Source organism: Haliotis cracherodii, unplaced genomic scaffold (genome assembly GCF_022045235.1).
Source record: "Haliotis cracherodii isolate W230 unplaced genomic scaffold, xgHalCrac1.p SCAF_6, whole genome shotgun sequence".
Taxonomy (NCBI): domain Eukaryota; kingdom Metazoa; phylum Mollusca; class Gastropoda; order Lepetellida; family Haliotidae; genus Haliotis; species Haliotis cracherodii.
In genome coordinates this window covers 47,639,391-47,700,338 of record NW_027266319.1, presented here as the reverse complement: position 1 = coordinate 47,700,338, position 60,948 = coordinate 47,639,391, and the positions used below count along the sequence as shown (strand labels likewise).

At 40.7% G+C, this 60,948-nt stretch overlaps 2 protein-coding genes and 2 pseudogenes across 3 annotated transcripts in view; 1 reads left to right on the top strand and 3 right to left on the bottom strand.

Moving 5' to 3' along the window:
* Nucleotides 1–741: 741 nt before the first annotated feature.
* LOC139445671 (G2 and S phase-expressed protein 1-like) lies at nucleotides 742–33,903 on the bottom strand. Its single transcript, XM_071226862.1, is given in 13 exon segments — nucleotides 742–1,883; nucleotides 8,388–8,526; nucleotides 9,630–9,737; nucleotides 16,063–16,183; nucleotides 16,763–17,180; nucleotides 18,192–18,362; nucleotides 22,618–23,170; nucleotides 24,225–24,285; nucleotides 24,530–24,676; nucleotides 24,893–25,003; nucleotides 29,646–29,679; nucleotides 29,681–29,755; nucleotides 33,886–33,903. Coding segments are annotated over 13 exon segments (2,103 nt in total). The 3' UTR covers nucleotides 742–1,736.
* On the bottom strand, nucleotides 10,687–12,280 carry LOC139445304 (uncharacterized; annotated as a pseudogene).
* LOC139445266 (uncharacterized) lies at nucleotides 19,844–20,923 on the bottom strand (annotated as a pseudogene).
* A 26,803-nt stretch (nucleotides 33,904–60,706) lies between the features above and the next one.
* LOC139444904 (cilia- and flagella-associated protein 54-like) overlaps nucleotides 60,707–60,948 on the top strand; it is a 122,026-nt gene continuing 121,784 nt past the window's right edge. For both annotated transcript variants that reach the window (XM_071225911.1, XM_071225910.1), the window contains exon 1: nucleotides 60,707–60,948. This exon is cut by the window's right edge and continues 59 nt beyond it. In XM_071225911.1, the coding sequence (XP_071082012.1) occupies nucleotides 60,817–60,948 (132 nt within the window). In that variant the 5' untranslated portion in view covers nucleotides 60,707–60,816.

Sequence of the window (60,948 nt, the reverse complement as noted above, 5' to 3'; positions counted from 1 at the left end):
CAAAAAAGCTTTGGTCTGTGCTGGCAAATCAAGTTTTGGATTGCAACCAACAAACAGGAGGATTCTAACACAGCATGATAGTACCTCAGACTACTGTCCAACTATTGTGCTTCAAAATCAACAAAAAGAGATGCTTTTAATAATTACCATTGATATTCAAATATCTTCTGCATAGGCATTGAGAACTCATCGACACTACAAGCCAAGTTGATGCTTAACAAATATCTAATGTATGCAGTTGGGTTGCCTTTATCAGAGGTAAATTGGTGGTGACAGGTGATTTGTGAATAGTTTATGAATAGGGATTACATAGAATTTTGTTGGAATTTTTTTTTCTATCACTGCCTTTCTGTGAAGGTGGAGCCAGATATTTTCTTTCAGGAGATCTAGTAACATTTTAGTTATTACATTATTTTCAGGAATAAATTTTCTTTTCAAAAGAAATCCCAGGACATCCCAGCATGTTTTTATGATCCCATTTGTAGTAATGTATGCTTCCTCAATGAGACAGTCATGAACTTGACTATTGACAGACTAGGGCTAATAACCCAACTAAAATAGCCTTGAAAATGACAGTTGAAACCCTTGAAAAGGCCTTGGATTTTAATGGTCCACATCTGTATGAGCCTTGTGTAAAGTTGATGACAACAATGGTTGATGGACAAACAGGTCATGGCATAAGCTCACTTAACATTCTACAGCTTAGCATGACAATGACAAGATAGACAATATTGCCTTGGATAATCAGTTTTATTCCTATAAAGGACTCACAAATTTGTTTTATTATGATACATAAGTACGTAGATAAGTACCGGTAATAGATTCACAAAGATTTCAACCTCTACACAAAAGTTAACTGTAAGGCATTATTTGCACCTTGAAAATGAGATGCATTAATACAATTATCATCTAAGGCATCCCCAGTAATGACTGCATTTGAATACACTTTTGAAATATTTATGTAAAGTAAGAATGAAATTACTGCATATTTTAGTTGAGTGTAAGATACTATACCCACTGAAAGCAATATAATATATTATTGTGCGAACATCCAGAAGTTTCATTGGTCAAATTTGCCTACACGAAAGAAAGTAACATGTAGGGTTTATTGAAAGATCGGTGACATTATTAACATACCTTTAAAGTCATCCATCATGGGATGTTCAATTGATGACATTTTCTCACACAATCAAGGCTATGTAAAGGAAGTGCATATACAATGTATTGAAAACATACAGGTATGTGACTGCTGTGTCATATCATAAGATAGGACTCTTATTATACATCATATAATTTTGGTGTTTTGTTCAATCACAGCCTAGACTTTGAAAAATATCAGTTAAATACAAGACTGGTATCACTTGAAAGTTAATTTAATAAAAGCACTACATTGTCTTGAGTATTATATATACAATTTTCAATACAATGATACATGTTGAAGATTCACATACAAAGAATCTGATAAACAGCAAGAACAAGATCATTTGGTACTGTTTGCACTGTGGTGTCATCACATACTTGACAGTCCTTGCACCATAAACGCACTAGATAGACAATTCAGTTTGACTTTCTGATTTGCCTAATTCAACCAGAAACCAATATTTTCTGACAAAGGGAAATCTGCAATTTACAATAGTATTTGTCATTATATGAAAAAAAATTGAATAAAAGACCTGTACTGTATACATAGATATTTCATGTAAAATTGTTGTCAGTGATTTGCAGTGCCTTTGGAGTCACTTCTTGGCTGTCTGATGAAAGCGTTTCGTACACTGTATGGCTTGGTCCTCCTTGGAGAGCAGACGTGTTCGTCTCACTGGTGACCAGCGAGACACTTGTTGCTTCGGAATATCAGGTGTGTGCTGCACTAGGGGTCGACGGGTCTGCAATACAAAACACATGAACAAATTTGGAGCTGAGTTCATAATGACATCTAACAACGTCATAAAAAATTGTGTATGGAAGAAAATGATTTCAACCATGACATCTTAGAATCCTGCATTCTAATTCAAGATTATGCCAATGACTGCATCACAGCAGAGGAAAATATACTTTGAAATCACTTATTTCTCAAACCCATATTTTTTTCTCAAACCTGATCGTAGGCAATTTCAAATACTGATTTTAATGTTGCGAAACACGGTCAGTGTTCCTGTTTACAGGTAATTACCGTTTTTTTACCAGTAAAATTAGGCTTGGACCAGTAATTCACGTGACTGCAAATCCCTGTGGACTGGCAATTAAGGTATCTTGAAAATTTTTGTTGTTGAACAATACGTCGATAGTAAAAAAAGTATACTTTTCGAATGAAGTCAGCTAGTCTGTTGTCATCAGGGTTTCCCATTGTCAATTTTTAGTGCAAGGAAATAATATTTCGCTTTGCTTCGAGGTTAAATATCTAGTCGCAGTGACTTAGTCTTGGATCAAAGTGAAATATTCAGAAAAATTAGTAAAATATAAATATTTTTTACATCTGTATACTTATCCTGCATTACTCCTTAATGCATCTACTGCTTACCTTATGACTGAAACAGCGCAGTGCGATGGTCCTAAGCTGTTGTTTCAAACCGATCTACATGTCTGAGGACCAACTCGCACAGCTGTCACGTGATTGCCGGAAGTGACATCATGGGTCACTACATTTCTGCTTGTCACCCATAATTATTTTCTGAAGCTATAGTAGGGAGGCTGGTCTGAGATGGTTGGGCCCTTAGATGTAGTAATGCAAGATAAGTATACAAATTTAAAACATCTTTAGATTTTACTAAATATTTTACTTATCCTGGATTACTCCATAATGCACCTGTATCAGACAATACAGCGGTGGGCATACCTTCAGATGTAATCCTTAATATAGATAGGGGGTGGTTGGTTACCTGCTGGGCTATAACCATGAGGGGCAAAGCAATGAACACCTTCAACATCTTCAAGATAATGGCTAGCTACAGCCAAGAGAAAAATTGTCTTCTTGGTGAGGTTGAAAAAGGATGGTTGCGTGGAGGGGTTTCGGACGGAGGCCGGCAAAAAAGAAAACAAAGAACCACATTCAAATCACAAGTAGGGGGACTAAATTTGGCCTTCTGATCCTCAAGTCTGAATGGGCGTAGGAGGGCCTGGTCATCTTACGATTCTATGGAATGCCCAACGCTGAATGAGAGCCACCAAGTATGTTGTAATGGTGCTGCATTTCAAGTGTCATTTATTTTTTCATAAATGTAGGAGGTACTCGGCCAAGAATTGTGGTGGCGCTGTAGTGGGATCTTGATTTTTCACCTTACAAAAAGTTTCAAATGATCGCCATTTATCATCATATAGCCCCCGGGTAGATGGACGGTGTGCCAAAGCTATGGCCTTAACTGCCCGAGCCAAATAGCCCTTAGTGCTCAGAGCTCTTTTAAGACAAACCAAGCGTGCAGACAAAATCTGCCTGGCATTGGGTGTGGTAGTTTGCTGTGAGAGTTGCATCCACCAGAATGTTGCTACATCCGAGGATATGCTGGACTATATCTTGTCGATCCACCAGATGTTAGAAATGAAACATCTGTTGAAGCAGGGAGTGAGAGTGATTTGCCCTTGGGTGCGCAGGCACAAAACCACCATGGTGTTGAGTGTTCCATAGGCACTCCTGCCAATGTGATATTGCCAGAATGAGAACCTAAGGAGATGCCTCCTAATACGTTCAACTATCGTCCACCACCTGAGGTGTGTCCTCAGGTGAGATGGCTACATACGGGTCCTGATGTTTGATGTAATTGCCAGGAACTGTTGTATTGGGCATAGGTGCAGAGGAACTTAAGTGTTGGGTGCAGGTGCAGACAACCTCTGCTTGTCAAATCCTGGGCTGATGTGACCAATCCCACTTGCCACTGGTGAAGTATACAGGATTGTTGAAGGGCAGGTGACAGATGGCACAATATCTTAAGCCATCTGTCCCATGGCACTGTCAGGAGGTCCCTGTCTGGAACAGGCCAACTATAAACTGGATTGAATCGTTTTCACTGACCACCCATTCCAGTTGATAAAGTTGGCACCTGGTAAAGTCCCGATGGAGAATCAGGGTAGCCGTGTCCAAGTGGTTCAGGAGACAGTCGTCTATGTACGACTCAAACCAAATGTCCATCCAGTGTAGATGTATTGGCTCGGTGAGTCGTGTAAACAGCCACAGGGCCACTGAAAGGCCAATGCCAATGCCAGTGCCAATGCAGGACCGCTCATTGGTAGTGGACCCCACTGAACTGAAACCTGAGGAACCTGCGGTCTGAGGGATGGATAGGTAGATGCAGGTACGCATCCTGCAGGTTGAGACTGATCAGGGAAATGTGAGCGTTGATACTGGTCCTGATCAGTCCTAATGTTGTGAGGCTTAAGTATATAAGCTTCAGGTCGCGCTTGTTGAGTACAGGGAAGATGGGAGAGTAGCAGCCTGGGGGCGTGTAGTCTCTCTCCTTCAACAGGATATCTCTATTGGAGCCCAATGGCTGATGGTGCTTTCTGGGGTAGGCCCAAGGTGGAGGAGCCGTGATCAGCACAGGGTCAATGGCAAGATCTAGGTGGTATCCATGATCCAGTACATTTAGTTTGAAAGGGTCTGCCAAACCATAAGAGTTCTGTCAGAAATGGCCCACCCTTCCACCTATGGGTATGTCGACGATTGGGACGACTCATGGTTTCAGATGGCCTTCAATTTTCAATTTGACAGATGGTTTAAGTGGTCAGACTTTTGACTCATAGAAATGCTGAGCAAGGCATCACAAGCTTTAATAATTTCATGATTAAGAAGTAGTAAGGGTTATTCCTACTTACAGTATCAATTTTAATGACCAATGAAAGGCTCTCATGAAGTTTTGTGTCAATCTGAGAATGTACAATACAAATATTGTCCTGTTTTCGATCAGAGTTTTCAGTGCCATGCCTTTGTTAATGCTCATGAAACGATGATATCATACGTTGTATTAATGTCTTATGTTGGCAATGTTGTCTTGTTTTTTCAACAAAAGGTAAGTAAGTACACGGGAAGTTGTTTTCAATATGCTTCAACATTGGGAAAGGGTCAGACATTGCATGCTTGTGACCGTTGTCCTTGTGTCCCGGGGATGGGGGCTGAAGTTTCAGGCAATATTGCCCCAGAACCTAGCGGGTAGCCAGGTGAGCGGAAGCAATGCCCAATTTTTGAAAAGTACTGGTTTAACTTTGAAGTTTTACTGCAGTAACTCATACTGACAGATGCACAGAAGTTGTCTTAAGCTTTAACCATGTTTGAACAGTTATATTTTGCAGCATTTTTATGTTTTTATTTTTAAAGGCGTCACATTTGCTACATGTTCCAAAATTTAGAAATTCGACTTTTGCAATTTTATTATTAAATTTCTTGGGTCCAAGTCATTGACTTATATCTGGCCTTTTGAGTAAAAATCACTGGAATAGGGGTGGGAGCTGAGTCATGATTGTCCAAGGGTTAATTGCTTTCCCCTCTTATCCCCTGCTCTTGCCCAGAGATCTACCACAGTGGGACTGAGAACAGCCCTGAACACTGCCTCTGCAACAAAAAGAATGCTGCTCCCCTATCTACTCTTTGTGGGAGGAGGATCTAGGACAATAATTTCCTGATTTTGGTGGATTACTGTGAGAGGCTGTGCGAGACATGCTCCAAAGCTTTGAGTGCTGTCTCATGCATAACTTGCGACCTTGGCGTGGTTTTTGGTGGGCTGATCATTAAATAATGAAGAGGCCTACCATGGTTGACGAAGGAGTCAGCATGTGAATTCGCAATCCCAGTTAGACAAAGCCAACTAGCATAACCGGCGGGTAGCAGTGATCTCCACGAGAGCTGCCCAGAGGTGATTCCTCATGTGGTATATTTGTCTCTGCTGAAAGTCTACCACTGTATGTAAGTGGTCTGGACGATTAACGTTGATCTCAGCAAGGTCCTGTTCCATGGCCCAGGATGAGGAGTCCAGAGGTGTCAAGGGATTAAGTGAGCACCTGACCTCAGACTTGATAAAGGCAAACCGAGTATCTGGAACCTTAAGAGTGGTCAGCTTGGATGACCTGGTCATCCTCTGGCATTCACCTGGTCAGCTACTTCAAAGGCGTGGATAGGAAAGTCATCCTTCTTAACCCTGGGTGCCTTGAGAACTGGAAAAAGGGTTAATCTGGAGAAATCCTCATCCAATGACCTGACCATATCCCTGAGCATGGGATCACGTGGCAGAGATGTTGGATGGGACCAAATGGAGTCCTTTTTGTCAACTCCGGCACCAGGGTATGGTGCTAATGCAGTCAACCGGTCTCCATCCACTCCGGCATCTTGGCAAAGCCGAGATGTGTGTCCCATTCATCAGGAGAGTCAAAACCCATAGCCAAAGACCTGATGGCTCTCAATGATAGTGTTGCACACGATGAACTGGTGAGTGGCTTCTGGAACGGGGCTTAGATCGTGATGATCTTGATGAGAGCTTTGCGATGCCTGGTGATGCCAATCCATGAGATGATATCCAAGCAAGCGATGGTGTTTCCAAACCTACTAAAGGCATAGCTGTCAACGTTAAGGGTGTAGACTGTACCGCAGGAGTCTGATGAATGGCAGGTGTAAGTAAAGTGGGACCACAGGTGCTATATGAGTTGCAGACGCTTGGGTGGACCGAGGCGCTGGCAGTATGTAAGTCACCAAAGACGCTGGCGTGGTTGGCTGGTACACAGGTTCAGGTGCTCGATACAGGTGTGTCTTCATTGCTGCCACATGGACTTCATGACGTTTTGCATCTACACTGTGTCCATAAGCTGCACTAATATGGGAAACACTGACAGGAGACAAGGAGGCGCAGTTTTTAACTGGGCATGGGCAGTGGTCAGCGTGGGTGTAGAAGGTAACCCTGATGATGCAGCCAACATTGACTGTCATCGTCACAGCAGCTGTAGTCAGCAAGGTAGATGCGCTCACCTGATGCGCTCGCCTGGTAGAAGCATGGGAAGGCGTAGCTGGAACCGTCAATGGAGTGGACGGCGGCAAATGAAAGGAATGTCGACCATCCCTGGAATGCTTGGTAGAGTCCAACCCTAATTAGAGGGCTGATTCGTGGTGACTGAGGACTGTTGGAGGGAAGAATCCTGCGAGATAGACATTCTTCTAGCACGCCATAGGGACTGCTGAGCAATACACTTACTTTATAAACTGTCTGTATCTAGCAAAGTATGACACGGAGAGAGGGGAGCAAAAGTTACATTTTAAATTTGGTGTACAAACTTGAGTATAATCCAGATACGTTGGGTGAGGATCTTTAGCAGACTTTTACCACGGCAATTCATACATGTGCAAGCATAAATTACACATGAAAAGGTTGACGTTGTATTGGAATATGACTTGCAAAAACAGAGAGATAAACAAAATGGAATTTATTGAAACATATAACAATCGTGAAACACTCGCAAAGCCAACTAGCGGCTAAAGGTAATTATAATATAATTAACTACCAAGTCAGCAAAACAAAGAGAAATGACTGCCTCGGAGAAAAAAAACAAGACACATTATCAAATTCAAGATAGCGGATTTGAACAACAAACACGTGAAGTAAAAAAGTTAAAACCAAATGTATGAGGCCAAACAACATGTCTGTCTGGTGACAAGCAGGTTTTTTGAGGATATGTGACTTAACCACTTCTGTTTAGTCTCATGGCAGCTGTGTAAAGGTCTGTCATCAGATTTTATTGGAACTTAATCTTCAGCCCAGACCTTGTACAATCTCATTAAAATCAGATCTTAGTTCTCACTTCCACTAAACAAAGATCTGAGGATATCTCATTTGGGGTCACGTCAAAACATCCTTTCATCCAACCAATCAGAGCGTCGCTTACCAGATCATGAAAGTGACAGTCGGACTGTGATTTCTAATCATGTAACCTCGAAAACTTTAACAGGGGGTATTCCGAACGATAGTTACAGGTTTAACAACTGAATCCAGACAATCTAGACCATCCATTAGCCATTCCAGAATGTTCTTTTGTTCAAGTTTCAAATGTTAAATGGAGAATTTGTCAGAATATGTTTCGAAGCATAGTGGCCTATTTGAAATTAGTCCCGTAAAGCACAGGAAAGCTGCCTTCAGATTTGATAATGTCGACTTCTTGTCAGTCATTCCATTGGTCGGTCAAAGTTCGCACAAAGGTCGGTCTGATGTGACCCGTAATGGGGTGTTCTCAGGACTTTGTTTAGCGGTAGCGAGAACTAAGATCTGATTTTAATGAGATTGCATAGCTTCATTTCTGTCATAAAGTACTCAGTAGTATAAGTTGAAAAATTACATACATTATACCAATAAATATGATTTGCAATAAGAAAAGAAATGCTGTAGGTAGTTTTGCAATAACTTAATAAGCTACACGAAACCTACATTTCCTGATGGAATACGTCTCCGTGTGGCAGAGCCAGGCCTATCCATCAGAAACACAGGAGACTCGCTCGTCAAGGACAGAGATTTGTGGGAACTCACTGAGCTATTACTGCTTACACTACTCCGCATAGAAAAGGGACTGAAACAAAAACAGCATAACCCCAAAATGCACAAAAGGAATTATTCAGCAAAAGTAAAATCAAGTTGTAACTGAAGCATAGCTGTCAACCCCTGGATGTCTAAATGAGTGAGAAGCCAGGGTGCAGACGCTGGGGCCAAGGCTTAGCCCTGGTGTGGGCGCGCAAAACTGGTTTTGAAAGATTTTAAAACGATTTTAATGGCCTTAGAGAGCATGTATTCTGAAATAACAACAAGTAATTGCACGAAAAGGGGAAAGAATGAACCCAGTCTCGCCGTGTTGGTTGCAATCTCGATAAATCGAAAGAGAAAAACGTTTCAAAATATTTTTATCTACATTTTATATGAATGCCTGAGAATTTCCCAACCTTGCGTGTGAGTGTGACATAATTGATAAATGCGTGAGAGTTGACAGGTATGCTGAAGTAAAAAATAGTTTCACTGACAAATGAGGTTGTGAGTATGGTCTTTACACCGCTTTCAGCAATATTCCAGCAATATCACAGCAGACACAGACAAATGAGATCACAATATGTTCCTATTAACATATCACTTGAAAAAAAAAAGACTGAGATAAATTACAACATTAAGAGCAAAGTCAGTGAATTACCAGCAGGCATGTTAGAATTGTGATCCTGAGAGCATTGGCATTGTTAACTTAGCATTTTCCCTTGCAACAGGGAATAATGGCATATATATAAGATGCATCTTACTGCTAATAATCAAATACTATCATCCAATCCTTATTACTTTTGTCATCTAATGACATGCATAAGGGACTGGGTATCTATTTAGCTCTTACAGGATTACCTTTCATCAGTGTTTTAAATACTGGGGTAACACAATACTCCTGACAGCTCCGTCAGATGGACCAGTAGTTTTACAGTGAAGTTATTTACCACAGTAATTTTCCACTATGATGGAAGACACTGTATGGAATGAAAATTAAAAGCATTTAGTAAGCTGGCTATATATCACTAGACCAGTAAGATAGGAGACTGATAAACTAACTACAGCAACTGGCGTCAGGATGATGAGCACAGAGATGTTCCAACACTGCCTATAAAGCTTAGTGAAAGGATAGAGAATGACTGTCACACAAACCTAGCTGGCACAGAGCTTGTGGAGGACTTATTGGGGGTTGGGAGGAAAGACTTCCTCTTTTCCTTCCGCTCAGAACAGGGAGTCCTCTGACCATATGAACTTTGAGACCTTGATACAAATAAAGTATCATGAGTTTATATTATCTTAGAATAACTCAAAAATGTATTTTTTAGAGTAAAAATATCATTTATACTTATCCTGAATCATACTTATTGCTTATCTCTCAGTCTTCCGAATAGGTAGTGGAAACGTCCTGTGCTGTTCCCAAAGAACAGAGAAAACAGCTCACCCAAACGCACCCTCACTCTGCGCATGCGCACCGGAACCATATGACCAAGCCCATTAACTCCTCACTCTCTCTTATTTCCTACTTAATGGTCGGAACCATTATCTTATCCTGACTCATACTTTTTGCTTGAATCTCACAGTAGGTGGTGGGTTCCACTTGTATGTGTGATTAACGTCGATGTGTTGTATAAACCCCATAGGAACGTTGTTAATCTTCTGTGTAAATTCTTTATTTGGGAACCACCTTCCTTTTTTGTGAGCAGCAAAATGGAAGTAAATCATATAGATTTGTGGATTTATAAGGTTTCTAAGATTAAATTCTTGTTCACCTTAAATGATTAAAGTGTTAAGAGAAGGGCAATAATCTTAACACAATCATTTCTCACTCATGTGCTGAATTACATAGTAAAACAGGGGGCATGGACTCTCAGTCGTTGGTTATGGAACAGTAACCTGACGTCAACAAGTCTATGTGATATTGGGTGAGTGTGATCTTCTAATGTCGTCTGGTAGGATTCGTGAGTAGTTGTGCCACAACTAATGGTCCGAATTGGTGAATACCAGCTAAGTCTTCTGTAGCAAGGTCTCTGAGGTAGTGATTGGCGAAAACTGTATCTGATTTCCAGAAACAGCCTTCCATAATAGTTGTTATGGAGCAGTTGCCGTGAAGTGCCAAAGTTGAGGCTAAGGCTCTTACTTCGTGAGGGTTGGAGGCTGAGTGGGGGTCCAATCCCACTGCTCTGTATACTCTGAGAATAACAGCTCTCATCTAAAATGAAATAGTTGTTCTGGATACCTCTGTGTGTGTATTCCTTAATAAAGGAATAAATAGTCACTTAAAACCTTGTCTTCTAGGTTTAGACTTTTGAAGGTATAATCTTAAGGCTCTGACTGGGCATAGTGATAAATCCTCTGTATCCTCTGCACCAAGGATGGAGGAAAGAGCCGGAACATGGAATTGTCTGTCTGGTTGGCCTGGTAACTGGTTCTTTGCAATAAAGTCCCATCTTAAGCCATGGTGCGCTGATGAGTTGTTACCACTGTCAAATGTGATGCGATTGAAGTCTATCGCGTGGATTTCAGACATTCTGGCTGCTGTAGCTAATGCCAGAAGAAATAGGGTTTTCTGAGTCAGGTGTACAAAGTCGGCCTGTTGGAGCAGTTCGTATGCATCACTGGTTAGGTGTTGTAGCACTATATTTAGGTCCCATGCTGGGGCTCTAAATCTTTTCTGTTGGTCCCTAAGTCTGAATGATCTGAGTAGGGCTATCTGCTCGGGAACTTTAGTAAGTTTTATCCCGTTAGCCATTGTCAGTACAGAACTGATAGCGGCCAAATAAGTGCCCAGTGTTGAACCTTTAAGATTCCTTGTACTTCGTAAGTGACATAGGTAATCTGCTATTTGTGGTATAGTAGCTTTGGCTGCAGAAAAACACCCTTGGATGTTGCAAACTGGTCAAAACTTTTCCATTTATCGTCAGAGATTCCTCGTTGATCTGTCATAGCGACTGATTTACGACATCCATTGTCTGAAGAACATTTGATTGCAAAGGCTCATTACCCTGGAGCCATGACATCTATATGCCTTGAAACACTTAATTGCTGTTATTTATTAGATGCTAATCCTATTTGTTAATCCCCATTTTTGTGTACATCGACCGTCTGCCATCCTGAACTGGATGTGCAAGTATGTCATTGATGATTTACTGTTTACATTTATATTTATTACTTACTAAATGTCAGGTGACCTTGGCTATATAAGCCTTGGTCCAGAAAGAAGAAAGGTCTTACCCTTAGCCTAGCTAGGGTTAGGCTGGGTGCTCCGGGGCACCAAGACAACAACCACTACCACTATGTGCTGACCTGGCACATAGTGTCTTTTGTATGTATATATCAACATGTATAAAGTAGAACTGTATATACCGCAAGCCATCGTCTCCGACTTGTCACTTCCTACTGAGAACCATACGTCGGCCTCTTGCATATACGAGTGTTCATTAATCAACGGCGGACCGACACGCGTTGATAGATCTAAGAAGTGCTAAGGAGACTGCCTTAGCTGCTCTCATGGAAAATCCTCTTTTAACGAGACTGCTGTTGATATGCTCCATACGTGAAGTTCGTATAGATCTGGTCTTGGATGGACCTGATTGGAGTGAGGATGTAGCAGTAGATTTGGCCAGTTTGGAAGTTTTAATATTGGATTTCCTGCTAGTTCGATGAGATCTGGAAACCACGTTCTCGCCGGCCAGTAAGGCGCTACCAAAAGCAGTTGTAGGCTGCTCATGTGTAGGATCTTTTGTAATATCTGTGATATCACGGCTGGTGGAGGAAACGCATACGCTTCTGTGTGTAGCTTCCATTCTGTCGGTAATGGTTTGGTTGGTCTGGTGTCAGCATCTGCTAAGACATTTGCCACTGCTGGTTTATGACTTGTCTTTATTGTTAAGTTCAGATTGTCTACTAGCTCGTAAAGTTGAAATGTCAACTTCAGGAGGGTCAAGGTTTATATTGTATGCCACAGTTGAATTGTCTGTTCTGATCATCAGACGTTGGTTTCTTAACTGTGGGGCCCAGTAAAATAATGCACGGATTACTGCCTCACATTACAGATAACTGATGTGGTAGAGCTTTTCTGCCTCTAACCATAGGCCTGCTGTTACTTCTCTGTTGAAGTGAGCTCCCCAGCCTTGAGGTGAGGCGTCCACGAATAGGTGGTTGTTGTAATCCGGCTCGTTTAAACAAGTTCCTGTGCAAACGTTCGATTTCACTGTCCACCATAAGAGGTGTTTCCTCAATGTTTGTGGTAGTTGCAGTTTAAAATCCTGGTACTCTAGGTGTGGATTTAGACATCTCTGAATAGGGCGTAAGTGTAGTCTGCCTCGGACCGTCCACTCTTGGGCTGACGTGAGTCAGCCTAGTATCACTTGCCATTGGTTGACTGAGATTTTCTTGTAAATTGCTGTTGGCAAACAAGTCTTGATTTTTATCCACCGATCTTCTGGTACCATTAACAGATTCTGATTGGTTAGAAATCTGATCCCCAGAAATAGGAGGTCCTGAGATGGTTGTAGATCGGACTTCTGAAAATTTATTAACCAACCCAGTTGTGTTAATAATTTCAGGGTGAAATTTAGTTGTAGTCTGAGTAGCTCTGTTGATTGATGGGCTTGTATCCCATCATCTAGGTAAAGAGCACAACGAATTCCCTTGTTGTGAAGAAATGTCACAGTTGGTTTGGTCACTTGTGTAATTAGCCACGAGGCCGTGGAAATTCCAAAGGGCAGGACCGCCCACTGGTAATGTTGTCCTTCAAAGAGGAAACGTAAGTATTTCCTGAAAGTCTGTTTTATGGGAAATGTGTAGGTAAGCTTCCTGTAGATCAATGCTTCCGAGATAGTCGTGCTGTCTTTTGTTGTCATTTGTTAATTCATTCTGAAATTCTCCAGTTTGGGGAGGTATTTCTTGTTGAATTTTCTCATGTTGTAAATCAAACGAAACTTTTCATTTGAATTCTTTTGAGAACCAAAAAGATCGGCGAATAGAAACCCGGCGTCAGAAATTCTGGTTGAATTATCTCGACTGCGCCCTTGTTGAGATGTGAATTGATTGCTTCGGTTAACTTCGGCAACAATTCTTTCCGATAAGGTATATTTCCGATGGCCTGCAAGATAACGGGAATTTCTTGAGTAAAGTCGGGGTGTTGCCCTTTCTTAAAATGTTGGAAACAAATTCGTCTCCCAGAATGTCCCAATTCATCCAATATCTTGCCAATCTTCCGCCTACTGGGGAATGCTGTACATGAACAGCTGGTGGGGGGAGTTCCCTGTCATTCAAAAGCCCATATTTGCCGGTAATTGCGAGATCCCCTCGATCTGCGGCCGTGGTCGTGACCAGCATCACGTGATGTGTCATGTGACTTGCGAAAAGCAGATGATTTCCCGCCTCAATAGTTGTACGAGCGTTTCTCTTTAACTTTTTGATTGCCCGTCATACGGCATTTGAACTGGGTTTTCTGCATGGATTGACGATACATAGAATTCATAGTCTGAACTGACTTGATCAGCATATGATCTTTGGAGTCTTAAAGCACTTCTTTGTTGATTTTGCGTATGTTACCATCAAAAATGGTTGGGGCCTTCCAGGGTTGTCTTAATAATTCTTTGGTATAGGTATACCAATTAGAATTATTTATAAGACCTTGTCGCTGAAGTAGTGTTAAACCTGCCGACACTGAACTCATATGATCAGAAATAATTTCTTGATTTTTCTTTTGATTGACGAGAGCTGAAAGTAGCATTCTTTCACGGTCGTTCTGAGGCTCTTTTAATACATAGAACATAGCTTTGTTCATAGCGTGACATCGCTTGTCCAAAGAATGCATGTCTTGTAGTCGTATCAAGTTGTGCAATTTTTTATCCTCAATGCGATAAGATTTTTTACTTTTGGAAGGGGCTCGAACACATCCTCCTCACTCAGAAGATAGGAGGCGTTAGGATTCGGAGCCGTAAATGAAGGCTGCAACATCTGCGAGCTATTGTGTGAAGAGGTAGTTGACTGCGTGCCAGGTTGTTTACACATTTGTTGTTGCACAGCCATTACAACTTGTGTGATATTTGCTATCACATCTGTATTAATAGCAGGCGTTAGCAAAGTACCTTGTGTAAAAAAGGTAGGCTGCATGAAGGTAGTTGGCAGTGTAAACGTTGATGGCTGCACGAAGGCGGGAACCTGCGTGAAGGCTGCACGAAGGTGGGAACCTGCGTGAAGGCTGCACGAAGGCGGGAGCCTGCGTGAACGCTGGTGTCTGTGTATACTCTTGTTGATTAATAGGCTGCGCGCAGGCAGATGCCTGCGCGAAGGTAGAGGATTGCATAATTGTTGTGTTGGGCTGCGCGAAGGCCAGTATCTGCGCTAAGGTCTGAGGCTGATTGAGGTATAGATTATCACAGAAGATAATCCAAGCAAAAGATTTTGTTAAAAAGGGTGAATTTTTATGGAAAGCTTGGATTATGATGCACAGAAAAAATTTTCCAGCTGCCAAGATGGCGCGAAAAAGAGAGAGTGATGAGTTAATGGGCTTGGTCACATGGTTCCGGTGCGCATGCCCAGAGTGAGGGTGCTTTTAGGTGAGCTGTTTTCTCTGTTCTTTGGGAACAGCACAGGACGTTTCCACTACCTATTCGGAAGAGAGAGAGATAAGCAATAAGTATGAGTCAGGATAAGATAAAATTAACAAACATGCTACTTAACAGATAACATTGCTAAATATGCAATATGCCTCCATAGGGATTTTGTCCCTGCACCTGTGTATCAAGCTGTTAGTTGCAAGTTGCTTTCCTCTCAAGTTACTCATCAAAAAGCTGCTGAATATGTATAAATATGAATACCAAAAACAAAGTTTCAAAGCGTCGAATCTCACCTGGAAATATAGTCCCAAGAGATAGAAATGTCAGCCATGTGATATGATTTGCTGTCAGCACCAATATTCAAATAGCTTCTACATCATTTGAGGAATTGTAGACATATGTGAAACAAATATTGTACTCCAATAACTTTTTGACCAATCTGTAACTATCTTTAAAAGCACCCTTGCACAAGACTGAAAATTTACATCCAGTGTTTTTGAAAAATCAGCACAGAAGGGGTATATAATTTCCAAGTAACCATTATCAAAAATGTTAGAATGAAGTGTGTTCACTATCTCTTGATCTCTGTAAAGAAATATAAGTTTTGTATAATTTTAAAAAGCACCCCCTTTGTCAATCTTCTAAGTGCCCAGGGTGCTTCTTATGGCAAATATTTTAATTTAATTTAATTTGAACAATATTACATAATCAATCATACAGTGATGAATGTAAGATTTGAAATTGTAAAAACCAAATTACTATTTGCTGCCAACAAAGTTTCAACTCCCAGTCTCACAGTAAATAAACGCGTTGTCCAAAATGGCTTCCATTGTGTACAATAAGAAAGATACAACATGATTAATCATCTTGTCCAAGATTCTGTTTTGACATTGACATGCTCTGATTGATAAAGAAATGCTACCAAAAAATACAAAACAAATAAAAATAACACAGAACTAGGATTAGTTATCAACAAGATGAAATTCAGGAACAGGAGTAAATTGCCATCCACTAACCCTGCCTTGACTGGAGTACTGAAGCTACTGGAGAGATTCTTGGGCTGAACAGACTTGTCTGGTTTTACTGGTGTTCCTCGGGTCCTCATTGATGTACCAGTAGATTGTCTAGGGGACTGGGCTGCACATATTGAAAGTGTGACTGACTCAATCCAAACCCAAAACAAACAGGTGCTACACATAGCACTCTGTATCACCTTGTTTGAGTGTCTATTCAGTTTAGATACTTCGCTCTCTATCCTTAGATGGCAGGAATCAACACATCTACATCTACATCTACATCTGCAGCTGCCAAGATACCTCTTACCTGATAAGCTAGTTTCATAATAATTTTCAAATAGCTCCTTTTATAACAATTAATAATAACTAAGTACTTTGGCTGAATGTGTGTTGTCGTATGACAACAATGGACAAATATTGATGAGGGTGTAGTTAACAAACATTCTATATTCTATTGAAATCTTCCTGTTAAGTCTGAAGCATGAGTCCAGTAAAATGGTATTTGGTCAAGCAAGCTCAGCTACCCATAATCCATGTGATAACACTAAACTATACAAAACATTATGCCAAAAGTTCCAGCTTGGATAGTAACCAACATTCTACTGTTTAAATATTTTAATGAAATGATAGATCATCACTCATAATTGTTTTACATAAATTAAAAAGTCACACTGAATAGAATTCCAGATCCTCAACCTACCTATGCTTTCATGTGCTGTACTGGATGGAGCCACAGCCTTCATGGGTCCACATGACTTCTTTGTTGATGTTTCAGACAACTTGCTCCTATTCAAGGCAAGTGAATTCTTCTGTATCTTGCTTGGCTGCATGAGCTGTAATCTCTTCAGGGGCATACCAGTTTTAGCTGGCAGGTGAGATGCAGACTTGTTTGAGATGGAAGAGCCCAAGCTGGAGTTGGAGGAGTTGGAGAGGCTTCTATGATGTTGTGTCTGTTGGTCACTGATAACTTGAGAAGCTCTCTGCAAGTTCTTGACTGTCAGTGCACTGCTGCTCCCTGGCTTCACCATGCCACTTGGTTTCTTCAGACCCGATGACCCTCCTGGAGCTTGCAGTCTTGACATACGAGAAGAACTGTGGCTACCTTTACCCACTGGGGCCTAGAAACCAAATGGATATGCTCATTGTTTTATGATCAAACTTTTCTTACATCCTTAATTTGTACGCCAAATATTTCTTAACTACGTGATTGATGTGTTAGTTTAATTGCAACAACGTGCCATCAGCAGTAACCATTTATGAATCGACTTGAATATTTTGTGCACTTTATGGAGGTATAAATGTAAAAAAACAGTCTGCAAACTGTGTAAATCTGCATAGTGGATTGAAGTTAATTATATGAATGAAATATGTCAACTATATTTTCTTAACAGACTGCATATTTAATGCTTAACATAACTGAAAACAACAGCGCAAAATCAGTGATCTTATTCAGCCCAATAATGCAACACAAGCAGGAAACAGTAGTTTATTAGTGGGTAAGTGAGTGAGTGAGTGAGTGAGTGAGTGAGTGAGTGAGTTGGGTTTAACGTCGCTTTTAACAGTATTCCAGTTATATCACGGCGTGTCAGCTTTATGTTGGAGGAAAGCCTGAAGTGATGCAGGTCTTTGACGTTTACCACTTCGGTGAAACCGATGAGCACGGGTATGATGCTGACAAACCTTGAAACATAATTGGGACAAACCAGGATTCGAAACCACAATCATAGGTTTCTGGTGTGTCCAAAGGACGCAACTCTGCACAGAGAATTCCGGTGCCTTAGATGACTGCACCACCCATGCCTCCTTTTCGGTTTATAGAAATAAACGCCAAAGATATTGTTTGGTTAACCATTCAAATGTCACGGAATCACTAGCAGATTACAGTAAACTATGTTTATAACGAACACACTTATTAGGAACTGACTGATATAACGAAATGTCCTGGCCATTTGTATACTTTAGTCGAAATGCTTATAACGAACATAGCGGACACGAACGGTTATAGCGCACTAAAATTATTGGTCCCTTTCAGTTCATTATAGTTAACTGTATTTATTTCATTGTAAATAAAGATATATATATTTATATCTCGTCACGTGTAAATTCCTATCAATGTTTATTTGTCATACCTTAAGTTTCTGCTGCAGACTGCCTCTAACCTGGCCAACTGGTTTAGTGAAGGGGACATCACTGTTGTCAGAGGCAACACTGCCAGTCTCGGAGGCTCTGTCAGAGCCACTACTCTGGTGTCGCATCCTCTCTGATTGACCTACTAAATCTAGACTCTCAGTACTTGGGGCCTTCAAAAAAAATAAAAACAAAAATACATCTTAAATACACATATTTCTTTTACTTTACCATTTTGCTACTAGTCTGAAATCAAATTTATTCTCATCTAGTATGTCGAGATCATGACAGTCCATATGCAAGATGTAAAATATAGTGGAAAAAGATGTTTAGGCGAGTATATTCTCAAAAAGTTTTGTGCATTGACTGTCAGAATTGACAATCTCAAGAACACACATTCACATCTCCCCGAAGCAAAGAAGTTAACTGACAATAAAAGACCAGTTTCCACCCTTCCCGAACTAGGCTGGAATAATGGAGTTATATTTTGGCTGGACTAAAGAGTCTAAACGGTTCGTAAACTGTCATGCAGATTTCAATTGATTGAAGGATTTGCAAAGCATGTCATGATGTGTACTGCCAACTTTCCAAATCTTTTCATGTTTTTAATCAAGGTGCTGATATGATTTGATGCACTTGACAAAGTAAGACCCCTTTTGTTACAATATGTATTTTTTAGAGTAAAAATATCATTTATACTTATCCTGACTCATACTTATTGCTTATCTCTCTGTCTTCCGAATAGGTAGTGGAAACGTCCTGTGCTGTTCCCAAAGAACAGAGAAAACAGCTCACCCAAACGCACCCTCACTCTGCGCATGTGCAACGGAACCATGTGACCAAGCCCATTAACTCCTCACTCTCTCTTATTTCCTACTTAATGGTCGGAACACCTCAGTGGAAAGAGGGGAAGGCCGGGAGGGTACTCATTTGTAAGAGTCAGGATCAGTATAAATGATATTTTTACTCTAAAAAATACATATTTTATCTTATCCTGACTCATACTTATTGCTTGAATCTCACAGTAGGTGGTTGGTTCCACCTATATGTGTGATTAACGTCAATGTGTTCTATAAACCCCATAGGAACGTTGTTAATCTTCTGTGTAAAATCTTTATTTGGGGACCACCTTCCTTTTTTGTGGGCAGCAAAATGGAAGTAAATCATATAGATTTGTGGATTTATAAGGTTTCTAAGATTAAATTCTTGTTCACCTTAAATGATTAAAGTGTTAAGAGAAGGGCAATAATCTTAACACAATCATTTCTCACTCATGTGCTGAATTACATAGTAAAACAGGGGGCATGGACTCTCAGTCGTTGGTTATGGAACAGTAACCTGACGTCAACAAGTCTACGTGATATTGGGTGAGTGTGATCTTCTAATGTCGTCTGGTAGGATTCGTGAGTAGTTGTGCCACAACTAATGGTCCGAATTGGTGAATACCAGCTAAGTCTTCTGTAGCAAGGTCTCTGAGGTAGTGATTGGCGAAAACTGTATCTAATTTCCAGAAACAGCCTTCCATAATAGTTGTTATGAAGCAGTTGCTGTGAAGTGCCAAAGTTGAGGCTAAGGCTCTTACTTCGTGAGGGTTGGAGGCTGAAGGGGGATCCAATCCCACTGCTCTGTATGCTCTGAGAATAACAGCTCTCATCTAAAATGAGATAGTTGTTCTGGATACCTCTGTGTGTGTATTCCTTAATAAAGGAATAAATAGTCACTTAAAACCTTGTCTTCTAGGTTTAGACTTTTGAAGGTATAATCTTAAGGCTCTGACTGGGCATAGTGATAAATCCTCTGTATCCTCTGCACCAAGGATGGAGGAAAGAGCCGGAACATGGAATTGTCTGTCTGGTTGGCCTGGTAACTGGTTCTTTGCAATAAAGTCCCATCTTAAGCCAAGGTGCGCTGATGAGTTGTTACCACTGTCAAATGTGATGCGATTGAAGTCTATCGCGTGGATTTCAGACATTCTGGCTGCTGTAGCTAATGCCAGAAGAAATAGGGTTTTCTGAGTCAGGTGTACAAAGTCGGCCTGTTGGAGCAGTTCTTATGCATCACTGGTTAGGTGTTGTAGCACTATATTTAGGTCCCATGCTGGGGCTCTAAATCTTTTCTGTTGGTCCCTAAGTCTGAATGATCTGAGTAGGGCTATCAGCTCGGGAACTTTAGTAAGTTTTATCCCGTTAGCCATTGTCAGTACAGAACTGATAGCGGCCAAATAAGTGCCCAGTGTTGAACCTTTAAGATTCCTTGTACTTCGTAAGTGACATAGGTAATCTGCTATTTGTGGTATAGTAGCTTTGGCTGCAGAAAAACCCTTGGATGTTGCAAACTGGTCAAAAATTTTCCATTTATCGTCATAGAGATTCCTCGTTGAGTGCTACGGAGACTGCCTTAGCTGCTCTCATGGAAAATCCTCTTTTAACGAGACTGCTGTTGATATGCTCCATACGTGAAGTTCGTATAGATCTGGTCTTGGATGGACCTGATTGGAGTGAGGATGTAGCAGTAGATTTGGCCAGTTTGGAAGTTTTAATATTGGATTTCCTGCTAGTTCTATGAGATCTGGAAACCACGTTCTCGCCGGCCAGTAAGGCGCTACCAAAAGCAGTTGTAGGCTGCTCGTGTGTAGGATCTTTTGTAATATCTGTGATATCACGGCTGGTGGAGGAAACGCATACGCGTTTAGTCCCTCCCATGATATTGACAGAGCATTGACTGACCAAGCTAGTGGGTCTGGCACTGGTGATACAAATGTTGTTATCTGATTGTTGAATCTGGTTGCGAATAGGTCTATCTGATGGGGAACCTCTTTCTTTTTTTGCCAGTTGGAATGCTTCTGTGTGTAGCTTCCATTCTGTCGGTAATGGTTTGGTTGGTCTGGTGACGGCGTCTGCTAAGACATTTGCCACTGCTGGTTTATGACTTGTCTTTATTGTTAAGTTCAGATTGTCTACTAGCTCGTAAAGCTGAAATGTCAACTTCAGGAGGGTCAAGATTTATATTGTATGCCACAGTTGAAATGTCTGTTCTGATCATCAGACGTTGGTTTCTTAACTGTGGGCCCAGTGAAATAATGCACGGATTACTGCCTCACATTCCAGATAATTGATGTGGTAGAGCTTTTCTGCCTCTAACTGTGTTTCCTCAATGTTTGTGGTAGTTGCAGTTTTAAATCCTGGTACTCTAGGTATGGATTTAGACATCTCTGAATAGGGCGTAAGTGTAGTCTGCCTCGGACCGTCCACTCTTGGGCTGACGTGAGTCAGCCTAGTATCACTTGCCATTGGTTGACTGAGATTTTCTTGTAAATTGCTGTTGGCAAACAAGTCTTGATTTTTATCCTCCGATCTTCTGGTACCATTATCAGATTCTGATTGGTTAGAAATCTGATCCCCAGAAATTGGAGGTCCTGAGATGGTTGTAGATCGGACTTCTGAAAATTTATTAACCAACCCAGTTGTGTTAATAATTTCAGGGTGAAATTTAGTTGTAGTCTGAGTAGCTCTGTTGATTGATGGGCTTGTATCCCATCATCTAGGTAAAGAGCACAACAAATTCCCTTGTTGTGAAGAAATGTCACAATTGGTTTGGTCACTCGTGTAATTAGCCACTAGGCCATGGAAATTCCAAAGGGCAGGACCGCCCACTGGTAATGTTGTCCTTCAAAGAGAAAACATAAATATTTCCTGAAAGTCCGTTTTATGGGAATGTGTAGGTAAGCATCCTGTAGATCGATGCTTCCGAGATAGTCGTGCTGTCTTATCATTTGTTGAATCATTCTGAAATCCTCCGGTTTTGGGAGGGAATTCTTGTTGAATTTTCTCATGTTGTAAATCAAACGAAACTTTTCATTTGAATTCTTTTTGAGAACCAAAAAGATCAGCGAATAGAAACCCGGTGTTAGTAATTAGTTGTTGAATTATCTCAACTGCGCCCTTGTTGAGATGTGAATTGATTGCTTCGGTTAACTTCGGCAACAATTCTTTCCGATAAGGTATTTCCGGTGGCTTGCAAGATAACGGGGGTTTCTTGAGTAAAGTCGGGGCGTAGCCCTTTCTAAGAGAGAGAGATAAGCAATAAGTATGAGTCAGGATAAGATAAAATATAGATCTTGATTATCGGTCAGATCATCTTGACTGAGCACCTCCATTTTGCTTTAAACAAACGCAAGTGACATGAGGGGTGGAATCTGATTGGTCAATAGGAGGACATAGAGTGAACATCACTCATAATAGCCACTGGTGGCGCTATGATCGAGCCCAGAAATTCAAGCCTAGTTCTGTAAATCTGTTAGTTAATCTGATTAAACTAAAGAGAATTATTCTATATAAATGAAGCAAAATCTAAGATTAATTAAGCAAAACTAACAAACTGTAACCAAATATGCAAAATAAGATCTCATGAAGTTAACTTGTTAATAACCTTTTTAAGTAATGTGTAGCTTCTATTCCTTGGCAGTTTAGTAAGACGTGATGGCTTTTTCTCCTCTTTAACCTGTTCTTCATTTGGCTTCTTTCTGCCACCATCTGATACTATTTCTGATATTGTGTCTTCCACTGGCCTGTCTGTTTGAGGGGCACACTGACTATTCACTGGAATATTCTCACTGTTATCATAGTCTATACATGGTATAGACATGCGAATGTTAGGTGACTGTTTTCGCATTTCGTCATCCTTAACGACAAAGGTGCCTTTCCGTGTGTGGACTCTACCATTGGGACTGAAGAGCTTGCATTTGACTGGAGATTTCTCGTCTGCACTCTCCTGCTCAGGTTTCATGTTGGCAATCCTACATGCAACCATGTGTGCTTCCATAACCACTTGGGCAATTTGAGCGGGATTCAGGGGACTCATAGGCTTTATGTCTTTGACTGGAACTGTTGCGGCTACAATTCTTTCTGTGAACCCCATTGGACCAAAAAACACTTCCTCCTCATCAATATCGTCTTCATCAATGTCTTTGCTGATGCTGCTGCTATTGCAAACATAATCATAGTCATTAGCGTCAAACTTAAATATGATCTCTTACTAACTTCATACAAAATAAATGAACAATAGATATAGATTATCATATGAGTATGTGTCAGTATGACACACATACTGACACACATGTGAGTGAGTGAGTATGGTTTTACGCCGCATTTAGCAATATTCCAGCAATATCACGGCGGGGGACACCAGAAATGGGCTTCACACATTGTACCCATGTCGGGAATCGAACCTGGGTCTTCGGCGTGACGAACGAACACTGCAACCACTAGGCTACCCAACAGCCCCGACACATGTGAGTGTAATAAATGTTTTATTACTATTATTTCTTAATCCTTTCAGCTCTCCTTTAAAAAAATGCACTGATGACGACTGTCATCTTAAAAAACTACTATGATCGAATGACATCAACAATCTTCAGCTACAAAGTCATTTCTTGTGTGCCGTCATTCAGACCTTACAGCAAAACAATGATGTGAACAGTGCTGTCAGAATGAAGTGAACAATTAAGGGTGAAACGATACATCAGTGCATTGTGAGTGTTCATGTGACGATACAGTACACGACATGGTTTTTTTCTGTATCGAAACCATAGGATACACTTGATAAAATATATTACTACTTGTTTAATGACCTCAGCATTTTTGTCAGTCAAATATCGCAAAATGTGTTGTAATTAGCGTTTCAAGTTCACAACTGAAAATAGCCATGACAAACATGTGTCAACAGCTAGTTGTTCCTTTTGAACCTAGTCTGAAATATTCATAGCAAGAAGTTTCCACACAATTTGACGTAAATAATTATGCGCATCGCGACACATATCGTATCGTGACCTATGTATCATGGTATGATAAGTATCATGGCCTTGCTGTATCATTTCACCCCTATGAACAATACACTGGTGCGCGTGAAGTGATTTTTGCACTTGTGCACATACGATTTTTATGAATTTGGTTACTTCTGATGCTGTGGGTAATAAAGATACTTATGACTGATGTTTTCCCTGGAACGAACACAGACAATGTCAACCCTTTACATACCTCACTTGTGGTGACATGGCTAAATCAAAGTCAAAAGTTTCTTCATCCAAAAGTTTGATTTCTGGAAACAAATAGAGAAGGCTTTATCATTATCTTAACTTCAATAAACATTCTTTAAACTTTCTAAAGCAAAATCATAAGCAACACAATTAAATACAATTATACATTGTATATCATAAACAAAGTTTATAGGATAACTCTTCAAAGGAATCGTTCCTGTAATTCTTCAGGAATGGCCTTACCACAACTAGAAATTCTTACTTTGGCTGTTACATTAAAATAAGCATACATTTCCAGTTTCTTACCAGGGCTCTCTTTCAGGTTTCTGTCAGAATTTCCTGCAACAGTCTTTGTGACATCTTTCAGAATTCTGTCCTCTAGCTCCAAAGGCTTCTGAAGAGTGTGACTCAAACGTCTTTCACTATCATCACTGCGAGCAATCTCTATCGGATCTGTTCAAGACGATGAAAGAGGAGAAAGCTACTAATACATGTTTCAAAAAATGTTGTTAAAATATATATTACAGGTCAGAAACCTCTAAAACGATTTTCTTTATAGTATTCCATAATAATGTTTTGACTATTACCAAGCATGTGAGAGTTAACCGGGGAAGTAATAATTGTATATCATTTAAAATCTTTAAAAAAGTATGATATTCTGCAGGTTACCATTGTTTGGAAAAACATTTTCTTTGTCTTCAATGTCTTTATTTTTTAAGAATTCTTCAAATGGATCAGGTACAGAAAGGTCAACCAACACACCAACAGCACAGTCACTATCTGAAAATAACAGTGTTTACACTTGTATATATATATATATATGCAACTAGGATAAAATTACCTGTAATAAGACATTTGAAATTTTAGTATAAACTGTATATTTATATACTTATCCTCTTTCACACTTTGCATATCTTCTTCTTCGATCCTATCTGGAAATGTGCTTGAACCATATTTTTAGCTTCAAAATCAAAAACTTTCACCCGAACACACCCCAGCACCTATTTGGTTATGACCAACAACTGGGTGGATTATGTGCTCCCCTGCACGGAAACCTTCCACGAGCTGACCACATGTGTTTTTCTGCCAGCTATAGGGATGGTCGGGTGGGCATATCGTGTGTGAGATAGGATGAGTATATATATATATACGATTTATACTAAAATTTCAAAATTTTTAAAATTATTCTCTCAAGCTTTGCATGTTTTCCCACAGTTGGATGGTAGGCTGCAGATACCCTAGCCTGTATAGACTACAACCATGAAATATACACGAGGAAGCTGGATCTAAACAGTGTAATAAGTGTAAAACACTGCCTAATGACATCAACTCGAGAGCGTTAAAACACACAATCAACTGGTGCTGACAATCCCAAAATGATACTCGAACAAAACAGCATGAATACATGCTGAACGTGTTTCATGTATGTTGTCATTCATAGAACGACCGCAAAGCTGTAAATGCATAGGCGAAACAACTGACAACTTAAATCAATCCTGGACTGGTATTGATTCTTCATAGAGGATGGCGATCTCCCAACTGTCCGGCATCTCTTATAACACTTCGTCAAGGTTTTCAAACACATTTGAGTTCATGAACCGATCCAGGATGCAAAGAGGAACGATGGACAACATCCATAGAGAGGATCTTTGATCCCAAAACCTACATCCCAAATACCCAAGGCAGAGGCGAGCGGAATAAAGGTTCGGGACACCATTCTATTTTTAGGAACAGCTGCACCTTACGGCGACTTGGAAGTTGTAGTCTAAAATGTACAGATGAGGTAAGGTAAACCACCTTCCAATAGGGACTCGGTCTGGAAAATCCGAACAATAAACAAATCACTCGGCACGAAAGTCAACATTTAAAGATTTATTACATACATACAATCATAAGACAAGGATCATGTGTATATTTCTCTCTCTGAGTTTGCTGGGTTGTGACAGTTGTTGCGGCAAAACCAAAGGGACAAACTTGTGGAGACCATGGACATCAGTGACTGAGATGTCATGGAGGAAGTGAGAGGCAAAAACTATTAAAAACTGCGTCCAACTTCCAGAAGCAACCTTCCATGAACATGGGGAGGGAGCAATTACTGAGTAAGGCCATTGTGGCAGCAACCACTCGCGTCTTGTGAGGGTTTGACGATGTAGGTGGAGGCAGCCCAGCAAATGTATACACCCGAAGTATGATGGAGCGAAGTCAAAAAGAGAGTGTGGTACAGGAAGTTTCCGAGATGGATGCAGTTGACAGTGGAAGAGTCTCTTCCATGAGCGTCTTTATCCATGGCGTTTCTTGGAGTGTCTGAAAAACGTTGCAGCGCCCTCATTGGACATAGGGGCAGAATTAGGACCGATCCGTGGGGCTGTCCTGGGAGTTGATTTTTGTCTGCACCGTCTGAGATGAACAGATCCCTGTACTCCTTGCACAAACCGGACACTTACACATGCTGCTGTAGCTGGAGCCAGTAGGAAAACCGTTTAATTAGTGAGGTTATACTACGCTGGAGTGGTTCAAAAGGCCTCTCAGAAGTGTTAGTACAACGTTCAGTTCACGTTCACACCTAAACTTGGCCTTTCTGTCTTCCAGCTGGAAAGAGCGAAGTAAAGTTTGGAGTTCCAGTATCTGTGTCATTTTCCGATCTTCTGGAACTTCCAAGACAGATTTGAGGGCAACAAGGTAGGTCGTGATAGTGTGGCCATGCAGATGACACTTGTGGTGCAAGAATAGAAGAAATTCTGCCAAGAATTGGGGAGACGCAGAGGTTGGGTTCTGGCGTTTTTCCTTGCATTAACTTTCGAAAGAGCGCCACTCGTTGTCGTACAGACCCCTGGTTGACGGTCTATGCGCTAGGGTAATTGCCCTCACCACTCTAGCCGAGTAGCCTAAGGCACTTAAGGCCTATCTGGAGCCTGATGGGATCATTTGCTGTGCGGGTGGATCAGGAAATTCAGCCAGTCTGGGAATTGGAGAGGGTAAGAGGAAGCTATTTCCCTGTGATCAACAAACCAACCACTCACCTGCCACCAGTGTGAGACCAAAGTCGGATTGATGCCCTGTGTCGAAAAGGCATACACATTTAGTTCTTTCCAGGGGACGCTGGATGCGTCGACTGCCTAAGCCTGAGGGTCCGGTACCAGCAATTTGAAGGTTCGGACCCAGTAGTTCTGGCTTTTTGCAAACAGGTCTATGTTGGGGTGGCCAAGGTGCTGACAGGCGTCTAGGTGGAGCTACCTTGTCTGATCCAGAGAGGGCATCTGCAAGGATGTTGCCACAGCCCTGGATGTGTTGGACCTGAAAGACGTTCGATTTCACCTTCCACCATCAGAGATGGAGTTTGAGACGGTCCGAGATGGCAATGGATACAGACTGGTCTTGGCGCCTGATGATGGGAGCAAGGAACAGCTGTATTGTGCACAGTTGGAGTCTCCCTCTGGAGGTTGGAAACCTAAGAGAAACCCAAGAGCGCCTGCCACTGGTGCAGAGTGCGGGATTGGTGGAGTGCAGGGTGTAGTTGGAGTTGTATTCGGTGCCACCTGTCAGTCCTTTGGAGTGATCACGTCGCTAGGAAGATCTTGAAGACTTCCCTTTTCCTTGGTTCCTGCCACAAAAAATGGAGGAGTCACGTCCACATGGCTTAAGAGAGTTCCGCCTAGGTTGGCAGTTGCCAACCTGGAGGGTTCAAAGGAGGCAGAGGCGTGAGCCAGGGCCATGAGGGCAGTCTCGTCACTGGCAAAGCCTGATACCCAAGTGTGAGTGGCAGAGGGAGGTGGACAACCAGGGTTGGCAGAGTAGGTCCCTCTTGAAATCCAGCTCCCAATCCGAGAGAGCCAAGTAGCCAAGACAGTGCGTGGTGGTAGTCTCAATGAGTGCAGCGCGCATATGGGTACACATATGATCAATATGGCACTGTAAGTAAGCCAAAACAGTGGTGAGATGGTCCATGTTGGGATTGTCTTCCAATAATTCATGTATTTTGGCTCTGGAGATGGAAGCCATGACAGATGGTGGCTTTAAAGAGCACCTAAGTTCTGTCTCCACATTGGCCAACTTGTTGTCGGGGACACAGATAGAGGTGGAATGGTTAGAACCGGTCATGTGATGAAGGTCCTCGTCTAGAGAGTGGACATGATCCACAAGGTCTGAGAGTGGATGGGAAAGTCCTCCTTTCTGTGGAGACGCCTGTATAGTTGCTGATAGAGGAGCGTGTATAGGCACTAGGAGAGGCGCTTGGAGAGATTTCAGAGGAGGTGCTGAAAGTGGAGGCGCAGGTATGACTGAGGACGGAGGAGCCAGAGGCGCTGGAAACCTTGGCATGGTCTGTTGCAGCAACTGCATGTAGTGGGACCATGCAGGATCCATATAAGGCACGGGGATGTCTGGTGAGGCATCTGTTGGAGGGCAAGACTTCCAAATCCCAGAGGTGCCTAAAGCGAAGACGGCATTTGATAGGTAGTAAGTCTGTGGGATAGACTCACTCGGGTTGGTAGGCGCCACACATTGTAACAGGGGCAACTCAGGGTCGTAGGGGTCACATTAGTGCCTGTGAGGAGACCACAACGGAAGCGGTAGACATTGAACCTGACGATGAGACATGGGTGGTTGTAAACATTGTAATGTTGCAGCGGTCTCAGAAGCGGGCTAAGAAGCTTTTGGGGCAACAGTGTCTCCAGGCCTGCTGAGACTGCCGTTTCCTTGAAGCTTGGTTGTAAGTTGTGGGGAAGAGTGCAAGACGTTTTTTTACATTTGGAAGTCTGGGTGCACATGAAAGTGCAATCGCTACAACTTGGCATGTATCTGCAATAAGAGCAGAGTGTAAACAAAATGCATCCCCGACCGATTATGTACGCTATAATCGTTTGACCCCGCCATGTGGGTTTATGATACACAAGTTTACGTATACATCGCAAAACACCACCACTTTAATAAACAATATTATTGCAAAGACATGACAACAAATAAAGTACCAGGCAATGAATACAGAACGAATGCCACGAAAAAGCGTGACCAAAAACATTATTACGGTTACTTGAAACAACAAAACACCTGTGATTTCCGTGGTGAATGCCGCCACCAGCCGATAAATATTCATGCTATGGCGTAAATCATGTGAGAACACAAACTGTATGCACAATATAGTTGACAAGAAAAAACACATAAAGGATTCTATAAACAACGTTGTGAGTTCAACACATAGGTATTCCTTCTTTGAGTGACAGCAGTATTGTGCTGATCTGTGACATCACCCCTTCAGTGGTCACATGGGAGCTGTGTGATGGGGTTTGCCGTTTGCCACTCAGCTAGTTAAAACAATTTCTTCTTCAGCAAGACTCCACACAGCTCTTTCTCTGTCAAGAACAAGCAGTAAATGCATCAAGGAGTAATGCAGGATAAGTTAAAAAAACATTTATATTCTTTGTACCTGCCATTCTTTGAATATGGTTCACAGCTAACACACGAAACGTGTTTCACGCCTTGGTTTTCAAGTTGTTTTATTGTTGATTCCACTTCAGCTTCATATAACTTTAAGAACTGGAATGTAAAATGTCAAAACTAATATGGAGCAAAATATGATATTTCATTTGTACACTGATTCTGAAATCATTGGGGGCGGTCGGGTAGCCTAGTGGTTAAAGCGTTCGCTCGTCACGCCGAAGACCCGGGTTCGATTCCCGACATGGGTACAATGTGTGAAGCCCATTTGTGGTGTCCCCCGCCGTGATATTGCTGGAATATTGCTAAAAGCGGCGTAAAACCATACTCACTCACTCACTGAAATCATTGCACCAATTGGTTATCCAAGTTCAATTGACAAGAAATAGAATATGTAGCACTGAAATATAATAAGGCCAAATCTAAAAAATATTGTTTCAGCATGTTCAGGTTGCATGGAACAGATATGGGTTGGTAGGTTTTCTTTAATTTTTGTTTTTGTTTTACACAATGGTGTGTTTAGAACTGATGTTTATTGCACGGTTTCTCAAATTTAGCAGTCAAAGGGGTGCAGCAGTGATACATGTATGTGGAAACATCCAGGGATGGGGGTCCTAAATGTTAAAAATGAGGTTCTTGACAGCATTTTAGAGTTGTGATAAAAATATAGAGATTCTCGGAGGAATAGTTCCTGGCATGAAGATACAATTTGTGACAGGCAGAGAAACTGTCATAAGTCGACTCATCAATGTCTAGTCTATCCTTGTGGTGAGTAAAATTTCAAAATTACATGTGTCCTCACTATTCAAGGTCAATTTCTACTGCTGTGCAACTCAGCTAAATGTATGACCTTGTTCCCTGAGCCCCTGACACAATGATGTTTGTTTGTTTGTTGTTCAACGCAGCACTTAGCAATATTTTCAGCTATAGGACAGTGGTTTGCAAATAATCAAGTCTGGGCCAGACAATCCAGCGATTGACAACATGAGCATCGATCTACCCAACTGGGATACGATGACATGCATCAACTAAGTCAGCAAACCTGACCACCTGATCCTGTAAGTCGCCTCTTACAGCAAGCATGGGTTGCTGAAGACCTATTCCAACCCAGATCTTCACAATGAGACACTATGATCTCTTGCTCATGCTATCAGCTGCTGGTTTGCCAACATTCACTTGTAGCATGTTAAGCATGTTACAATAACACTGTTCAAGCAAACCTGCTTACACCATAAAAAAATGATTTTTTCACATCAGTCTACAACTGAAAATGTTGAGAAATTAAGTATTTGAAGGGTTTTTAATCGGTTTATTGACAATGTTTATCTTTAACAAGCCTTGTTTGTTGATTAATATTTCTACTGTATACTGAATCAAATAGAGTAGTGCCTTTTCATCTGAAATTTGTTATCAATATCCTTTCAAATATTTGAAGCACGTTTAGGATACAGTACCACAGCGTCTCTTGAGGACGATCTCTGTCGTAGGTCCCTGTGTTTCAAAGACAAGCAAACAGTTTTTGTGAGAATCTGTTGGGTGCAAAGTCGCGACCTTCGGATTCTTAGCCGAGAGCTAACCAACTGAGCTGCACCCACACTGTGAAGTTAAATGCAAGTTTACCTGGTCATGCCTACAACTATACAGAACTGAACGAAAACGGTCGATTTGTTTCACCGGTGTGACTGGCAACAAAATACCACAAATTACGTCAAAGGGTATTGTGACATGTTTGTACCTTTTGAATAAAGTACCACAAACTTTTCAAACATGTGACCCTATGACGTAATTTGTAGTATTTTGTTGCCAGTCACACTCGCAAAACAATGCCCTGTGACTTCAGGGGTCATCGAGTGTGCATAAGCTCCTCCCAGTGATCTATCATCTCCACATGCAATGTCTTTGAATACTCCCAGTGATGTTGAAACAGAGCTCCAGATAAGCTTTTGGTGTTGTGGGTATTTTACCCATGCATTTTAAAATCATTGGGTATCAGTAATTCTATCTGCGTATTCAAATTAATGTTACCCACTAGTTTTTACACATGTGGGTTTTTAAGTTAAATATTTAAAAACACTATTCATCTAGTCCCTGCAAACTGGTGTCGTGTTGGTTCGAGAGCTTTATAGGACTCCAAAATACCACAATACTTCCACAAGAAAGTGTGATGGCAAATGATCATGATGTAACTGTCATCGTGGAGTTTGGCAAGGTTGTCGGAATGTCCGTTTATAATTTCAAAATATGTTGCTGATTTGCTAATCGAATACGCAGGGTTACTTGATACACACAAGTTTTATTTTTGTGGCGAATCTGTAATGCCCGTTGCGTAGTTGATAGGCTTGGATTTTATTTTACTACGTATTTCAGCATTTTTTATGCGTATTTTACGCAGATACGCAGCTTATCTGGAGCTCTGTTGAAAGTTTTGAATATCTGTTTACTAAATATAGCCTGCGGCTGCGCATTTTATAGCAAGCGCTTGTTTATGAGAGTACCATTATTATTAAGATATTTTTTAATTCAAGTGGCTTAAATGATGATAAATGGGAACTTATATACATATATTATTTTTTCGGTTCATAAATTTTCATTTTTATGGACATGATGCAGTTTATTAGGTATATTATATTGGTGCTGAACACATCCAAATGTCGCCAGTGTTAGTGACTATTGAATTACCCCGACCTCTATCCTTAGCCCTTGGATCCCCTTCACAATCAATCACACCTTTATGGTCATTAGGGGGTAGGTACCTGTTTAGTGGCTATTATTGATTTCTTTGGCTGCTCCTAATATTCTTCACACAAAAACATAAAGAAAAAAAGGATGAAATGGTTTAGTGTCAAATATTTGGGCTGTTGAAAACTGTCTTGGAACATTCACACAAGCCACTTTCACCCGCTACATTTATTCAGTACTGATTCATAAGCAAACTCACCCTTGTGTCGTTACTAGCCATGCTCATGCCGCCCTCGTTCCTTACAATTATCCACATTATCCTTACAGTGTTTCCTACCACACTTTTCTGTTACAAAAATCATCCGACGAATTATTAAATCCCATGTCATTTAGCGTACCTGATAGTTGACGCCAAAAGCTGCTTTCAGTTCTTGCCATAACGGCTCCTTCCTTACCACTCGGTATCATGGAGTTTACGGAATGGGACAAGTGTGCCAAATGGCATCAGGATCATCAGTAAGTGTCCATAGGCTAAAGTCACGAGATGCTATGCCTACCCGTAACCTTCGTAAGTGTTCGTCACCTATTCACCCTTTTCGTTCACTTCCGTAACGGGTAGGCATGACACTGGTTGCATGTCTTTGAGACATGACATGACTCACAGCAGAGATCGTCCTCACAAGAAGTTGTGGTACTGTATTGTAAAGGTGCTCCATATTTTTCTGGTACTGAATTCTCAAGGTATGTCAAATATCTCATTCAAATCAGATCTGGAATGATTTGATTTAATGACAATGTTTTTACATAAAACATGAATCTGAATCATTATTTGTTTTTCATTTGGCTCCATGGTTGTTAAACTGAACTAACTCCTGAATTAAACTGATAGGGCCAGAGTCCAAGACACTGGCTCATGAGATATACACTGAACAGGAATTCTTGCGATACTAGTGGTAACCAAGTATACTGGCTAGCCAAAGAGAGAAGCTGGATAGAAAAAGATATCAACATAAAACTCTTGGTACAAGTCAAGGTACCAAGGTCGGGTATAACACAATTAGCCTGAATTATTACTTTGGCAATGAAGATAACAACAAAAAGAGCCAGATAGGCAGTTACATGGGAAAAATAAATACCCTTAACCTAAATTTATGTAATGTATGTATAAATGACATGCGTATATGCAACTGATAAATTATTTGTCTGGTGACAGAAATGTTTTAGTGTTCAGCTAGGCTTGGTGTCTGGCATGTGTGCCTTACTGATAATACAGACTGCAAAAAAAACCCGAGTATCATATTGTAACTGCCATTACACACTCAATTACTTCAAGCATATCTATATGCAGCTAAGATATTATATTATTCATGAACATTTTGGCCGTTTCACCTCGCCTGGTGTCAGTCCAGCCAACATGACAGGCCTGTGGATGAATCATACAAATGTAAGGCATTGACGTATCGTAAAAATACACAAGATCACAGCTTGATTTACTGAATGAAACTAAACTCATAAAGTGATAATGCTTTAAAATCTATAAAAATGCTTACATTTGCCCAATTCAACATTCATATTTCGCTCGGTTGTTCAAACTGTCACATGGGTAACATTCGAAGCTTTCATTGGTCAATTTGGATTCAAGCCAACAATCGTTATTCTGTTTATATCTACGACATACTGAGATATATATAATTAAACAGGTTCCTCCACTAAATAATGTTAAACCTTTTTTGTTAGGTTGAATCTTTATATATTTAATAATAAACTGGTAAATGATAAATATGTTTCTGACAGCAGTATCGTAAATGAATACGTCTCTCAAAATACTCCCAAGATGGCGGTGATTATCGATGAACCGACCTTGTTTGACAACTTTCTGCATTATGGTTTATTCGCTGGGGCCATTTTTCAGCTTATTTGTATTTTTGCAGTTGTCTTAGTGCCTAAGAGTCAACAAGAAGAGGTTTGTCTTTTGTTTTGCTCTTTGGTATCGTTGCTTTTCGAACCGAATTTGCGTATTGACAATCAATGATAAGGTCGATCATGTCGACGTTGCAATGCCAGTTTAAACTTTATAAGAGTCTAAAAATATCGCACACTGATTGACCTTTACCAAGTAGTCTGATGGTGAATTTGGGAAATTTATTTTGTGTCATTATGTATGAACGCTTGGGAACGTAATGTTAAACGATTTAGTACACAGGCTTTGAATTGATTTGAATAGCCATGATAGTAGGTTGGAATGACTTCATTGTAAGAAAGATGCACTTTACTGGGGTCACCTTTTCGGATTTTAATATAAGTGCCGCATGGAGGATCCAACTCCTGTCAGCTTGAACATGTTGACCCGTGAAGATCCGGGATAGAATAGGTCTTCAGCAACCCATGCTTCCTGTAAATGGCAACTATGCTTGTTGTAAGATGCGACTAATGGGATCGGGTGGTCAGTCTCGCTGGCTTGGTTGATGCAAATAATAACCGCCCATTTAAGAAGTCATCCGCTCCTGATTGTTAACCTTTATGTGTGTCAGCAGTAGGCATTTCTTCTGCGAAACTTGATAAAATTTGTCAGGATCGTGAAAGTATGTTTGATTGTCAAGTGGTGCCTACACCCTATAAGGATCGTTATGGAGTGTTTGAATTGTCAAGTGGTGCCTAAGCCTTATAAGGATCATTAAGGGGTCTTTGATTGTCAAGTGGTCCCTAAACCTTATAAGGATCATTAAAGGGGCACTGATCTAACGCAATTCCCCGGACTGGTTGCTGCCTTTGTTATTGTTTTTTTCCCCGTGAGTACCCGGATGATACGCAACACAACTGAGCATGACCAGAGACTGGGCTACCGTCTGCAAGGACAGCTAAATGAACTTGGAGGCTGGAGGCAATATTTGTTTTACGCATTTTTGCATAAACACTGATTGGTTAACTGTGATCTATAAAGATTTCAACAAAGGGCGCATGTTATTTAATTTCTTCAGCCTAAACAAAGAGACAAAAAGAACGGCGGAGTTCATCGGATGTCATAATTTGGAAATACCCCAGATGGTTATAGTTAATACTAAAAAAAGTATCCATGCAGTGAAAGTATTTTCGGGTTTTGGATTGCGTCGATAAGACGATTACTACTCCCTAGTTGTCATCCACGTTTTCTGTATAACCCTACACTTGTGTATTTGTCGTCATTCCCTTGATGCTCAGTTAATGAATTTATTACAGGTACAATTAGTGGTAACACCACTTAGATTACCTGACAAAGGTTCCCATTTGGCATTTATTGTGTCTGGGGTAATTATTCAATCTAAATCCAGGTTTGAAGTGAGGTGAAATGTGTGTTATGTCATATGCACGTGGCAGCCAAGCAAGAGATGAATGATCAGTTCATTTACTTTTTTTTGTAAATCAAGGGATCGTTCCTGGTCATCAAAGGATTAACAGAAAATACGTTGATTGATTAATCACTGTTATCTTGCACAGTGGATATGTCAAAAGTGAGTGTTTACATGTCTAGGTTTACTAAAACAAAGGGAATACACTCATATCATGGCGTGAAGTGCCGATGTAAAAACAACATACTTTGTTCAAAGGGTTAACTGTTAATACGTTGATTGATTGATCATTGTTATCTATCACTCAATGGAACCGTGGTCGTTATGAAAATAGTTGTCACGTGGGCTTTCTCACCCGACCCTTGAGACTTGACATCTATGTGAAACACCTGAAACAATCCAAGTGATCAGTTGAGAAACGAACACGGGTTATAATATCCCGAAAAGATATATATCTTTTAAAATATTTGATTGTTACAGAGACACGTGACATCAAATAAGTTTCTTTGTACAGCTGCAGACGAGTGGGATATTGTTCCTTTGTGTGGATATTCACGGATACATTCCTCGAACAAGGAAGCTGCCTAAAATTTATACACATAAATTTGGTGGGTTGTAATTATGGTATTTGCATTTTGTTTTCCTTCATTTGAACCGATTCGTTCTTGTTTCTCTACGCCTTGGTTGGGAAATCCTTCAATGCGCGATAGACGTTGTTTTCACCGATCTTTTCCTTTGTAAGCATGTATATATTACCGTCAATTTGTAAAATGTGATTCTCTCAGGCAATTTATAAAATGTGTAAATAATTCAGCCATTTTGACTAAGAAATCTGTCCAGATTGATTAAGACTATCAAAAGGGCCTACAAACATCACAACAGATTATTATGTAGGATTAGAAGCCAAACAGCATAGAAATGTACTTTTCAACGAAATGTTTTTCAGTCACTTTGTAAAATATATAGAAGTTTAATAAATATGTTACACATTTTGACAGTAAAAAAATATGCACACTATAAAAAAGCAATGCTTAGGTGAAATATTTACTTCGTGTTGCAAGTAAAAATAGTGTAAACGAAAATCGCAAAATTACCAAGCAAGTGACTTATCAAAACTTCGTCACCATTACCGATGCTACCCCCAAAGATACCTACATTTCCTTATTATCTCGAAAACTGTATTTCATTTTGTTGATCAATGTGACCATACGCCCTTATTACTACCGGTATCCATAAAAGTGACCAATGCGCTTACGAAAGGCGCAGCCGAGGTCGCAAACTAGTCTAGATTTCTGCTATACATCCGGGTACTCACTGGGAAAAAACTATAACAAAGGCAACAACCAGTCCCAGGGAATTGCGGTAGATCAGTGCCCCTTTAAGGGGTGTTTGATTGTCAAGTGGTGACTGACCCTGTCAGGATCGTAAAGTGCCTAAACCCTATAAAGATCGAGAATCGGTGTTTGATTATAAAGTGGTGCCTTGCCCCACAAGGATCATTAAGGGTTGTTTGGAAAGGTAATCCAAGGGCTAAATGTTGCTTGATGGTCCTCCTAGTCTAGGTGCGGGTCGTACAAGTACCTGAACATGATGTGCAGTTTTACAAATACATTACAGTGGCGACGAGGATAAAAACTTCAAACTACGGAAATATTATGTGCAAGGATGAATTTAACAATTGGCCTTTGCTGATACACATTTTTATTCAGCAGTGCAGGTTTTTTGGGGTGGTTTTTTTTGCAAATGATAGTGGGACTGCTCGTGATCATCACAATGGCGGGCATCATCGGTGAAGTTGGACAATTTGACGAAAATAAGGAAGAATGGTCATCGTATGCAGAAAGAGTGATTCTGTTCTTTGATGCAAAGGAAATTCCGAACGAACGACGAGTGCTCGGATTTCTTTCCATGCTCGGCGGCAGAACATATGGAGTGCTAAAATCTTTACTTTTGCCTGCGAGACCGCAAGACCACAGATTGGATTACTTAGTGACACGTCTACAGAATCACTACATGCCCAGACCACTAGTCATTGCAGAAAGATACAGATTTCACAAACTGATGCAAAGTGAAAGTGAAATAGTTGCGCAATATTTGGTTGCATTGAAGGGACTTTCGCAAAACTGTGAGTTTGGCGTTACTTTAAATGAGAGGCTTCGGGACCAACTTGTGCTTGGTTTGAGAACTATTCCGATTCAAAGGAAATTGTTTGCAGAAAATGACCTGACTGTTGACCAGGCATTGGCTATTGCAAATTCGATGGAAAAAGTGCAAAAGTGAGCGTGGCTCACTAATACCCCCGACCCGCCTAGTGTGTCAGTAGTCACAAATTAAATAGCTAGGATTGGGTTAGGCAGGGTTCCCCCTAGACTCCAATATCTGAGAGTCACCTTGACTCAGCCTCTGAATTTTTGGGAGTCAAAAATATTTTATTGTATGATTAATGAAATTTAAAGTGTTCACTGTTAATGTTACACTTAAAGTTAAGTATCTTTTAAATATTATATGTCTTTAGTTTAAGTTAACAAGTGCTAATTAATGTTCTCAGCTGATTGTACTACAGAGAAAAAAAGGATAAATGAATGAAAAACAAAGTTTGTTGGTTTTATTTTTTCACAATCTTTAATTACTTCACAGCTCATGAAACAATTTACAGTGACACTAATCCAGGATGAATAAATAACATCAGTCTCAACTGTGAGACATAATTTTTAATCATGGATGGATATTAAAATACATTTCATGTCAGATTTTAATTTAATACCACTAACTCATTTACCATTGTTTACATCTTTTATCTAGTTATCTTGTATTATCTATCAACAGTGAAGTTGAACTGAAGAATTGTGAACACTCGTAATATTTTCTGGTTGAATACAGTTTTGTTAGCAACAACAAACACGCCCAAAGCTTAACATTTCGTATATACCATATTCATTCGTGTATAATACGCACCCCTAATTATGGGCAATTAAATCCTGAAAAAAATATCTCTTGTGTATAATACACACAGACTTTTCTTCAGTCTCATTTCAGGCTGTCATGATCTGTCATCGGAAATAGCATAACAAATCTGAATTGAATTACCCAAGTTAATCCTGTTGTTACACTATCTGGTAATAAAAATGTGTTGTCTGTATATCATGTATATCTGACCTTATGTTTGTCATCTATTTTATAAATTTTCTTACAACTTCCGTTTACCCCGTTCCATAGGTTACGCTTAACCACATACTGTGACTGAGCCAAATCACATTATTCACCGCAACAATGATAATATTTTTTTTTTTTTTTTCATTTTTTATGAGTCTACACATCTAGATAAACATATGTCATGGTTAACTTTTAGTGAGAAAATATTAAGACGTTTGGATATATTGTCTTCGGAAAATGTTTATTAATTAAGTTCAGGTGAGTAGTTGTAATATTTTCATTCCAAAGCTGTAAACAATAACATAGATATTTTGAAATTGCGTCAGTCATGACGCAGTCATTTATTTCTGGACGTATTTTTCCTTAATTGAGAGTCATATACGCAAGAATTCTGCATCAGGGGAAACCCTGGTTAGGGTTTGAAAAATTCATTAAAAATGGAAAATTAATTAAAAAAATTTTTTTTCTTTTGACTGCACCCCTCCATATGACACAGATTATATGTACTAAGTTTGAGATGAATCCACTGAATAGTTTAAGAGAAATCGTGCGGACCAAGTTTTCGGACGGACATTAGGGTTTCAAAAATTCATAAAAAAATGGAAAATTAATAAAAACAATTTTTTTCTTTTGACAGCACCCCTTCATATGACACAGATTATATGTACTAAGTTTGAAATGAATCCACTGAATAGTTTAAGAGAAATCGCGCGGACAAAGTTTTCGGACGGATGTTAGGGTTTGAAAAATTCATAAAAAAATGGAAAATTAATACGGGGGTATAATTAGCAGCCAAGGACTGTGATGAGCTTAGCCGAGGCGGCGACAAGAGACACGGATCCACCGAAGTGTTTTCGTTCAACAGCAAACCTAGGATTGGAAATACTAAGTTCTGTTATCGTTGCGGTAACTCATTTTACCTTGCCAACAATTGCAGATTTAAGGATACAGTGTGTTTGTTCTGTAGCAAACGAGGCCATCTGCAGGCAGTTTTTCGAATGAAAAGTTCAGATTGTGACCCAGGATCAAGCTCAAGGTCAACTGGAAATGTAAATGTAAACAATGGCGGTAAGAAACCAAATTATCGCGTAAATGCCATTGACATAACTGACAATGATAATGATTTCATTGTCGATGAAGTTCTGGGGTTATGTGGGTCACAGTCAACATAAACAGTACTGACCTAAAAATGGAACTGGATACTGGTTCGTGAACTTCCATCATATCTGAAGAAGGATCTTTTTAACGGATGTCACTTGGTCGAGGCCACAGTACCTTTGAGAACTTACACAGGTGAGCGTGTTACAAACTTTGGCATACTGAAAGTTGATGTTGGAAATGATGTGAACAAGTTGGATTTGCATGTTGTAAAAGGGGAAGGGCCCCCTCTGCTAGGTACAGCCTGGCTACCATATGTGGACATTGATTGGAAAAGGCTAGGTGATGACATACACGTGTGTAGTGAAGATTCAAGTCAGGAAAAGTTGGAAGAGATACTTGTGAAGTACTGTGATGTTTTCTCAGAAGAAATTGGCGCAACTAAAGGTATTAAAGCTCACCTGTCTGTCAAAGAGGGAGTTTCTCCCAGGTTCATGAAAGCAAGGCCTGTACCTTATGCTTTACAGGACAGGGTGAAGGAAGAGATTACAGGAATGGAGAAGAATGGGTATTGTTTAAAGTGGATCACAGTGAGTGGGCAACTCCGATTTCCGATTGTCAGAAATATTTGACAGTTAACATACCAAAGGGATTTTACAGGTAGACCCATCTTGCTTTTAGCATCGCCTCTGCACGAGGCCATATTTCAGGCCACAATGGACCAGATATTGCAAGGCTTGGACAAAGTAGTGTGTCATCAGGATGACATTTTAGTGACTGGATCAAGTGATGAACAACTTTTCAGAAATCTAGAGGCAGTGTTGAAAAGGTTGCAGGAATATGGTTTGAGATTGAAGAGGGGAAAGTGCAAGTTTTTTGTCGATTCAGTCAAGTATCGTGGTCATGTGATATATAGTGGAGGACTTCACACGGCTAAGGATAAAGTACAGGCCTTAACTGACGCTCCAAGAAAGCTGAGAGTGGATATTCTCAAATAGACAAAGAAGCTTTGGGGATTATTTTTGGTGTAAAATGTTTTCACCAGTACATTTATCATATTTATGGCAGACATTTCACATTAATCACAGATCATCGCCCACTGACTGTTTTGTTTGGAGCTGGAAGACCGGTGCCTACACTTGCGGCGGTCATCCTAAGTGCATATGATTATGAGATTGAGTATAAGGCATCAGAGAAGCATGAAAATGCTGATGTGTTATCCAGAATTCCACTTGTCAATGTTACCAGGGAGCAGAAAGAATCACCAGATGACGTGGAGATGTTTTACAACCGACAGTTTGAGCAACTACCAGTTACTACTGCTGACGTTAGAAGCGAAACAAGACGTGATCCTCTACTGTCTCAAGTGTACACAGCAGTGATGAATAGATGGACAAGAGAGCATTAGTAAGATTTCATGATGAAAGCATATCATAGTCGAAGGTTTGAACTCACTGTACATATTGGCTGTGTGATGTGGGGAATGAGAGTAGTAATTCCTTTAAACTGTGACAGACAGTGTGGCAAGAATTACACAAGGGACATTTGGGAGTTGTGAAAATGAAATCTGTAGCAAGAAGTTACGTTTGGTGGCCTGGGATAGACGGTGAAATAGAGGGAATTGCCAAGACATGTTCAATATGCCAGAACACTCACAACAATCCACAGTTAGCTCCTGTACACCCATGGGCTTGGCCGTCACGTCCATGGACCTGCATTCATCTTGACTTTGCAGGGCTATTTATGGGTCACATGTTATTGTTAATTGTAGATGCATTCTCAAAATGGCCAGAAATTGTAGTAATGAATTCTACATCTAGTGCTACAGTGAAGGAAGTACGAAAGCTGTGTGCACAGTTCGGTTTGCCACATCAAGTGGTTACAGATAATGGACCGCAATTTGTGTCAGAAGAGTTCGACACATTTTTGAAATGCAATGGTGTCAAACATATTTTGTCAGCTCCATATCATCCGGCTACTAATGGACAGGCTGAGAGGGCAGTCCAGTCATTCAAACAGGCCATGAAGGAAGACGTTGGATCTGTGTTAACAAAGGTTGATCAGTTTTTGCTGGCTTACAGGTCGACTCCTCATTGCACTGCCCGTGAAACTCCAGCAAAGTTGTTTCTGGGTCGAGAATTGAGGACAAAGTTGGACTTTTACCATTGCTAACATACAGGTTAATATCTTGCACATCGCCAATGCTCAAGGTGGGCAAAAATAAAGTCCTATTCTAACTAATATGCTTACTGTATGCTTAAGTATGTTGAATAAACATAATTTTACATGATTTGCTTCAGTTTTCTGTGACACTCAACAACATTGCAAAGTTTTAAATATGTTTTTGAAGCATTTGTACTCTGTAATGAAATACCGTAAGTTTCTTCATCTTCCTGTACATATCTTACACTTTTTGTTTTAGTTTTCTCTGACAAGCTGAACAAAGTTTAGTACAGACTATACCCAAATCCCTGAATCCTCTTTTCCCAAAGTTGGTCACAGTGGGGGTTAGACCAATATATTATCAGGACTACAGGAGATAACATTTGGATGTGTTTCCTACCTTTAAGCATGTTACCATTAGTATCTTAACTTCACTTATTAACATGACTAATAGCAAAGCCCAGGCCATGCTGAGTGAGTTTAGTCAATATGTGAAATGGGTTAAAGGTCAAGTAACCTAAAAATCTATTGTGATTTTGCTGTTGACTTGTTGGCCACAGTTGTCTGTCTTGTGATTTCTAGCCGTTATGCTTATACCGTTTTTGCTATTTCTGTTACTCCTATGAAAATAACAACATGTCATACATTGATAAATGTGTAAAACAGCCTTCATTCTTGACATGTGAATAATTAAAAAACAATTAACAGTCTGTAACTTGCATTTTATGACTAATATTTTGTATGGGAACAAATTCCATACAATAAATGCCTGTCGGGTTATACTGCCCTCAGGAGACAACTGAAGGTTTAAAGTGACAGGACCGTTCTGAAGCTTGGTTTGTAAACAATAGCCAATAACGTGCAGCATATCATGATAAGAACACACACACTCTGTGGTAACACTTGACTGATTGTTAGTTTTGTCATCAAGTGGTACACATTGGAAACATGTCTTCTCAACATACATACTTCTCTATATGTTTCTATGGTTTGCATTTCTTTTGGCAGTGAGCATGGTGAGTATATAGATATAATGACAAGCAGATATTACTTATTATATTAGCTCCGTGGGATTCCAGGTTAGTATAGGTTCCAATGAACCCATTCTGGTCATAAGAGGCGACAAAGGATTGGGAGGTCTGACCCAGCGACTTGTTTGTTTGCAATGCATCATACCCTAACAGCTTGGATAGTTGCTCATAATATCAATCTTTTGGAATGTCTGGTCCAGATTATTTACAGCCCGTTGTCTTATAGTGGAATATTGTTGAATAAACAACAACACATTATATTATCATCAGCTGATCATAGCAATGATTATTGATACTATTAGTTTTATGTTTCAGAATGAAGACATTGTCCCAACAGATCAGTCTTCACAAGCACCTGGAAGGACAGAGAGCTACCGCAGAGGGAAAGGCAAAGACAAGAAAAAGCATCGATGACTGACTTCGGGTAAATCTTCCTTGCACCATTTTGAAAATAATAAAAGTTGCACCAGCTTGTTTATCCTTCTATGAATCCATGCTTGTCATCAGAGGCAATTATGCTTGTCATAAGAGGCGACTTGGTTGATGCATGTCATGGTATCCCAATTGCATGGATTGATGCTCATGTTTGTCTGGTGTTTAACGCTGCACTGATATCAGTCACTGGATTGCCTGGTCCAGACTCGATTGTTTTACAGACCACCGTCAAAAAGCTGAAGTATTGATGAGTGCGGAAGTTAACAACAAACAGATATTTGTTCACCTTAGTACCAACTGAGTGATTGTAAATATGTAAAGGCATTCATTCTATCATGTTAATCAATGAGAGCTTCAGATTGGCAGGGGCATGGGTTATTGAACTCTGAAAAGACAATGAACCCAAATATCTTTGCACTTCATTTTGGATTGCCTGCCCTTATTTTTCTGAAAGTGAAAACCTGGCCTACCATTTTCTCAGATAGGACAATTCCAAATGACTGTTGACATGAGTTTGCTCCGACATTCCATCACATTCCCTCTTGTTAACAGGGTAAAGAACCAATCAGATGATAGACTTAAAGAATAAAATGTATTTGTCCATATGATCTTCCTGATCAATATCATGTCTATCTTCAACAGAGATGTTTTTTTACTTTTCAGATTAACATGAATATGCAAGAAAGAAAAATACAGCTGACAACATGCATGACATTTATGTGGCAATCTTGAATGACTTTTTTCCTGATTTAGTCCCTGATAGTAATGTTAAAATAAGGAGAGAGTGGTTGGTGCTTCCTGTCTCAAAAGCTGTCAAAAATGGAGGGATTATATAAAATGTCTGTCTACTTACATGTATCTTTGTTTGCATGTGTTGTTTACTAATCATCCTATTGGTTGTGATAATATATTCATGTTATATTTTTAGACTATTTATGTGCCGTCACCTGATGTGTAATAAAATAAAACCTCATAATCCTTGGTGATGAGTTAAATTCTTTTCTCTATTTTTGTCATGTGAAGCATTTTTAGAAATATAATACAATACACCATGATCTTCCGACAGGATTTGAGTAGGAGTTGAGAAAACGGGGTGACATGGTATTGCATTTGAGGCTTATCAATGCCACCAAAGGGTTCAGATATGAGCAGTACAGGAAGTAGAAACTGTCAATTTAAGACAAGATATGCAAATGTAAGATGTTGCATTTGGTTTTGTAGTTCTGAGAATGAGATGTGGGAGATGCTTGGGTAATACATAAACTGTGTGGCCTGCCGTTACTATTGCTGCTTTGCAGGAACATCTCTTAGGGACCAACCATACCATTATGGTGTGGGGGTGCTGGGATTTTTTTTCAGCTACAGTTACAAAACCAGATATATATTTTTTATTTAAAATTATGAGTCTGAATTTGAAAAACACCTTGCAACAGTGTCATTTTTGTGGTTGATTTCATTTCCGACAAAACTTGTCATATATATCAAACTGATACTGAAGTGGTGCCTTTTGCTATTTACAGAGTTTTGGCATATATTTTTTCTCGGTTTCGCTGGAAACAATTTGTACCGGTACTTAGTCTCATAAGGGGGTGTATTTCGTTTCCAGTGCACAACTTGAAAACTGTGAAAGACTTTTCATCCAAACCTGGTACATATATTAACCTTAGGGCTGAAGTGGTGCCTTTTGCTATTTAGTGATTTTTCAACACTTGATTTTGCACTATTTCCATAGAAACAAGTTAGACGTACATAAACGGAGGTAGACCCGTGAAAATCCAGGGTAGAATAGGTTTTCAGCAACCCATGATTGCCGTAAAAAGTGGCTATGCTTGTCATATGAGGCAACTAACAGGATCGGGTGGTTCAGGCTTGATGCTTGTCATTGTATCCCAATTGTGTGGATCGATGCTCATGATGTCAATCACTGTATTGTCTGGTCCTGCCTCGATTATTTACAGACTGTCGTCATATTGCTAGAATATTGCTGAGTGCGGCGTTAAACAACAAACAAACAAACAAAAGGTGTCGTTTCCGGAACAGAACTAAAAATCTATTTAAAGTTTTTCATCCAAACTTGGGACATGTATTAATCAAGGGCTGAAGTGGTTCCTTTTGCTATTTAGGAATTGTAAAAAAATATAAAAAATTTCATGTTTCCATGTCAAGAAGTTTGACTTTCATTTTTGTTCATTATGGTGTGTTTGTCAGGATCTTATCTCTAAAACTTATAGGTACTGTTGGGACCAGGGAGATTTGTCATCTTCTGATGACTCTTGTTTTCAACAGCCTGAAGCATCAATATTTTTTTAAAGAATTTTGGGACAATCTATTTTTTTCTTTATAAAATCTTTGCGCCAACGCTCCCTACCCCACCAGCATATCAAATGGTTGGTTCGTCAACTGGTTTGTCGATTGATGTGAATTGAGTGATCTACCAGAAAGTAAGGTTTGAGGTTGTCTTCCATCTATATGTACCTAACATAGATTTGTTTGTACTTTAACGGCACACTCAGCAAGTATGTGACGCCCGTCTGCAAATAATCGATTTTGGAGCAGGCAATCCAGTGATTGTCATCATGAGCATCGATCTACGCAATTTAGGACATGAATCAACCAAGTCACCGGATCCTGTTTGTTGCCTCTTATGACAAACATGGGTTGCTGAAGACCAATTCTAACCTAGATCTTCATGGGTATCACCTTTCAATAAAAGGAATTGACTGAAATGTGGAATCAGTAATTACAATGTGTACCCTGTCTGGTTGTGTGTCAGTGAAACCTGAAGGGGGGAATTGTTGCTCATGCTATCAGCCACTGTTTTGCATGGCTCTGACTGGATTATATACTGGACTGCAGCTAACCCCTGGATGCCACTTATTTGTCCTTCCTCTTCAACCCTCACTTTGAAGTTAAATATAACTCAAAATACATCATGCACATAAACACTTCTGTGTGACATTCTCTGTACTGTGATATCAACAACTGTCATTTTAGGCCAGGCAAACTTGCTGAAAATGAGGTACAGGTATATGGTGAATATTTTACTAAATTGTATACATCATATCTTGGCCCTTAAGATAAAACAAAGAATTCATCCCACTTAATGCTTTGAATACACCTGTTACAGATATAACATAATCTGATACCAATGTCCACTGGTGTGCATCTCATTAAAATTTAGTGATGGGTCTGTATATGCTTTTGACAAAGTTGGTCATAAACATTCTTAAACCATGACTCCCAAGTTGACATGCTAGTTGACATCCTAAGATTGTATGCATAAGGGCAGTGCTTGGTCACACGAGAAACCTATGATTGGTTCAATCCCAGTCATCCTCAATTATGTTTCTAGGTTTGTCAGCACCATACCCATGCTTGTGGGTTTCACCAAAGTTGTAAAGGCCTAAGACCTACATCACCTTGGGCTTTCCTCTCACATTAAGCTGACACACCCTGATATAACTGGAATACTGTTCAAAGTCACCTTAAACGCATTTCACTCACTCACTTCTAAAATTATATCAAGGATATGTCTTACAATTCCTGCATTATGACAGTCTGGTGAGCAATACATAAATGAATGAGAAAGAGAAAATCACTGCATACTTTTCTTCACATGGTATGAACCAACCTTAGTTGTCATAATAGAGCTCCATAATTTTGTGATTTGTGGAAGGAGAGACCTGACATAGATCTATTTTATGGTCTCTGGTAGAAGGATGTGCGAAAGTCGCTGGTGATGACTTGCAGTTCGAGAGGCTGATATTTTAGGACACTTGAGTATCACATCATCTTAAAAGCTTACATCGTGGACTGTATTAAATAAATTCAAATATAATAGTTTCAAACGAGAGGTTATATTTCTATGTGACTGTTTCAATGCTCTTTAAGCATATGGCAATCATAAGAGAAGTTTATATGTTGACAATATTGTAGTCAATATGTTTCAGAGCAATTATTATTTCATAAAGGTTGAATGCTTATAAATGATTTTGAAGCCATCGGGATAGAAACAAAAACTTTTCGTGGAAACGTTCCCATTTTGGATATTACTAAGACATTGGTGACAATTACAAACAAAAGACGGGCCTGAATCCCACATTGACAACGCCCAGAAAGTTGACCAGCAATTTCGGAATTGTCGTCAAAGATACAAACACACGGCTGAAGCAGCAATTAATACATTTCTGGAGAACACCCCATACATGTTCGCTCCTAATTCAGGCATGGGAATACTCTGTCCAATCTACCATCGTCTATCAGAAAGATGTCACATATGACAGGGCGTTAGATCTAACAACCTGATCTCATCACGACACATGGTACAAGCCAAACTTCCAGTCCTCAATGATGTAGGTCCACGATACGGTTCAACCATAATTGCCTCTAGTGTTGTCCTGCTCAAACACACGGGACATCGCAAATATTTTTGGCCAAGCACGAGGTCGACCATCCGTGAATAACAGGCATTTGTTTGTTTGTTGTTTAAAACCGCATACAGCAATATTCCAGCGATATGACGGTGGTCTGTAAACAGTCGGGTCTGGACCAGACAATCCAGTTATTGACACCATGAGCATCGATCCACGCAATTGGAATACGATGACTTGATCAGCCACGAAAGAGAGCCTGACCACCAGATCCCATTTACAACAAGCATGGTCGCTGTAATTGAGGTATAGTGAGGCGCCGACATAACCAGAGAGTGATTGAGGTATAGTGAGGCGCCGACATAACCAGAAAGTGATTGAGGTTTAGTGAGACGCCGACATAACCAGAGAGTGATTGATGTATAGTGAGACGCCGACATAACCAGAGAGTGATTGAGATATAGTGAGACTCCGACTTAACCAGAGAGTGATTGAGGTATAGTGAGACGCCGACACAACCAGAGAGTGATTGAGGTATAGTGAGACGCCGACATAACCAGAGAATGATTGAGGTATAGTGAGATGCCGACATAACCAGAGAGTGATTGAGGTATAGTGAGACGCCGACACAACCAGGAAGTGATTGAGGTATAGTGTCATGACCAGAGAGTGATTGAGGTATAGTGAGACGCCGACATAACCAGGAAGCCGACATAACCAGGAAGTGATTGAGGTATAGTGAGACGCCGACATAACCAGGAAGTGATTGAGGTATAGTGAGACGCCGACATAACCAGGAAGTGATTGAGGGATAGTGAGGCGCCGACATAACCAGGAAGTGATTGAGGTATAGTGAGACGCCGATACAACCAGGAAGTGATTGAGGTATAGTGAGACGCCGTTACAACCAGGAAGTGATTGAGGTATAGTGAGACGCCGACATAACCAGGAAGCGATTGAGCCATAGTGAGACGTCGACATAACCAGGAAGTGATTGAGGTATAGTGAGACGCCGTTATAACCAGGAAGCGACTGAGGCATAGTGAGACGCCGACATAACCAGAGAGTGATTGAGGTATAGTGAGACGCCGACATAACCAGAGAGTGACTGAGATATAGTGAGACGCCGACTTAACCAGAGAGTGATTGTGGTATAGTGAGACGCCGACATAACCAGGAAGTGATTGAGGTATAGTGAGACGCCGTTACAACCAGGAAGCGATTGAGGCATAGTGAGACGCCGACATAACCAGGAAGTGATTGAGGTATAGTGAGATGCCGATACAACCAGGAAGTGATTGAGGTATAGTGAGACGCCGTTACAACCAGGAAGTGATTGAGGTATAGTGAGATGCCGATACAACCAGGAAGTGATTGAGGTATAGTGAGACGCCGACACAACCAGGAAGTGATTGAGGTATAGTGAGACGCCGACATAACCAGGAAGTGATTGAGGTAAAGTGAGACGTCGACATAACCAGAGAGTGATTGAGGTATAGTGAGATGCCGACATAACCAGGAAGTGATTGAGGTATGGTGAGATGCCGACATAACCAGGAAGTGATTGAGGTATGGTGAGATGCCGACATAACCAGAGAGTGATTGAGATATAGTGAGACGCCGACTTAACCAGAGAGTGATTGTGGTATAGTGAGACGCCGACATAACCAGGAAGTGATTGAGGTATAGCGAGACGCCGTTACAACCAGGAAGCGATTGAGGCATAGTGAGACGCCGACATAACCAGGAAGTGATTGAGGTATAGTGAGATGCCGATACAACCAGGAAGTGATTGAGGTATAGTGAGACGCCGTTACAACCAGGAAGTGATTGAGGTATAGTGAGATGCCGATACAACCAGGAAGTGATTGAGGTATAGTGAGACGCCGACACAACCAGGAAGTGATTGAGGTATAGTGAGACGCCGACATAACCAGGAAGTGATTGAGGTAAAGTGAGACGTCGACATAACCAGAGAGTGATTGAGGTATAGTGAGATGCCGACATAACCAGGAAGTGATTGAGGTATGGTGAGATGCCGACATAACCAGGAAGTGATTGAGGTATAGTGAGATGCCGACATAACCAGGAAGTGATTGAGGTATAGTGAGACGCCGACACAACCAGGGAGTGATTGAGGTATAGTGAGACGCCGACATAACCAGGGAGTGATTGAGGTATAGCGAGACGCCGACATAACCAGGAAGTGATTGAGGCATAGTGAGACGCCGACATAACCAGGAAGTGATTGAGGTATGGTGAGACGCCGACACAACCAGGAAGCGATTGAGGCATAGTGAGACGCCGACATAACCAGGAAGTGATTGAGGTATAGTGAGACGCCGACACAACCAGGAAGTGATTGAGGTATAGTGAGACGCCGACATAACCAGAGAGTGATTGAGGTATAGTGAGACGCCGACATAACCAGGAAGTGATTGAGGTATATTAAGATGCCGACCCTGGACCTTCAGGGGGTATTTGCAGCTGACACGGTAAAGATAAGATGAAATGAACTTGTACTATCAAATACAAATATGGAAGGTGTTAAACAAAAGTATGCTGGTTTTACAAGCTGAAACATTGCTCCTGAACGGTGTCAGAGAGTGGGATTTCCCCCCTAGCCTAATTTCCCCCAGGAAAAAGGGCTATATAGCTAAATCTTCCCCGGGGAAAAATGACTACATAGCCATATTTCCGCTTTAGAGTCAGATTTTCCCTCTTAACACAAGGGGGAAGTATGGCTATATAGCAGACTTTCCCCTATATCCCTCAGATTTTTCAATGCAGTATTAAAAAAAACCCTACTGCACCATTTAACAAACATTGATCAAACGGCAATGGCAAAAGCGAACTTCTTGAATGCCATATTTGGCAGAGAAATTGGAGTTAAACGTGTCTCAATTGAAAACAAGCTTTTAGTGTTGAAAACATAGACGATTCCGACTTGCCACTTGTTATTCATGCCAGAGAACTTATTTATGAACTGTTGCTGGATACTTAAGTATTCACGGAAATGAAAAAAACCTGTTTTTTCTCAATTTAAAAATCGTCACAAAGTGTTACTTAGCTGTAAATACGAAATAACAAAACAACTCGAAAAGTACTAGTCTGGATTTGCTAGTTTGATCTCAGTGAACAATACAAAATGTACTTCACAGGAGGTAATTTGTCGGCACTTTCAACATTCAAAAATAAAACTAAGTCCAAATTGACATAACAGAAACAGACTATAGGCATTATGCACCTGTTCTCACCTGTCGTTAAGGTGTCATAGGTCACCTTGATCTTCTTACACCTGGTTATGCCCTGTTTCACAATAGTCTGTTTTATTCACATTTTTACACACTTTTACGTGTAAAAAAGGCATAAAAACATTTGATACGCTGTATTTGTGCCACGGCCCAATTAGTACTAATTTAGTTGTTTGAATATTTACATATTTTGTATATTAACTGTATTTATTGAAGATCTGAGGTCGCAAAAACAGTTTTTTTTCCATTTCCGTGAGTACTTTAGTAAATACTTCACTGCCGAAGAGCAAGCGGTCCCAGGTTCGAACCCCGTTAGTGTTATTTAGAATAAAGCTTTATTACCCCGAAGGCAATTTGGATAATATTTGAAGTGAAAAGAGTATACATACACTCATTACGAACAATACAATTTCAGACCAACACATATATCTGCACTCATACGTAGCACTCCATGCAAACTTACATAACACTCCATGCAAACTTACATAACACTCCATGCATACAAACATACACACAGAACATATATGCATAACATAAAGCAACAAAATATGCACTATTAAAGAAGATAAAATATGAATTAACACTAGTACATAAGAATTAAACAATGATTAAGAGACAGGTGACTTGGTTCATCATTTAAAAATAAAATACTAACGGGAACAAATGAAGGTTTGGCTCTATTTGATTTTAAACAAGGTACACGATATCTTCTTCCAGATGGTAAAACGTCATAACAAGGGTATAAAAAGTGATTTGGTTGGTCTAAAATTCTATTTGTAAGCTGTAAAACACGTTGATTGTAAAGAGAGTCCAGACTGTTGAATTTGCATCCTGAGATTTTGCTAGCCACCGTAGTTATTTTATTTATTTAACCTAAGGGCTGACATTAGTACAGGTCCTAAAAGTGTTGTCGCAAGCATAGCCTGCAGTTGACAACCCTGTGCACTAAACAGAATCCGCTCATCAGTTGGTAAATGAACAAATGACGGAAACAGTACTCACGTACTTTGGCAAGTGATCTTGTTCATGCATGCCCCTGTCCACAAACAGTAAATGAGTACCAAGGAGTACACATTAACCTGGCCTCATACGTTTGTATGTAACAGACGGTTGTCGCTTCGTTGAAACCCGCGCGATCATGGGTATGGTGCTGACATACCAGGAAACATAGGGCGAATCTTACTTTCGAATTCACGATCATGGGTCCCTGTAGCTCGCCAGGGGCGCAACACTGCTAGGCGAATTACAGCGACTGACAGGATGACTCTCGCAGCTGATGACGTCACTGTGATACGAGGGGCGTTCAATAAGATTTGCAACTTCAATATAAGACCAAGTCGCAGAATATCTTTTGCACTTTTATTTTTCAATATATACTCCATTCACCTCAATACACTTATTCCATTTGTCCTTCAAGCTTTTAATACCACATTTATAGAAATCCGCATATTTGCCCTCTAACCACGCCTCTGTGGCAGCCTTTGTGTCCTCGTCATCCTGGAAGCGTCCTCCACGTAGGGCAGATTTCATTTGCCGGAACAGGAAATAGTCACTGGGGGCCAAGTCTGGGCTGTAGGGTGGGTGATTTAACTGTTCGAATCCACATTCACATATTACGGCCTGTGCAATTCTCGATTTGTGAACCGGAACGTTGTCATGCAAAAGTAGAATACTACCTGTCAACATCCCACGGCGTTTCTAGCGAATAGATTTTCGCAATTGTTTCATTACATTAGCATAATACTGTCCACTGATTGTAGTTTTTGGTGGCATGTAATCAATCTGTAATATGCCTATTGCATCCCAATGATATGGTGGCCATTACCTTGCCAGCCGATGGTTAAATGCGAAACTTCATCGGAGGCGGAGAATTGGGGTGCTTCCATTGCATGGATTCCAACTTAGTTTCTGGGTCCCATGTTTCTAGTTTCATGTTTCATCACCTGTCATTAGACGAGAAAGAAATCCGGCTTCATTAGCAGTGTAAAGATCGAGGAGGTCTCGACAACTTTAGGTTCTCTGATGGCGATCTTGAGCTTTGAGGTTTCTAGGTACCCATCTTGCAGATACCTTGGACACACCAAGATGCTCATGAATAATGGTTACAACAGTTTCAACTGATATTTGGAATTCCCTTGAAAGTTCAGATAATTTCACTCGTCGGTCAGACAAAATTCTTCTTTCTAGCAGCAATGGCTTCCGGTTGGGTGGCATCTGAAGGCCTGCCTGACCTTGGGTCATTGTCTATGGACTCCCTACCCCTTTTAAACTGCAGAGACCAACGGCAAACTGTGGAATAGTCAGGGGCATCCTTACCCATCACTTTACACATGCGATCATGGATTTCTTTTGCTTTGCACCCCTCCTTGGTAAGGATCTTTATTACAGCGCGCTGTTCATGTTTGACAGAATCCATGATTGTGACCAGGTGAATGAAGCCATTACATCTAACTTAGTGTTGTGTCTGGAACATGTTATGACACGTGTCAACCTGATGTTATGACTAGTGTCACACCTGCATGGTTACATCCCATTAGTAAGACATCCCATTAGTGAGATACCCATTGTAAGACAGTGGAGTAGGTGTGATTAATTAAACAAACACAGCCAGTCTACCCACTTAACAATGGTCACAGCCCATGATTAGCGGATTAATTAATAAGAGTAGGCCAGTAATTCTGTTTGAATATTCTCAGGAAATATATGAGTTAGGAGCTAGTAGGAGCTTATTCAAAAAGACACAGGAGCTTTGTCTTGCTGTTGGATACAGAGAAAAAACCCTTGTGGAACAGTGGATCCGACGAGCTGCTGCCTTGCCTCTGCTGCCTCTTCAATGTGTTCAGGATGCATGGATTGACTCCATGAACCAGTCTCCCGATGTACCGAATGCTGACGAATTCAACGACGACATAGTCACAAACTGGATGGATTATGAAGCCAGATTCCCTCTTTCGCTGTGGAACTATCACCAGACATTCGGCCCAAGGACCAACAACAACCTGGAGGGTTTCCACAGTCGCCCCTATGCATCACTGAATCATCGTCAGGTGGTGCTCCACCAGCAAGAAAGCGTGTGTACAAGGAGATTGACAATCGACTTTCCAGACTGAAGGATCAGCTGTCCCAGGGTGTCAAGACACCACTCCAGTTCTTGGATGCTGTTGGCAAACTTATGATGATGGATTAAGGTTGTGTCAGTGTGACAACCTCGATGTGAACTGTGATGTGAACTGTGATAATAACTTTAACTGAACTCGGCGAATATGTTAAAACAATGGATTTAAGGGATGGATGTTGAATGAAATAAAGTAAAAGAGGGTATCAAACATCTTGAGTCATTTCTTTTGTCCATAATAAAACAAGTCCATTTTCATGATAGGGGTTAATTACCTGATTAACATGTGCAACCAGGTATGACATTGTTGTTTTAAGGTGTCTCACAACTGGGCTGTCTTACGAATGGGAGGAGACCGTTGACATTGTTTGTGTAAACACAAATGCCAAAGTTGCAAAACTTGTTGAACGCCCCTCGTAATTCGATTCCTCAGATAGTATATACGTTGTTTATTACATTGTTCTGTTTTAAAATAGCCTACATCTATACATTTATTATGTTTTAGTGAACAGTGAGAAAATTGTAACAGCCTTTTCTTTGGTAGAATTTGAAATAAGACGTAAAATAAAATGTCAAAAACATTTATAAAGAAAATTGAGTACAGCCCATAAACATTAAGGGAAAGGGGGCTCTTCCGAAAAAAGCGCTCCCACTAAATATCAAATGGTCCGCATCTTAGCAAAGTGCAATGGATTTGATAAGTGTGATGCCTCATTTTCAACAATACTTTGTAGCAGTAAACGTAAGACCAACAGGACAGTAATCATTATTCACAAACGAATCCTTAATTTGTCTGATGAAGTCTGTTTTGAAACATAGACAGACAGACAGACAATAGTTTATTAACGTCTCACTCCTGTACATACATAAAACAGCTTTATACAATTTGACATAGATAAAATGTACAGAACCATTCAATAGAATTATGAGAGACGAATTATCACAGAAGTTATACATAAATGATGTAAAGATGATATAGTAAAAAGTTATCCATATAAAAGATGTTTTCTACGATTAAGAATTAAAAAGCAGACTTTGGCAAGTATAAAACACACACTGGAGTCTCTGAAAATAAAACAAAGTTTGCCGACATCAGGCATATCTAAAACATTATAAGATTTAGCAATACATTCATTAAAAAGAGTTGCCCTGATATCATCATATAATGCGCAGTGAAACAAAACATTGACCTCGTCTTCTACGCTGTCATTACAGTGAAAACATCTTCTATTAATGACAGGTACACCTTCGTATCGACCGGTTTCCATTCGAATAGGAGCCACACCACATCTAAACTTGGCTAGTGCCGATCTGTAGTTTCTGGGCATCTTATTTGAAACATAGTATTCTGTCCCATATACTTGTTTGAAACATATGTGTCGAAATCGCTACCCTAATAACATCGCGAGCTTCCATCTTCAAGGTAAAAGCTGGTAACAGGCGATTTCTGGAAGCAAGTGATTTATTAAGATGGCCCGATGTCCTCATTGAATAGTTGTTTTCTGTGGATGTACAAGGGTATCATCGCTACAAACCCAGTCTACCTGCACCTTTCCTACAGGTTTCTTCTAAAAGTCATTTCAAAGAACAATCTAACGACGAACAGCACACTTAGAAATGGCCACTGAAGAACAATGAGATTGTCACTTCTCAATAACGCTTCGCCTGTGTTCACATATTCTTGCATGGCCTCATCTATACACCATGTGCACAAGGGTTTAGTTTTTTACTTTCTAAAATTATAAGTTTCATCTCAGGTTTTCAAGGATACTTCTTCCATGTTTCCCCTTCAGTCGCCGATAACGACAACAGACGAACAATAACTTAAACGAACAAATTGTTGTACATGTGCCTTCGATCTTGCGCGTTCATCTCGTGAGGGCAAGCGGATTTAATCTCCCTACGGTACAGGTGTTTTATTGTTAGGGGTGGGGGGTGGTCTAAGGACGGTATCATATTTTGCGACTAATACCCCGTTCACATGCGCCTCTACACGTCTACATATGTGTGTATATTTGCGTATGTGTGTAGAAATACATACGTGAGTATACTTGTCATGTGAACGCGTTTACTCATGTGTGTATATTTACACCAGGAGCAAATTTGCATCATGTCTGGAGCAGGTGCAAATGCAAATGTAAATTTGCATTGTGTGTATATGTTACAATGTGAACGTTTATGTCAACGTAAGATGATGATTTCATTCATATCTGTTCTTTTGCCATCACCAAACAAATTGTCAACAGGTGCCAACTTTTATGCGTTTATACAGAGTTGAGCGGACGGTGTTTTCCTTTGGTTTCAAGGAGTCAAAACTTTGTGTACACATTAAATCAAACACATGTTGCTTCACGCGAAAATCTTTGGTGAAGTAACTCTCTTCTCATTCAACTTTGATTGGAAAACAACCTGTTTTTTTTGTTGAAAGTCATGAACAGACTGATGAACATGTGTGCCTTACACAATTTACATACTTTATTTACACACCTGACATGCTTTTCATGTGAACGCATAGTACATTTACACATACGCATGTATGTATAGTTACACATGTCTAAAAATTACTTACGTTAGCAAATGTTGTGCGTGTGAACGGGGTATTAGTTGGCGACTTCATTAGAAACCTGACACCACACAGCCAGCCATCAGAAGACCAGTCCATAGCCATGTTCTTGAATCAACAGCCGTCCAGGCCATATGCACTGAAGAACTAGCTAAGCCTGGCCTCATGGGAAGCAAGGAAGCAAGATGACGCAGTTGACATTCTGCCCCCTTCGCAATCAATGCCGTGAAACCTACCTGAGATTGTTTGAGTGAGTGAGTGAGTTGGATTATACGCCGCTTTGAACAGTATTCCGGTTATTTCACGGCGTTTCAGCTTAAGGTGAAGGGAAAGCCCAGCGTGATGCAGGTCTTAGACGTTTACTACTTTGGCGAAACCCACGAGCACAGGTATGGTGCTGACAAACCTAACATGATCGGGGTGAACCGTGATTCGAACCCACAATCATATACCCAACAACAAAAGTTCCTGTGACACCAATATTTTAGTGTATTTTTCAAACAAGTAAAGTTTGGTTTTCAATATTGTAGTACATGTATGGAATGAAGTGACAAAAACGCAACTGCTACAGAAAAGCATACATTCCATGCAAAAGTTGACTTTTATGCAAGCCACATGCATTTCACTACCCAAGAATGGATATAAAAACATGTGCGTTAACGGGATTCCATACGCATTGTTTAGCATCGTGCTGACAACAACCAGAAAAACAACAAAATTACGCAATTAATCAACATCACGAAATGCCACGCCTGTCCGAAAATGAGCGTCGGCGAACCATTGGTATGCTTGAAGCAGGATCGAGTCACCGTGATGTTGCAAGACAATTTAACATCCACAGAAACACCAGTCAGAGACCATCCTTGGAGTGGCAGGCCACACGTAACCAATAATCGACAAGACAACTGGATTCGAACAACACACCTACGAAATCGATTCCAGCCAGCAACAGTGACTGCAAAAAGCACCCTCGGCCTTCGACGAATATCTTTACAAACCGTACGTCGTCGCCTCAGATGTGCAGGGATTGTCGCCAGAAGACCCACCAGACGTCCTATTTTGACAGGAAACCACCGTCAAGCACGTCTACAGTGGTGCAGACAGCGTCTACGCTGGACGGCCATGCAGTGGTGACAAGTTCTATTCACTGACGAATCTAGTTTTCACCTCAGTCACAGCGATGGACGGATTCGAGTGTACCGACGTCGAGGTGAACGTTACGTTAATCATTGTGTCATGGAAGAAGATCGGTTCGGGGTGGCAGCGTTATGGTATGGGGTGGGATTACAGCAAGACAGAGGACCCGTTTGATAGTGGTAGAGGGAAATCTCAATGGATAGCGCTACCGCGCCGAGATCATCAGCCCTGTTGTTCTACCGTTTTTGCGTCGTCATGGCCCAGGCATTGCCTTTCAACATGACAACGCCCGGCCTCATATTGCTCTACTTGTCCAGGATTCTCTTCATCAAAACAACGTGAATGTCATCCCGTGGCCGGCTCGCTCCCCTGATCTCTCACCAATCGAGCACATGTGGAATGAGATGGTTCGGCGTCTTCGACGTCAACCACGTGTTCCACAGACACTCCAGGAACTTCGAAGCATGCTCTAACGGATATGGACAGATATCCCACAGGACTGGTCCATTCCATGAGACGAAGATGTGTTGCTTGCATCGCAACCAGAGGTGGACACACACGCTATTAATTTGTAAACTGACATTTTGGCATGTTCAAGTTTTCTATATGACATCACGCATTTTCTGAAGTCAGTATGGCAAATGAAACCATTTGAACACTTACAGGAGTCTTTTATCTGTTGCAAACCGAAATTGTTTCAGATTTGGTAAGAAACATACCTTTGCATTAAACTTATTCAAGAACTTTTGTTGTTCAGTAAAGTTTCTGGCGTGCCCGAGGGACGCAACACCTTACAGCGATTTGCGGCGCCTTCGACGACTAGGCCACCAGTGCCTCCAAGGTTATTTGAGATACTGAATACTTTGGTTAGAGAGCTGACCGGCCGTCCACTTCAGCCGCAGGTGACCCGTGAAGATCCGAGTTAGAATGGGTCTTCATCAACCCATGCTTGTCATAAAAGCGACTAACGGGATCGGGTGGTCGGGTTCGCTGACTTGGTTGATGCATGTCAACATATCCCAATTGCGTAGGTCTATGCTGATGATGTCAATAACTGGACAGTCTGGTCCAGACTCGATTTTTTACAGACCGCCGTCATAAAGCTGGAATATTGCTGAGGGAAGGTGGAGAGACTAGATATGGTGAACCTCTACCATGCCAACCCCGAAGTCAACCAATGGGTCCGTCGTGCTGATGCCCTGACGTCCCTAGCTCTCCGCCAAGTACGAGATGGGTGGATGAATGCCACGGACCACACACCCGACATCCCACGGGCTATTCTCTTCAACGACTACTCGTCCACATTGGGTCGATGATGACTGCCGCTTCCCACATGCTGTACAGAATCACAGCAACACAAAAGCATCAAGGACAAACACTCATCTCTCAACAAGGCAGTCCTCAGGGCTCAACCTCTTTGCCCTTATGCAACAGGGTGCTGCTGTACAAAGCAATCTTAGCGCTAAGGTGATCGTAACTCCCAAACCTTAACATAGACTTACGCCATCGTAGCGCTAAGGCTGTTTTGTACAACGGCACCCAGGATATAGGAAAAGCTGAAGGGAACAAACTTGTCCGTTTTCTGCACGTTGCCAGACCTCCTCGCAAGAGACTGTACAAGGAAACTGATTACAGCGACTGAAATACCAATTTATCGAGGGAGGCGTGAAGTCCCCTTTGGAATTCCTAGATGCTGCAGGACATTTAGTTAAACTTGGTTGAACTGTTGAACATTACTTGGTGTTAGGTTTCTTATAAGTCTTATTTTTCAGAAATAAATTGATATCATAGTGCTTGTTCATCTGCTGCTGCAGTACAAAACATTTATTTCTCGGAAATAGTTTGCTGAAATGTTAGACATTTGGAGTATTACTTGGTGATTATATTATGATATGTCCTATTTGGTCTTTGTATATAACAAACTTTGCGTAATGCAGCTCCGGCCATGGTTTGGTATCTAATCTGCTGTTGTTGTTGCTTAAAGGGGCACTGATCTAACGCAATTCCCCGGACTGGTTGTTGCCTTTGTTATTTCTGCTATACATAGGGTACTCACTGGGAAAAAACAATAACAAAGGCAACAACCAGTCCCGGGGAATTGCTTTAGATCAGTGCCCCTTTAAGTGCTTAAGAGCGCACCTTCTGCCTTAGCAATTTCGGTTGACCTGTCCCTCTTTGGGACTCCTGTGTGTGAGTAGGGTACACATATCTATTACGAGTTTGGTATTCACCGAATTTCTGTTTTTGTATTGATATGATTATTATTTTCGTATATTGATATAATTTCATTTTTATCTTTGGCTGCTCTGTTTATATACGTTCGAGTTGCTGTCCATCTCTCAGAAATAGAGCTAGTTTTTCCTTCGCTATTGCATCTCTTGGCTTTAGGAGATCTACGACAGATAGCGGATCTATAACTGCAATTCTTGTTCTAACCGAGCCCGGGCTGGGGCGTGGTCTTGTCAATCCAGTAACAAGTGAGCAATGGATTCAGGGTGATTGCAAGATGGACAAACTGGGTGTCTGACACCGTACCCACCCATGTCCCCGCTTTCGCTGTGTCATTTTGTCATGACCCTAGGGTTAGACAGATTCCACTAGTCTGGTTTCAATCTCAAGATATAGATTGTGCGCAAATTATTATCGCGCTCACTGACGGGAGAACCTGTTGACAGGTGCTCGATGAGAGTTACTTCCCTTAGTAGAAACCACTGGCAACGGTGTTGTTGAAGTATGGCCGACGCTTGAGAGTTGTTGATGACATGCGTGGTCATAGATAAGAAGAAAGAAGGCAGATATTACCATTGCAGTTCTATTATATACTTAACTGGGCATTATGGCTGCTGTTCTAACAAGTGCAGCTGTGTCAAGCTCAAATAAAGGACAACCAAGTTCTTTTTACAGCAAGGATAAACCGAATCCAGTGTTTCAAGCACTTGATCAAGAATTCAAAAAGTTTGCAGGATAT